Source organism: Toxotes jaculatrix, chromosome 15, assembly GCF_017976425.1.
Source record: "Toxotes jaculatrix isolate fToxJac2 chromosome 15, fToxJac2.pri, whole genome shotgun sequence".
Taxonomy (NCBI): Eukaryota; Metazoa; Chordata; class Actinopteri; family Toxotidae; genus Toxotes; species Toxotes jaculatrix.
Genome location: NC_054408.1, coordinates 20420010 through 20492098, shown reverse-complemented (window position 1 = coordinate 20492098; position 72089 = coordinate 20420010).

Below are 72089 nucleotides of genomic sequence, written 5' to 3'. Positions count from 1 at the left end.
TGAACATTTAGCACTGGTGCCTACAGAGACACTAAGCTTGGCTGTAGGTTCTTCATCCTGTTAGCCTGTTAATATGAGCACAGGTGCCACCCATTAACAGACTGTTTATGCTTATCTACTCACCCGTGCTGCGCACCTCAAATTTACATGCATAAGTTTGGCCAGTCATGACTATATTGGATGATATGGTTAGTAGGCTCTGCCTGGACTCATAGGTTTAGCATTTACATAGCGTGACCATTATTCTAAAGAACCTCACCCATAACCTTCTACACATCTCTCTGAGATAAGTAGAAAGAAAAAACAAAATGAGGCAAGCCTAAGGTGCTGGACCATGCAAAGAAAATTAAAGATACTTTCTAAAGGAGATGCTGGTTCAGGGTACTACATCTTTGATTCACACAGCGTGTACCAGACAGGGTGGATCCATAATCATTGGCCATGTAAATGTACAAAAATATTTTTGCTCCACAGGGAGCAGTGGTCAAGTCTATAGAACCCATTAGAAGGTGATGGCTGTGTGAGATACAGCTGAAAGCAGCACAGCATTCAGCACACATTCACACACCCATAATGTCTTGTAATTTAGTAATATATGTTCATTAGCTATAAGGAGTCAGTAATATATGCATTAGTGCACTTATGTCCCACTGCCTAAATTCCAGGACCTGTTGTAATTTCTGCTTATGGGGAACAGCCAGGTGACAGGGCACCATCTTGTTGAGAAACCTGAGAAAATAAGGTCAGCAAATATAAGAACATTTGGCCAAGTGGCTATAAAGACACTCTGGGAAATTAGGGAGCAATTATGGACAGAGAAAAATTCAGCTGTCGAAGGTGACGTACACCCGGCTGCTTCAAAGAGTTGAGTGGTGATATGGAGAGGTGAGTGAATGACAGCTGTATTTAGCATGGAGAGATTTATGAGGGGAGGTGAACCGATACTGAAGGCAACTGCCCCCATCAGCATTGTCATTACCACCACTAACAAACTCCTCTGGGTGTGAGAGGCCTACTTATCTGGTCACTCAATGGATCCATTACCAAGGCATTAAGCATGCAAGACGAGAACAGTAAAACACATGGGATATCTGTGTGTGTGTATGTCTTTGTGTGTGTCTGTGTCTGGGTATATTATACTACTGTAAGTGAGCTGGAAAATACACAATTTTAGCTCATCCAAACCTGTTGGAAACTAAAATAGTGCCAGATTCTTATGACACATAGCTCTTTGGTCATCAGCAAACCTATCCCTGAAAGCTGCCCAAGAGCTTAGCAACATCCCACTTTAATAAACATCCGGGAAAGGTCACTGATAGCCTTTCACACGCAGAATGTGCATGCACAAACACAAAATCCTGCAAGTATGGACACAAATCTATGCACACATTCACACACACATCATTTTAAAGGGGATGACACACAAGTCAAGGTCTTCACAGAGACCATAGTGTCTGTCTAATGGAAAAACCATTTTCTTAAGTACTTTGTTTGTTGCACCATCTGCGTTATTTGCACAGTAATTGCTTCCGTAGTCTGCAGGTTAGAATTTGTAACCTCCAGGGCAGTGTAAATAATGGAGAAATGATATTAGACGTTTTATCTCTGCAAATGCACAAGTGAGTGTGTGGATTTAATGAAAATCAATATTATATTAGCTATTAATGTGTTGCAGATTTGAACTTTAATGGTCAAATCTTTTTTTTATACTCTTTTTTTCTCATCCTCTTCCCTTCGTGTGTCCACTATTAGTACACGCTGACATTATGAAAACTGCAGGTTCAACTTTGCAGGCACTTGCATCCAAAGTGACTTATGTTGTAATGCAGTGCTTTTATTTATTTGGCATGCCAAGAAGCAGTCCAAAAGAGTGCCATGTGTTGGCAAGTCTAAAAGCATAAGCGTATTATGAAATCAGTCCCAACTGCACAAAAGATCCACAGTGATGGCTGGCGAAAAAAAGCATTTAGTAATCGGAGATGAGTATAATCTTCAGCTGGAAATATTCTTAATTGCAGACATCTTGGGCCTGGGTGATATCAATCCCACCCAGGCCGCCTCCATTCCATCAAATCCAACAGAATGCTGTAGCTGTGACGCACTGGAATAGGAGATGCAGGAGTAATCCAATAAAGACATTAGTGTACCATTAGGAGGGTGCTTCCTGGCTTTGGAGGGACACACAGAGCCTTGTTTAGCCTAATAGAGCGTCCCTGTTAGCGTTTATTTATGGCAGCAAGATGTCAAACCACTTAGAGGTGGAATGTTGCCTGTCCATTAAGGCTGCTGTCCAATAGTAAGCTTCAGAGAGAACATCTTAGGCTTTGGCCTCAGTCCAGTGTTCTTGTCTGTGCCCCTTTATAAAAATACATTGCTTTGGCCTTTGTAACCAGCAAAAAAAAATGTGTAGTGTAAATGTTCATGCTTACTTTTAACCACTCTGATATGTCTCTGGTGCTGCTGCATTAGTTTCTTTATTAAACTGTCCATTGTGAGTCCGAACAGTGTTGAAGGAGTGCTAAGGAGTACTAAATCTGTGAGATACTTTTTTAAGGCTAAAACAGATTTGAAGCAAAGTCACAAAAAACATGAAAAATGTATTAATTCCAAGCTAATTTATTGCTGTATTTACTTGACATGTCCAGCAGACTGGCTCTATTCAGCATCCTCTTATAAGTGATGGCCCTCATAAGCTCTTGTAAGTTCTTGTCAATAAATACATCAGAGCCCTTGCTTCTTTGCTTCACTGGTTTCCTGGCTTGTTTGATCCTGACACAGTGCTCTCTACTTTGATGTCATCATGCTCAGAGGAATGAGTAGCCTTAAGAGCTGAGAGGAGCTTGTGTAATGCCAATCTCTGGTATGCCTATTTTCCGGATGGGCTTGTCAAACACAATCAACACTGAGCATCTCAGATTTTAAAGCAAAGTCACAGATGCTGTGGGGCTTGAATAACTGATGTAGAATAAAACAGAATAAATAAAACTAATTTTTTTTTGTTTGTTTTGTTTTTCATGCAGAAAGATCAAGAACTATCCACACCAAACATCATATTCAAGGTGAGATTTTACTGAATGGTCATGTTAAAGAAGCAGATGCAGATGTTTATTGTAATGTCTAATGGTTGTGATTCTGGGTAACTGGACACATGCTGAAAACCTTTTTTCATTCAAGGATTTTACAAAATTGTTGTGTTCAAAAGCTGGCATGGGTCAAAAGAGTCAAGAGAAACATATTTTAAAAGGTTAGGGAGCCACTGAACACAGTGTTTAATATGTTCATTCTGTGCACACAATGCAGACATTAAGACCAGAACACACAATGCTGTGTTTTGTGTGCTCTATATACCTCTTCTCATTTTGTGTGTTATTGTACATGTGGAATGTGCAGCCACACCTTGTGTTCACTCCTTCACATCTCAGTAAACTGGACTCAGCTGCAACAACAACAACTATAACATCTTTTTATAATTAAATGTGAACTAAATTGTTTTCAGAACTCAACTGTCAGCTGGAAGACCATTTTTGGGATTTGTGTAACCGTTACAATAGAGGGGGAGACTCTTGGGTGTGTGTGGTTTGACCACAGTGAGACCAGAAAGCAGGAAAAACTAGACTCAAACATGGTGAATCAGCCACAGAAAAACTGGGTGTTCTTCTCTTCTTTTCGGACACAGCAGTTAGCCAACAGAAAAATGTCTCTTCATACGTTGTCTATGGAAATATCATATCCTGAATTATGACCATGGCAAGTGAGTGAGCATATGGATAAGGATATTGGCCCCAGTACGGCTCAAAGAGGCTGCAGCAGGATGCAGTGCTCCATCAATATCAGATTTTAAATTGGAAAAACGTTTGTGTGTCACAAGGGGGCCGGACCGACGGGGCCGCTTGATGAATGGGCCGGCTTGGTGATTGATGGTCAAGGGGGAGCGGTCAGGGAGAAAGTTATGCTACACCATGTCAATATCAGGTACGTTGCCTCTCATGCATACTGTAACAATGCCAGATAAAAAAGTGCACCAGGTACCCTTGACCACTTTACTTTTTTGTGGGTTAGACTTGGATGCGTGTGCTGACATTACCATGATCCTGGTTTTCCACAGCAGCAGGAGGGAACTGAGAACAGGGTCATCCAATCATTCAGACCATCACCCATGGTCAGTGTCTTTGTCGCTGAGAGTAAACACCAACACATGTACCACCAAACACCAAACAGTACGTTTTACTCTGCTAAAAAAATACTCACATTACTTAAAGGCATATATTCTTACCCAGGGTTCCACATTCAGCACAATCAAGGACACACACACACAGACACACAGCTAGTAGAAATAAATAGCCTTGCTAATTAGCTTTAGTTATGGGCATTTGCACTGTCATTTGACATTCTCAACACTTACTGCAATCCCAGGAGACTAAAAGAGCATAATATTAGGGGAAGGCTTTATCACAGGGAGGGAGGGCTGTAAATCAGGCACCTGAAACTCCATTAGCATTTCCAACCAGCAGGGATGCCTGTGTGATTACTGTGGGACTGGTTGCTCTCTACTTGCTGATAATGATGACTTATTCAGATGCTGGCTGCCTAACAATGCTGACACTTAATCAGAAAATGAAGCTTGAGATGAGATTCATGCAGTTTCCTCTTAATCTCTTATTTGTATATTCAATGAATGTCGGTGATTGTAAGATTGATATGGATATGGAAGTTTTTTATTTTCTCTTTCCCCTGTGTTGCATGCAGACAAAATTACAAAATGACTATGTAGTTTTCTATGTGACACCATTCTAATGTTTACAGCAAATATGAGTTATGCAGTTATTATTGCTGTTAGTACAGTTCCCAGTGAAGCTCACCCTATCAGAAACATTAAGATGGAACCAGGTTGGTTACCAGGGAGTAAAAGAGAATTTTTCTAGCCTTTGAAAAGAAAATCTATTGAAATCTCTTGTCAAGATTCACTTGTGGTATTTTAACAAAAAAACACAAAGAATAATTTAAAGGTATTATTTTTCCCCCGTGTGATTCCTCATTGTTTTCCTTCATTGGCATGAAGATAAACATAATAATTGCATGTCGTGATGTAGAAATTCAGTATAAAACAAATAAATAATTCTTAGTTGCTGTTCCTTTCAAGATTAGTTAAACATAACGGAAGCTGAAAAAATAACTTTTGTGAGGCTTTTTCATGTTTTGTTTTTGAAAAGACATCCTAAAAAAAGTTTTTAAATGTGTCATTCACTATTAAATAGTTAAATCCAATGTTTTGGGCATTTTAAAATTAACACAAAGAAAAGATAAGAAGATCTGCTTTGTTTATTACTCGCTTTTCTGTGGTTTTAATGATTATGAATTGTTCATTTTTAAAGTTTAATCTAAGTATTTTGTCCATTTAGGACAAAAGTGTAAAGCCAAAAACCTACAAGTGTGGGTTATGCAGTCATTTGTTATCATGGCCAAAAGAATAATGGTTCTTTGGTATTAAAAATACAACTTGTAAGTATCACTGACTGACATGCAGGGCAACTGAAATATTACATTATCCTTTACGCCCCTTTTAACAGAGTTAAGCCATTTGTTGTAGACAAATCAAAGCCTCCCTGTGCTCTCTGTAAGTCCATGTGAAGAGACCTTGGGCTATGTCCAACAAATTTCTCAGTTGCCTTTTCTAAAAATGTTGGATTTGCTAATATTAGGTATTGTTTCATCATCTTTAGAAATTTCAAGATGATGTAGATTAGGGAGGTTGGGGAGGTTGAGGCTTTACCCAGCAGAGGTGGATCTAGAACATTTTTAAAGGGCTGGCAAAAGGTTTTGGCAACGGGGCACTGGAGAGCGGTGGCTTAGATTCTCCACATGAAAATATACACTACTAGTGCAGGTGAATGGCAACAGAAAGATGTTACTACAGTGGAATTTATATAGGCTACAGAGAAAAAAATATCTTGACATACCATTCATCATTCATCTTCTGTCTAATCTTTGTCACTCGTTCTTGATCCCTCACAGTCAGTTCTTCTTCATCCAGCTGTTTTAAGGCTGAAGTCCTCACCAGACCTTTTCTAACACCAGCTCCTTATGCACAAGCTGTCAAGCTCTACATTCCATAAACATTAGTGATTCAAATACAAGGTAACCCTGTCTAAACCTGCAACAGCACACCTGCAGCTCTTTATAAAGAGTGGGCCTAAGTAAATTCAACAGACTGTTCCTGTTATGACTAACCCCTAAGGGGGCTGTTTTCTGAACCCTTTTTATATTTTGAACCCTTTTGTGGACTCTTGGACTCTTGTTTAGGTTGTTAAGTTTTGTTAGTAGTTCCTGTTTTATTTTGAAACCATAGCCCTTGTGTATCTTGCCTTGTTCTACTTCCTGTCTTTGTCTTGTTTCCTGCCATCTGTGATTGTCTGCCCCACCCGAATTGGTGTCACCTGTTTCCCATTACCTTGTATATATTGTCAGCGTCTCCTTTTGTTCAGGGTCAATTCATCTTGTCTTTTGTCTCTTGTCTCTTGTCTTGCCCTCGTCATGGTATCCCTTGTCAGGTTCTGTATTTATTTGTTGCTTTGTTTCTTGTTTGGCTTTTGCTCATTGTTCAATTCTGTTTCCTCGTTAGAGTGATTTTGCATTTGCATTTTGTATTTTTGTTTTTGTGCCCTTTTCCCCTTTATGGGTTATCCTTGTTTGCTACTTTGTTAGAATAAAACTATTATTTTTGATTACATCTGGAGGGTCACGCGTTTGGGTCCAAGTCCTTGCTCTAGTCGTGACATTTCCAATTTACAGTGTGTGATAAACTGAGTTAGGGATAAACACACTAGCTTTGTTGTACCAAGCAGCATAGCCTTTAGCTATGGTTATAATGCTGAGAATTCTGCGATCATAGAATGTACATTGTCAGACAGTAGAGATGTTAATTTCAGTGAAACTATGATTTCACCTCCAAATGCAGCATCTGCAGCTCTCAGTCACTACATTCTGTTGTGCTCAGACCAACTCCCAGTGAGTGAATGTCTCTGAGCATGCTTTATACTGTGCCACACCTACAGTTTTCATGGGCCAAAGTAGACATTATTAATTATGTGAGGCAACTGGGGAGGGGCACTACAGTATTTCTACCCCTGCATCTACACGTGTCCATGCCAAACAAGTTGCTTGTGCAATGATAAGGTTGTGATCCTTCACTGTCTTCCCACCCACAAACACAGCCAACAATGTGCCAATCTACAGCAGAAGCACTTTTACTCCACTTTCATCCAGACCCCTTTAACCTATGCATTTTTTTAATCCAATGACCCATTATGAAAGAATTCTAAAACTTCTTTATCATGTTCCTCAGACAACTCTGCTTTAGAGACTAAACTAAAACAGCATTTTATCATTTCATCAAGGAACCCATAAGAAAGCCAATTAATTAATGTGCCTGTGTGGACATTTCCAGTGTCCATCACAGTGTGGCTATGCAAAATCCAGTCCTCATATACAGTTAGTAGAGAAGCTCAAGTGTTGATTTATTTATTTATTTAGTTTCTGTTATTCTAACTCACACAGGAAAATGACTGTGTACTTCTGTTCAAGTACAATGCAACTAGAACTAAGAGAAGTAAGACATGAAAGTGAAAGGTATTGTTCTGTAATATTTTTATCAGCATGCATAAAGCTACGGCTTAGCTATCCCTGTGCTGTCATCCTAATGACTGTGGAAATTGGGAATGATGGTCATTGCCACTGTGGATGATTAAATGTGAATGAATGAGCACACAGACAAACACAGCTTCCACCATGCTGTGCTTTGTTGCTTTACCTTTCTCCCAATGGAATAACTGATGAGAGACTGCCACCAGGTATGCGTCACAGAGAACCGTAATGAATGGCAGGTGAGGGAAAAGCAGAGAGGGGAAGAGGATGAGAGAAAATGGGAGGACAGATGGGATACTGGGGAAGTGAATAGATGTAGAGAAAAGAGAAACAAAACAGGTGTAGATGAGAATAGGGAAGGGCTGACAATAGGGTCAGGCACTTTTAAAATGACAGTTTTAAGATGCTGTTTGTGGGCTCACAAAAAGCTTGTGAAGAAAGCCTTTCCAAATGTGTCACATCCAATATAAGCTTCAAAAAGAGCTTGCTTTAATTTGCAGGAAAGGTATTCTACATCTGTTGACAACAAGAAGAGAGTGTGCCTCATGGCTAAATGGAGTGAAAACAGAAGAGGTAGAGATATCATGTGCATGACTTTACCTCTGACAGAAGGAGCAATCTAATCCACATAAAGCAAGGGACTTACTTGTTAATAGGTTGGGTGAGCGGATTGCGAAACCTTTATTATCATATTCTATTGTTCATTGATTAACCACAATTTAGCTGCGACTGACAGAATCAATACATACACATTGTAATAATAACTCTATGATCACAGGAGGAGCCCTCTCACACAGCTTTCATCGACTTAGCTACTTATTGTCTCATCACAATAAAAATGCCATGCAATTGCTCAGCCAACTGTGATTTGCTTTGTCAATCCTGTGAAGCTCCTTTCATAAAATGGTACAATATCATTCCTGATCTAACCGGTCTCTGACTCTGTCATCACCGAAGAGTAATTATGCATAATGATTCTGGGAAACAATGTAGCACTTTGATTAGAGAGACTGTCCCATGCATAGATGGGCACAAATTCAATTCCTGATGTGTCTGTCCTTGTTGAAATGTTCACCTGCCCATACATTCAGACCCTTTTGAGAAACCACATGGATTGTTGTTGTTGATGTATTTTTAAGGTGACCTTTGGCTGACCCCCTCCACCTAACAGCAGCTATCCAATCGTAGCTTAGCAGCTATAGCTTGGCACAGCAGACCTGTCAAGCTTTGGATATTTACAGAAGCCAAAGCAGAGTGCATGGGGCTCTAGGGTGAGGGATACTTGATGTCTGTAGAGATTTATAGCCTTCCCAAAACCAAAACAACAGTGCAGAATTGTAAGGAATGGATTAATATGTGTGTTTGTCTGGTTTACCATGAGCTTCTTTTGCAGCTGACGGCTAACTAGCCTATCAGTAAAAAATGCCATGTAATTGCTCAGCCAATTACATGGCAAACCCAACAAGTCCTGCAATATAGGTTATATGCCATATAGGTTGTCATGGTAACAATAATCAACACAATTAAGGTTGTGGAACAGACATGGTATGGGCACAAACCTGCTTGGTTAGGTTTAGGAAAACAATTAGGTTTGAGTGACAGTAAATACTTTATTTAAGATTGAATGTTGAGTATTTTTACAATAATAAGGTTGTGGAATGGTCATGGATTAAAGAAGTAATATAAACCATTCTTCAACTCCAACACAGACCTAACACAGACACTGTCAATCTAGAGACTCCTAAGAGTCACCTAACTTCCTGTCATAATAACTACAGCCACTAGAGGTCTCCTAATTATAAAATGTAAGTATATGTCGTAACAGGCATATTGATATACTGAAGGACTCACTGCTCAAAACCTGCTAGAGATTTCTCCTGGTAAATCTGCAATTAGTATGATTGTAACTTGCACTCGTGCCATGTGAGAATGGAAAGTTTGACAGGCATAGCAGCCATGACGAGGGGGGAATGTGGCTTTACAAAGGGTCAATTTACAAATTCTTAAATTCACCGTGTGTAATGTGGCATTTGAAGAGCTCTTAAATTTCTCTTGAACTGCTCACAATTGTGTATTGTTTGCAATAGTTGATTCAATTTGATAATGTTAACCATACATGAGGCATGGAGACTCAACATTAAGTAAGGCAGGGTCAAAGTGTGAAGGCATTAGTGTTTACTTGAGATCTGAATGACTGCTGCAACAAAACTTCATTGTTTTCCACCCGATAGTCTGTCATTGTGCCAGAAATCTAAGCAAACAAAACCTGATAACCTGCCTGCAGTGTCAATAACCTGGAATTTGTCCAATATTTGAGCTGCATGATGTTGCTTGTTTGCCATAGGCCAGGTTAGGCCTGATTGAACTGGCAAGGTTTGTCATTTGTCTGATGGGGTGAGGAGTGAGACAGCGAGATCCAGGTCTATTTCTGGATGGAAACTGTGCCAGGAAGCATGCAGGGTGGCATTTGCCCCCTAAGTGTTTAACTGCCTTGCATCGTGGTTGTACTGTAACTATTTTATCAATGATGCCAAAAATGTTATCAGGCAGTATTTGTTTCTGGTATTTGAACCTTTAGCAAATTTCATAATCCATCAGTCCTCTATGTGACATCACACTTAATACTTCAGGTGCTTCTCTTTGTAAATAACCAAGTTAAATCAATTTTAGAGCCAGTATTTACACGTTTTTCTTTCCTGTAAATGTAACAAAGGTTGTAAAATAAAAAAAGAGATCAGACGAGTTGAAATGCACTCTATTGATCTCAAGGGCAATTTTGTAGTCATATACCTGTCTCAGACAAAGATGCATTCATAGCACCACTCAGAAAGAGCAGCAGTGAATCAGAAATACATCGAACAAGCACTGATGGATGAATAGGAAAATGACAGAGGGGAAATTCAGAACAATAATAGGAGAACAGTGAAAAGTGACCACGCAGGACAAACCCACTGACAACATAAGGGATACAGCAGGTATAACACAAAGACCAAAGATGACTGAAATATGAGAAGAAAAAAACAACAACCTCAGAGATGAAAGATCCCCTCCAGATGGGAAAATTTATTTCAATTCTCTACACCCTCCTATAGAGAGAACCCCATCTGCGTTCACTTATAACAATGTACAGAAGATAAATCCATACTCCTCCTCTCCATGGCTCCCTCTCTCCCTGCTGCTTACAGTATGATAAAGCAGCTCTCTCCATGGCAGAGTGCTTGTGTAACACGACTTGCTCTTGGCCCCGAGGCTGTCAGGCATTAGCCACGGTAACATGGATACTGACAGGAAGTGGAATTTATTGCTTCACTTCAGTCCCTTTTGCCAGCTCCATATTCCCCACTGGTCATTTACTGGGAAATGGTGATGAAAATGGTGAATGACATAAGTAAATATTTTTAGGTAGTTGACTTCAAATATTTGTGTTAGAGGCCCCTCCCACTGTGTTGGTGCTACTGAAACTGAAGTGTTATCGAGTCGGAGGGGGGAGATGGCACTTAAAGCCTAAATGAGCTAAGATGTGATTCAGCCAATAAGAATCCAGCTCATTGGTCTGATTTAAAAACTGGCTTTTCAAATGTGTCATACCTGAGTATGACTCATTTAGTTAGACTTTGCATTATTGTCGTATTATCTGGGTGAAGAGCTTATTATTTTTGGGGGAAAAAAAAAAATGCGACCTTAACTCCATGATCTGTGCTCAGATGGCCTGAAACTTCAGTAGTTTTACATTACATTCTGCAGCTTCCACTTTACATCCAGAATCTCAATATCTCTGTCTTATTCATGAGCAAAACACCCCCCAAATTTGGTAGCTAGAGGGGAAGATAATGAGTGTAATTACTCAGGAAGTGAAGGATGTTCACCTATTCAGTGAGAAGAAAATCAGCGGTGCTGTGTCAGTGGGAAAGTTCAGCTCCCCATAGAGGCAGGGCCACAGCCATCGTTGACTATTTCGCTGACCCACACCACAGGCAAGGCATTGAGCACCCACAGGGGGCTGTGACTATCATAACAGCAGACTATAGTTTATTAGGAAAGGGAAAATCGGATGCCCAGTTGAACGTGGCCTGTCCTCGCAGGTGCTTTGTCCTCCACTCCCCCTCAATAACTGCAGTGTGCACTATATAAATGTATCAGAGGGTGTTTTTTTTTCAGGCTGCACAATCTGGGTGAGTGACATGACCACTATTGAATTTAGACATATTTACACAATAAACCCTATTATGGTAGGACTTTTATTTTCACGACACCTAAATATTTAAAGAAATTTTTGGTTCTACTTTCCAATCAGAGACTTAAAGATATTGTCACGACTAGAGCAAGGACTTGGACCCAAACTCAAAAACCCCCAAGACAGGCAGAATGAGAGAACTAAAATGTCTTTTAATAAAACAAAATCACTGGAAGAGGGTCCAGGGCAAGGGAACAAAACTCAACCAAAAATCATTCACGAAGGAGAAAAACACTTGGGAACAAAACTAAACAAAAATACAAAAGTCCTTATTTGAAACAAAGGAAACCAAGGTAAGTCCATGAGGGGGAAAACACAAGGCACAGGAACATGAACAAACACAGGGACTTGATGTGGCACAGACACTGGCAGACTTTGGTACAGATGAAGACACAGACTCAGGTATGGACACACAGGCAAAGACTCGGGTATGGACACAGACAAACTGACCAGGACACAGGGAAACGACGAGACTTAAACACACAAGGCAATGGGTAACAGGTGAAACCAATTAGAGCGGGGCAGACAATCACCAATGGCGGGAAACAAGACAAAGACAGGAAGTAAAACAGGACAAGATACACAAGGGCTGTGATTTCAAAATAAAACAGGAACTATGAACAAAAAAGTCCAAATGTCCACAAAAGAGATCAAAAAATAACAAAAAGCAATCAGAAAACAGCCCCCTTAGGGGCTAGTCATGACAGATATGAGCAGGAGGGAGTCGAAAGGGGCAGCTCCACAAATGTCAATCACTCATGTCTCACGTTCACTGTGTATATTCAGTGATCGAATCACTGCAGTGTTTGCTGGCAGTGAAGGGCTCTCAGTCTCAGGCTCAGCCACCCATTTTTTTTTTTAATACTGCAGGTTTCACCACGCATTGTAAATGACAAATCACTCATATTTTTTGTTGCTTCTTGTTTCGATAAGCTACTTTTAAATGTGTTGTGTTACGTTGTGCTATACGTGTCCCTGTTGTGGCAAAGTAATTTCCCTACAGGATCAAGTACCTACCTTGTCTGTGAGCTCTCTGCCACAACTACAAATTACAATCACCATAGGGGTGATAAGTTCATGTACTCTAAAGAGGAAGTATGACTGATATGAGTGTTGACACTGACTAGTGATATACTTCCAAGCCTTGTATTCTGAAAATGGTTTACATACATATGGTTTATGATTTTGTTCAGCATATACAGATAAGCAGTGAGACACACACCCTCCATTCAGTGAATGTATCCTTACAACTGTCCTCTTTTCAGAACAGTAATGTCATGTGTGTCTGTGTGTGCATAGCACTACACACAGTAACATTAAATGTTGGACTATGCTTGTAAAATGAATCTAGAAATATCATATATCTGGATTGTAGTCCAAGTCCAAAGTTGTTGAATCACTGCAGCCAATCATTGCACATTCGCTCACAACTGACCAAGAACTGATTGTTTCAGGAAGTGATTCTGTTCTTTTGAATGATTTTTTTGCGAACGACAACACTGGAATGGATACCTGGTCTCCTTAAAAGGGCATTATGCAAGCAAATATAATATGACAATACATAAATGATGCCAAATTGCCATCAGACAACTAACACCTAAAGTGCATGGAATGAATAAAATTAGAATTTAGGCGTAAATGTAACTGCTCTGGCTGTGGCTTTTTTTTCACAGATTGTGGTTTCTCAATGTAGAAATTTGACTTTATGTTCTATAGTCAGTAAAACAAGGAAATGAAAAAAAAAGCTACTAACATCTGTTTGTTGCAGGCATTAGATCATAGAAATAGATTTATGAGACAGACGGAAAGAGACTGGGATGGAAGCTGTGGCGTTCACATTCTTGGGATTTAGTGTATAGTGTATAGTATAGTGTATAGGGGAGAGGTTTACACTGTTTGGGTGGTTGAGCATGGTGATGGGGGTGCTGCCCTAACAAAAACCTGTTGAAACACACAAAATTGTTTAATCTGTCCTTCTTCCTCCATCATTTGGCTTAAACCTTTTACCCAATAATCCCTCTCATTTTACTCAACCCCTCCTTCACACTGTTTTGGTACTTAGTTTTCTAATCATTTTGCCTAAGTTTTTTTCCATTCCCAATTCTCTGCCTCATCTCCCCCTCGAAAGACTTAACTTCCATGCCTCTAGCAGTAAAAGCTTGTTCTCTGTTAAGGAGGCATTTAAAGTTTTGTTTTTGCATCATATTAAAAATGACCTATGATTGTTCTTTGATATTGTTGCTCCACAGAATAGCACAAAGTTTGTGCTATTGTGTTTTTATCACCTCTTACAAGCTACAACTAAAATGTTTATTCTAACAGGGAGCAAAGCTAGACTTAGGTTCTTACCAGGGCACTGTAGTTTTTAGTAAAAATGAATCAATCAGGAGTAAAGACTACAGGACTATTTTCAGCTGTGGGTTAATATACATTTGCTGCACTTGCGAGTATTTATGCCACCTGCATGCTGTACATGTGAAATTTTGACTCAGAGCAAATCACAGTGCTCATATTCATGTTGGGAGGAGTGCAACAGTGTGGCTCACTGATGTAATCTTTATAGTTTTTGGACAACAATGGAGACAATAGAATATTTCTTTGTAGGATTTAACCTATTGTTGGTTTTGATATTTTCATGGAATTTTGCCAAAAAGAAAAATACAGAATATCACCAGTCTTATTATTTAAGCATGCAAAATATACTTACTACTACACACTACTGTGTGTGTGTGTGTGTGTGTGTGTGTGTGTGTGTGTGTGTGTGCTCCTGTCTGGGTGTGGCAACTGAGCTTCTCCTTCCCACCAATTCTCCTACACACCTGTGATTCATCTTGTCATCAATCCATCTCCAAAGCTGCAGTATTTAAAGGATCAGTATTTAAGGATCTCTGCCAGATTGACAGTTCACCTCCAGTATTAAATTTGGCTGGCTTTTCTCATTTCTGACCTGGTGCTATTCCCCCCCTTTTGTGTGCTGTTGTTGTGTGTTGTTGTGTTGTTGTTTTTTTTTTGTTTTTTTTTTTTGTTTTTTTTTTCCCCCTTGTGAACCCTGTTCCTCTGCCTGTGCCTTAGGTTCACCTGCACCTGCTTACTTGTTACCAGCCAGGCTCAGTGCCATGCCAGTCTCCTGTTACTCTGGAGAGTTTCCACACAGTTCATTGCCTTCCCCGCTCAGCTCTGGAATTAAGAGACACTCACCTCAACCTGCTCTTTTCCAACACCAGCTTCACTGCCATTTTATCGCCTCCCTGCCTTGCTCCACCAGAGACTTCTTTCACTATTATTGTTACAATAAATGGTTGCGTTTGGACTATTGGTCTTCCAGTCTGAGTTCTACTAAAATTACAACAATTGCAATAACGTACAGTAGGAAGGCATATAATGTAGCTACAGTAAGGTCCTAGTTTAATCAAAATACTGTCTTAACTCTTGTGACAGTAGAATCTTGTGGCAACAGGGAATGCATCATGGGAGAGAATATTGCAAAGAACAGCAAAAATGAAGAGATATTGATGGAGTAAGCAGTTCTGGAGAAAGACTGTTTATTTGACCAGGTGTAGTATTTCAAATAATGCATCCAACCAAATAAATCCACTGCACTAGCAAACTTGTGTTTTTCAGTATTCATGGTTTTAAAACTCATGGCACATTGTATGGACAAATACCATGATGTGGAGCAAACAACAAAACCACACGTGTGATAGCTTCGCTGCTGCAAAGCTATCACACAGAGAGGATGAGAAGGTTGTCCAGAGCTAGCACATCGTGTCCAGACATCGATACTCACAACTCTCGTGCTACTGTAGATAACACTACACCAACAGCAAATTTTGCCAACGTTACCAGACAAACAAATGTGCCGCTGGTACCTGCTTGCTAACTAACCAGTTGGGATTAGCTTTCACAAACAAGCAAATGGGCCAAAACAATATACTGACCTACTGCCTCTGTGAAACCTAGCAGAACTAAAGTTACCCACCTGTTAAGCAGAAACAGAGCAACCTTTGCAGCCATCTTCATGCCTTTTAACCCTCAGAGTTCTTTCCACATAGTCGGACTGACCATTAGGACTACTGAGACAAATCCCGGTACACCTCTGTACCAGTGACTTGGTGAACCATTAAAACATACAGAAAGTTTTTACTGGCCCTGTCAGTCTCTTTTCTGACCCTCTCTGTCTGTCATTCAGACTGAAAAGCCCGTTGATGTCAATGTGGCTGTTCGCCCTTGCCTGAGCACTTCTTCCATTTTTATTCTTCTGACCTTTTCCTTTTTGGCTGTTCCTCGGCCATCTCTCCTTCTCCGCTGTGTAGCACATCAGCATGCGCCAGATTGTTTTCTGCACACACACAGAATGGACAGCTAAAAGACCATGAGATATGCTGAATTTGACAAAAATTTTATTAGATTAGAATTGTTCACTTTGCCTTTAATTCCTCGAGCAGGTATGGTTGCACGTTCATAGCTAGTAGTTAAACGTAGCTAGCACAACAAACAGTCACTGTTACAAGCCCCAGATTACATCATGTAGAGATAAGAAAACCAGAAATACAAGCTGTTTTGCCCTTTCTTTGCAGTTTCATTTCCAGTGGGTGAGTTTTATGCGTAGCTGGACAATCATGTAGTCCACTGGATTTCCTTCTGGCCATGTTTCTATGAAACATATTAAGGTGTACTGCCGATATTTCCACTGCATCCTAACCAAGGTGGACAGCTCATCCATACTGTTTGGGAATCTCAGATACCATGGCAATGAATGGATAGAAGGATTTAAATCAGTCTCACACCAGTAGTGTTAGAGATTCTTTGATGTTAGGTGCACCTTGGGGTGATCAGGCGTTCCAAAGTGTGAGAAAAATATGAACCAAATCTAGTTAGAAATCCTGCAAGAAAGTACAATGTGTTTCACACAAGTGCTGTCAGAGGCACTCTGCCTTTGCCATCCTCATACCTGCATTATGCTGATGTTTGGAGATCTCTAAAGGATGATGTTTTTTTCTGTGTTTTGTCTCTTTGTTCATGCAATGTGTTTTTTCAGAATCAGTGTCACAGTTACATCACATAAGATGAGCTTGGGCGGATCATTGTTGTCCTTGAGAACATAGACTGTATACTCAAGCTTTCAGCTGTATTCCACACCAAAGTGCCTAAGATACCCCAGAGACCTCAGAGTAAACCATTTTCATTGAAGCTACTTTCTGCCATAGGAATATACTGTATATAGCAATGGCAACAGGAAATATTTTAAAATCTTTTCTGTAGTGTTTGCCTGTTCTGTGGTAGCATGGCTCCAGGCCTCCTAATCACCACCCAAATCTCCGATTTGATCAGTGATTCACACAGGTCTGGAGCTGTGCCCATTGATGCCTTTCCAGTTTAAAAAAAAAGTCTGTGATGTGTCTGCAATGTCTTAAAAGACATAATAGACGCCACCAACCAAGATATAACTAAAACAAAGCTTGAATTCAAGGCAACCTTTAATGTGACAAGATAGAGCCACACCCAAAGGTTACTGAGCCAAATTACACTGGGCTCAACTGACAAGCTAAAGGAAAAAATCAAGGCCATCGAGTTAAAAAATTCAGACACAGCTCAAAAGACAGCTAGTGTTACAGCTGCTAAACCCCAGGTTGGCATATCAAAAAGCCACACACAAGTCCATACATCAAGGGAGGGCGAGTGTGCAGAGAGAGGAGCTGCAGCTCCCCCACATTCTGTTTCCTTCTGTTCATCCGCCTCAACTTTTTGTTCTCAAGAATGAAACACCACATACTGGGCTTAAAAACTGTCACAGTCTGGGTGAAAAAAAAGTGACTAACACTAGCTCATTTCTCAGCATTTACTATGAAGTTGTCTAAGAACAAGTTACTCAACCCCCATTGTTATCATTGAGATTTGTGTGGCAGTTGACAGTGAAAAGAAAGCAAGAGCCCCACACTTGATAAGTGGCTACCTTCTTAAATATGAAAAGGACATTTTTTCTCTGGATAATGAGCCAAAACTGAAGGCAAGAACCGAAAAGAGAAAAGCTGAGGCTTTGTACCCATTAGTTATGAGGATCATAAAAACCTGGTTAGCTATGAAAAAAAAAAGTGATTCTTATTCTCTGAGTTATTAGAAATTTATTTGCACACCCGAACTTAAATTATTTTGTTTTTCTTAAACTCTTTTACAACTGCATGTAGAATGATACAGGTTTAAAAGGCTGGTGTTATGGTGTTAGCTTCTATTTTCATCATCTTTTCATTTCATGTAAGATGAAAATGGGTTAAGAAAAAGGAGTATTTTCTATAAAAGGCCATAATAAAAACAAACATGAACATGAATCAATAATAACTAACACAGAAATCACTGAGTTGTTCTTGTCCACACTGAATACATCGTTCAAACATTCAATGTAGGTTGGAAAAAGAATGCGAACCCCTCGGTTAATGACATCAACAAAAGCTAATTGGAGTTGGGAGTTAGCAAAACTGGAGTCCACTCAATGAAACCATATTGGAGGTGTAGGTTAGAGCAATACTCAGACATTTTGAGTTTGCTATTCATAAGAAGCATCTGCTAATGTGAACCATGCCTCGCAAAAGGAGTTCTCAGGAGGCTGAAGATCAAGAATTGTTAAATTGCATAAAACTGGAAAGGGTTACAGAGTCATCTCAAAGAGTTTAGATATTCATCAGTCCACAGTCTGAAAAACTATTTATAAATGGAGATGATTTAGTTCTGTTGCTACTCTTCCTAGAAGGATGGCGTGCCACACAGAATGATCAATGAGGTGAAAAAGAAGCAAGAATAAATGCTAAAGATTCAATGGAATCATTGGAGGTGGACTCTGTTCATGACTCGACCACACATGAATCATGGTGCTTGGTGTCCATGGCAGGACATCACAGAGGACACTGCTGCATCACTGGACACCTGAAGTTTGTCAAAGAGCAGCTTGACTCCGCACAACACCATTGAGAACATGGGCACTGCATTCCATCACAGCAATGCTCTCCATCATCAACGGATAAATGAAATCCCAAGTTCATCGAGGTATCTTACAGGATAATGTCATGGTGGGTGTTCACCCAGCTGAAGTGCAGAAGAAGTTGGGTAATGCAGCAGGACAATCAAACAAAGAAAATCCACCCTTTGGAGTCAGAGCCCAGGCCTTTACCCAATAGAGTGTGTTAGCTGCCATCATACAACTAACGCACCACTAACCAAGCTCATAGCATCACTTGGTAACACAAGCGCAAGCCCCCATATGAGCCAAGACCCCTGTGAAATTTTGGCAAACTTTCATGTCCTTCTCAATTAAGGATATGTGCTGCAGCAACCATTGCTTCACCTTTAACTTTGCAAGGTTTTATAGATTGGTTGTCTGTGCACTGTCCTGAGTGAGGGCTCTAATTGAGATTGGTCCTCTTGGCAGGTTGGCAATCAGTCTTTGAGATAAGCTTATCTTGCAATCTGGCAGTCCGTATATTCCCACAGTGAAACACAGAAACAAATGTTCCTAACATAACTACAGGATACGTCTCCTGAAACCCCTGTTCTCAGATAACAGAAGTACGAGGTTTCAGTATAACACTGGGCAGGGAATGCGAGTGGCTCCACCTTCATGTGACACACAACAATTCACACAATTTCCCCATGTTATCAGAGAATAGACTTTAAGGATAAGTCGCCTCAAGTTATGCATTCTCCAGATTTAACAGATTGTAGTGTATTTCACATGCCAAAATCTTAAGAGTATGTTTGTCTTTGATGTATGGAATAATTTGTTATTGAGTATTTATTTATTTTAATATGGTGTAACATGCTATTCCTAACTTGTTATCAAGTAATATCAAAGCAATTAAAAGTAATTGCTGCTCATAAGTAACACCAGCAATTGGGGCTGCCATCCTTCCTCCTTTGGTTTTCAATCACAATTGCAGGTATGTAAAGTGGTGGGCAGAGAAGCAGTGCTCAACAAGCAATGTGATGATAGTGACAAAGTATTGCATGGACTTGATAATAAGATTTGCAAAGCGTGGTGCATCTTCAAAGGATCTCAGAAAATCAGGGCACAAAAACATGCAACACACTTAATCATCAGAGGGTGTTCTTCAGGCAGTGAATGAATTTGGATCATCCCTTTTCCATACAGAGAATTATCAATAGTGTGAAGTGGGGTACCATGATTTTTTTAAACATTTTATGTCAGTGTTTTTGGAATAACAGCACTCTTTTTGTGTATGTGTAGTGGTAGTCCAGAGAAAATTCTGCATATGAAAAGCAATCCAGGCTGCACGAAGTATTCTCTCATTCACCACTTTAGAAGTCCAGTGAACGAGAGCCATTGGTCACAGGAGGTTGTTTATATTCTGTTCGATTCAGCAGGTGAGATTATACTGGAGAGTGTTCGAGGCACACCATACTACTGTCTCATGCCAAAAAGACACAGTAAGAGCCTTGGTGCAGGCACAGCTGGCCAACGTTCAGCTTTCAAGCCTCTGGGCTTATGTAAATACCCTCTTTGGGCTGAACATTGGTAAACAGCCTTATCACCTTCCCCACCAGGTTTGCACGTTGCATGTCTCAATGTGTTTGTGTTTTATAAATATATATATATGTATATATATATATATTTTCACTTTTCCTCAAGAGATGTTGGACAAGTGATCATGTTGGTCTTTTAGTCCATGTAGATCTAAAAGGGAAATTATGCTTGTAGAGGAAATGTTTTTTTGTTTTTTGTTTTTAGCATTAACTACTTGTAACTTGCTACATGTGTTAAGGGTTATGTGGCTTGTAGATAAGTTCAGTTAACAACGATGCCTGATTTCCATTAAGAATTCTCATTCAGATTGAATGTAGTTAATGTTATAAGCGTGAGGTTCTTCAGTTCTCAGAGTGAGGTTTCACTTTGTTTCCAAATTATGCAAGAACACAAATGGTAAACTGCAAGGAGAACTACAGTTTACTACAAACTGGCCTTTGTTTTCATAGCTCAGACCAGTTTTTCACATTTGTCCAGCAGGTTGAAGGATTAGGGTGTTTCATTTCTTACTGTGCCTTAGTTTACCCATGACAAAATCATCACAATACTCATGTTAGAGGTTGATATATACACAGACGGATTTTAATTTAAGGCCATGGATGGGTTTGCATAGCTTCTGTGCTCTTAACTTATGCAGCAGACAAGCAGCAGGAATTTCATGCTAATGTTAATGTTACTTCTGTGGTTTTAAACTGTGCTGCCAATTGATGGTTTGAGACACACACATGCACACACAATCACACAAGGCATGTGACTGGTGCACACTGGGGACTTCAGTTGTGCAAACTGAAAGACTGTTTTGCTGAAACGTGTCAAGTTTGCAACAAGAGGAGAAAATACTAGGCCGTGTTTACATACAAGTTGTTGCTTCTACTGTAAGAGTGCTCAATCGTATCCAAAACTGAGTTGTTGTTTTTTTTTTGCCTGTGTTCATTTTTAGATCCCCGCTTTTAGGTTTAGTCTCCAATTATTTAGTTTTACACTGATTTGTGGTTTTGCACTGGGGTCCACAAGGAACGCCATTTCATTGCAGTGTGTGTAAGTCATGCATACTGCGTGTGTGGAAAGGACAATAAACTTGAAGCTGAACCCACAATGCTAGTAATTTAACTTTCAAATATAATAAAATCTATATTTGCTAAAATGGTGTGTGGGGGCAAGAGAGGCAGACAGAAGTGGAATGTGAGTCTGTACCAGGCGACAATTAATGTAACATTACAGTGAGTGGACATATTGCAGTTAATCAGAGTTAATGGGCATCAGAGAAGAAAGATAATATTAATGTGACCACCACTTGCAGCCTGGGTGCATTTGCTGTAGGTTAACCTGCAGTTTAACTTGTTAAGTTACAGTTAAGTTTCCAAATGTTTCTCTATCAACAGATGATTCTGAAACAGGTTTCATCGCAACCAAGAAAAATCTTGTTGAAATTTTATGTTGAATGCAAGTAATACTGGAGAGTACTGTAGTTTTTAGCAAATCATATTAAACTGCTGTAATCTAGCTCATTACTAATTACTAACTACTAATGCCTGACCTGGGAATTTTAATCACTTCTCAATTCCGTTCATGACAGAAGTAAAAAGTGATTTCTTCTCCAACTCAGCTGTATGCTCGTGTTACTTTCCCTTACAGTGACTTTATACTTTAATATAAAAATCATTAATTAAGCCAATCTACAAGTTAATGAAAGACCAGTGCATTCATCAGAGGGTTTAACTTCAGTTATTGATCATCTGCCCAGAGTTGTAGCATTGTCATCATTAGGCAAGGCAGTAATTTATTCCATTAAATACTGGGATGTCATTACACATCCACACTGTGTGACTAACAGGAAAATTAGCATTCTCGAAGCTTCGACACATGCCTCTCTCTACTGATCAGCAAATGTTTGCCAATTACTGAACTTGTCTCTGTCATGCTATGTCTCTGTCATTAACCATATAAACAGAGGAATGAAGCTTTTCATATAACAGAGGATTCAAAAGCCCATTAAAGCTGTAATCAGTGTCTAAATGTTCCCAGTGTAAGTATTAAGAACTCTTATTTTGCACTGGGCTGCCAGAATAAATGATCATGACTTACTCTATGGGAACAATACATATGGACCTTTTTGTTTCAGAGAGTAGACACAGGTAGTTAACAAGAGCTGGTTTTAAATAATGAATTTCACCGCTGCAACCAGATGTATGGACCCAAGTTACCCAATAACTTTCGACACTTTTTCATTCACTTCACTTGTTCAGGTGCTGCACTGATGGTGGTTCATTCACAGAGAGAGAGAGAGAGAGAGAGAGAGAGAGAGAGAGAGAGAGAGAGAGAGAGAGAGAGAGGATCATGGTTTGCCGCAGCCACATCTTTGTTGGACGTGTTAGGGAAGAGCTGAAGATAACTGAGCCTTGTTTCGTGTTATTTTCACCATCAACAATCTCTGAAAGGCTCAGAAACTTGTAGGAGCAAACACAAGTACCAGCACCAAGATCAATCACAATTCTTACAGTCCACACTTGGTGTCTTCATAGCCACCATAGTCCCAACACGCGGTGAGGAGATGTACATGAGCTATACCCAAGCATATGGCATAGGCATGGTGGCTAATCTACTTTTTAGCCAGATACTTCTCTTGACTGGTGTTGCTCAGAATACGCTTAACCCTTAATTATTGATCTATTCATACACTGATGTTACAGCTTCTTAAAATGTTGAATACCACACAGCCTCTTTCAGGACAGTTTAAGATCCAGTATTCAGATGCTCATACAGTCCTGTTCTGCCTCACGGTTTCTTGCAATCAGAAGACATCCCATCTATACATTTTCTCTACAGACATTGTTTTAAAATGAACAAAACTGTGATTATATAACCAATTCAAATAAAATGTATATACAGTACACTATACACAACAAATGAAGACACAATACCAGGCATTCTTCTCCTACCGCGCTTTCAAATACAGACAGGAATTCAGATTTTAACACATACAGTACAGACTGAGATATCAGCTTTTGTCAACCCTAGTTAGAGTTGTGAGAATTTTGCCAGTTTTCATGTGCCAGATTTGTTTTCTCATAAACCCATACTGTGTGTGTGAATAAGCCAAAAAGCCATTGGTTTGATGTCTGTTTGCACCTCAAGGAGCTTTTTCAACTTTACTTCTCTCTCCAAATGAAATGAAGCAGATGAGGGCAGATGTGCTCATTCCTCTTCTGTCAATCCCAGTACAAAATGATTCAATTACCTGAAGGTCACAGTGATGTATTTTCCACTTTTCTGACCCATCTTTAATTTCGAAACAGACAAATGAGAGAAAATTGGCTTTTACGACCACTTTACAATAAAATGTATATGTCCCTCTTAGGTTTGTCAGGTCACTTTTTGTCAAATTTTCTTTGATCCTGTTCTTTAATTTATGAAAAATCTATACCTTTCTAATCCTGTACAAAGCATTTTTTCAATGACTTTCTTCAAGTCCAATCTCAGTTTAACTGTTTTTGACAGCTGACTGCTCCTTGTCAAGTATTAGGCTGTGAAATGCTGCATTATATACAGAATGTAATACAAAGATCTACAGAGCGCTCCCAAAACCATCTCAAGAAATCAGTCAAGGTGACAATTATTTGACAAAAGGAATAAGAAGCTAAATGACAAGAAAAAAGAAAGGGGGAAAAAAGAACAACTGACTCAAGCATTAAAGTAAAAACAAGAGACTGTACCTTTTTATCTCTACTTGACAGTTGCCTATCGTCAGTGTGACATCGGTGACTGTGTGGGCGCCGCAAGCAGAAAAAAAAAAAATTAAATGATGATATTATTGAGTCATAATATCACCTGAAAGAATAGGTGTTTCACATAAATAGGTTACCTGACTGCATTTGCAACTCAACTCCGGCTGCGCTTTACTGGCACCCACCCACGTAAAATAGATCAAAATACATGCAAGGATGACTTTAACTGTCACAGCCAGTTCTGTGATTGTTCGATGAAGGTCAACAGGCAAAAAATATCTAATCACTATTTTATTTTCTGACATTCTCATTTAAAAAAAAGCTATTAATTGAGTCTTCAGTGCTCCTTAAGTCTTGTCTCATGAATATTTCTTAATACTTTTCTGGTACTATCATTGACTCATTGACAAGACTTTGTCTGTAGCAAACACGCAGTATGTATTTGTCTGCACATAATCAATATCTAATCATCTCTTTATCTCTTCATCTCTCACTGTGTGTAGGTAAACACACGCATTGTGCGATTCAAGGGTATTATGCTTAATTTATGACCTTGTGCCTTGTCTATATTTCCAGAAGTGGGGAAGGCATTCAAATCATGGCACCTCTGCCAGAGCTGACAGCGTGTCAGTCATTATGCAGTGCCTTCCTGAGATGTGAAAAGCAGGAAGGTCATGTAAGAGGTTGATGTAAATCAATTTTAATTCCTTCTCCTCTACTCTCTCCACGGATGGAGTAGATCCGTACAGGACCAGCATTTGATGATGAAGCGCTCAAAAAGATTAATCACAGACTGAACTCATCAAATAGAAGGAAGCTGTTTGCCTGGTATTGATCTATTAACACAATCTTTAGTGACACATAATCCTTGGCTATTTTAGCAGTTTAATAGCACTCAGTGTTTGATGTTAAGTTTGAAGTGTCACTCTTGACATAATGAATGTCAGTGTCCGTTTGTCAAATCTTTTGTTTAGGATGCACAGAGAAAAGCAAACTGTTATGTGCTACTGTTCCAATCAAAGAAAGCAATAGCTAAACTGTGAAACTAATTCTGAAGTCTGGTGTAATTCACCAAGTATTTCAGGTGTAGTGTTGCATATTTCATGTGCAGCGTTACATCATCCCCACCTTCACACAGAGCTTGTTAAATTTCATTTTCTAATTTTGGAACTCATGTACAGTCACACTCACTAGCCTTTCACATTGTTCTAATGCAGCAGCTTAGATTGTAATTATCCACATGGAAAGGTTATTGGACTGGCTTCTGTGAATAGCAGGCATCTTCCTTGGACTAAGAATGTAGATCCCACATCGCCAAACATGTTGAATTAAAATATGATATTGGTTTGGGGATTTCACAGGATGGTGCCGTTGTAGTCTAAGTCTGCCCGAGGGCTTTCCATCAGTCTCAGAGTGGAATTAATGTGTGAAGAGATGAGGATAGTAATGACTTTTCTGTGTAATCTGGGATATTGTCTCTGTGCAGGTTCTATATGAATTGCCCCTGCAGTTTCTTTGTTTTTGTTTGATATTCAGATGGAGGGTTCAGCAATGACCTTATGGACAAAAAAATAATTTATTAACGTATGACTGAATAAGGTTTTACACATACAATTTATTTTCAAATTAAAGTTTTCCATTAAATTTGTGGAAAGGTCAAAATCGGAAGTAAAGAATTCCACAAAACTAAGGGAGAGTAATGGTGATGGTGAGGTGTAAGTGTAGAAATTATACACACAGGACCAGAGTACTACAAATTGTACTCTCCAAAGTAAAAATTTTACTTAAAAGTAAAATTACGTGTGTAAAATTGTACTTTTATAAAAGTAGAGTGTAGATAAGTCAAATGTACTCTGATTAAATATTACCGTGTTACATGTTTAAGGGTGTGGATTAGGCAGGGCCTCCTTCCCTTCTCTTTGTGTTTCTGCTTGACAGTAAATAAAATCCCAGCAGGGGACATGTTACTTTGTTCGGTGATGCAGTGATTGTTGACACTTTTTGCACCATGAAGTCCTCCAGTCTAATCTAGGTTCAACTTTTTTATCCATTTACTGTCAAAGTATTCGACCAGTCAGCGTCTCTTGTCCCACTGTGCTGCATAAACACTGAGCTGATTGCACCGCACTCACAACAGGGATCATCAAAAATAGCAGAAAGGCCGTGTTCAAGGCACTGAAGCCACTGCTGGAGAACCCAACATAGCCACCCAACATGCACCTGTTGGTCAGGCAGTATTGCAGATGTTTTTACTGTTTCACTTGGCGTAGACGCAAACTTTTTTGAACTATGCAGAGGTAAAGTGCTGTTAACCATAACCCACAATGCTGTCATTCTTACTTTTACTCCATTGTTGTTAATTTGTTCAACTGCTAGGCCCAGCCCAGGTGTGATTGCACCCCTCAGACCCCCTGACTCATTGCCAGCGAATGTAAACGTGTAGAACACATGTCTGTCACAGAATGTTAGCTGAGTACTGGGAGGCACCTTTCTGGACATAGAGCTCTGCCCTCCTGCATCCGCAGCCAGAACAGCAGCTTCTTCTCTGCTGCTGCTGCTGCTGATTTGGCTCCTTTGTATTTTTCCATTCACACAGAGTTGACCATGACCTTTTCATGTAACGTAAAAAAAATACTTCACTTATCAAGTGTAACAATTCATGTCAGCTAATAATGGTATATATATATATACCATATATACCATATATATATATATATATATATATCAGTGTATTGTATCCTTACATGTATCCATTCATTCATGTGTCTAGATTTGTATTTGATTATCTGCTCAGACAGAGCTTGAAGTGAATTTTTGCCTCATATTCACAAATTTGAGCACTCAACCATCTGTGTATTAGGTTTCTTTGCCTTGAGCAGTCAAAGTACTGTACAGATGTTACCTAAGTAACAACAGATGTTACAAGTAACTACTTGAGTAAATTAGCTAGAAAGAGATGCACCAATCCTGTGTGTGTAGTGTGTCTGGTGTCTGTGTGGCAGCGCAGTCTGACTGATCTCAGAACTCACCAGCACTTCCTGTTCTATTACTTTTGCCTTTTTTTGTTCTGTATATTTGTTAATGAATCAAAAAAAAAAATGGATAAACCCAAAGTTTTTGCTTAAGTCTAAACATAGTCTACTCACACCACCCTCAGTTTACTCTCTTAGGTGAATTTGCGCCCACTCTAAAATTCATTGTTTGTTCTGTCTGAACACACAGTGAGATGGAGGGTAACTGTGAACATGCAGAACTGCTGCACTGATCTCAGAAAATTGGATCAGCGATGAGAAATGACACATGACATAAACTCATCCACTTATCACCTCATGTTAGATATTTTAGTGGAAGATTGGATTTTACTGTTTGTTTCTCATCATGAAGCGTCATTAATGTTCTTCGGATCAATCTCACACACGCACACGCACACACACACACACACACACACACACACACACACACACACACACACACACACACACACACACACAGAAATTTTCTCACTAACGTTTGCTTTCAGCATCACCATTAAAATCTCATTTTCACAGCTCTAACAATCTGCTAATCATACAAACACTGATTGGATACCACATCATCAACACCTCAAGAATTGCCTAACGTTTAAGCTTCATATCTCAGAAGGTTCAATCACATTATCTGAACGTTCTCAGATTGTGCAAACAGATGTATCATAACTATGTTTTTAGAACACACTAAAATTGTCATTGAGCTAAAACGGTTGTGCGAGCATATTTACCTGCCTGAGACAAATCCTGCCTGAGTTTTGGAGAGGAAGGGTGACTAAATATGAAAGGAAAAAAAAAAAAACAAATTTAGTGAGAGGTAATGCTTGCTATTAGTATAATCTTAGTATGGACATGGTAGGATTGTGAACTTACTCAAAGCACAGCAGCATTTTTCAAAGCTTCCCAAACTGTGCCGTGCTTTAATATATGAGTCCTAGCTTGATTAAAGAACACTTCCTACCTCAACACCACTTTTTTGTTTTTTCCTACAAGAACCTTTTAAACCTCTTATTCTTGACAACTACAAAGCGCAAAACTGCATAAATAAAGTCTTTTAGAGACCCTCTGTGCAACTGATGTAACCATTAAAGGATTATTTCCACATCGTGTTAAATCTATCTATCACCTTGACAACTAATAAATAAATAAATACCTGTTGTAGCTCTGTGAAATATAGTTCTCAGCTTTATGTAAGGAGGAAAATAAACACTATCTCCTCTCGCCACCTGCAGTTTTATTTGCTCTTCTTGAGTGAGTAAAGTGCACTTTTAAGCTGTCTGGAGTGGATGTGCCACCTGCTGCAGCTTCCAATTTGTCCCTGTATTTGTGGCTACACTGAATTTATGAGTTCAGTATGTATCACAAAGGTTTTGGCGCAGGCATTTTTGGACCAGTATGTTCTCTTCCTCTACAGTGTAGAGGAAGAGAACATATTAGAAATTATCATTCCTTCGTGTAGAGTCTACACGGAGGAAAGATCATTTCTAATATACCAGGTATGGAACCACCAGCAAAACAGATGAAATTTTTATTGGATGTGGTATGGCTGTAAATGCCTGCTAATGGATTAAGGAAAATATTCAATGTGTCAGGCCACTGGCTATTGTTTGAAGCTCTTAAGAATATTTTCTCTCCTTCTCTCTGGTGGGAGCTTTGAAGTTACAGATCTCAGAGGGAATCTCTTTACACATCACTAAACAGCACTGTGAGTGAAACAATGGCTCACCAACAGCTTATTGACTTTAGCCATTTTTTTATGAAGGCTGATAAAATCATACACCCGATTAATCAGTTCCTCAGATTAGAACTGTCTCATCAGGTGTCTCTCAACACTTCAGTGCGTTGGTGAAAACATAGGTGGGAGTTAGAGGGCTTGTGTCGAGATACCCCCACAGCATCTCCATACTTATGAGCTTCCAACCCACTGGGAGACAAGCATGTTGCTCTTTGAAGCTACCAGCGACACCTTCAAAGCTATGTCTCCTCTTTGAAGATTTCCCTGCCGTTTTCCTCCTCTAGATGACATCTCTTTATTCAGATGAGAAATGTAGGTATGCTAATACACATATATCACAGGAATATGGTTGCCAAGGTAGGTCTTGGCAATTCACACTTGACACTTTAAATAATATCAGGTTCACTATGATGTATTTGATAGATCTTGAATTTACCTCATCATTGAATTTCTCAATTAATAGTCTTATAGTCAGAATAAAGCAATGCATGATGTGACAGTGTTACATGACTAAATGGACATGTAACACTGTCATAGACACTGAAATATTCAGTCTTTGGCCACTGAAGAGCATGGATTAGCCAGGGATTAACCACCTCATGCTCCCCTGTGGATGAATCCAACTGACTTCAGCTGATCCCCTAACTTATCCCCTAGTGCCATCAGCAGGTTGTTGTTTTTTCATGATGTCTTTACAGTTACTGGATGGGTTGCCATTAAAATCGCATCCACGGTACACAGATGATATATCCTGTTAACCCTGGTGATTCCCTGATTTTTCCGTTTGTCGTTTTTGCTGTTTGTCCAGAGCTATCATCAAGTCAAAATTGGAACCTTGATTTCTGACCAAATAACTGCAAAGCTAATGACATCCCCAGCAGACTTAACATTAGTTAATGTTTATGCTTAATTGATGAACTGAGATGTGTTAGCATTTATCTTCCAGAGCCACTGTGACAAAGTCTAACAGAGTATCTACCATAGCTGTAGACTCTGTTCTTAGATCAAAAATGAAAACAACCAAAGGGACACTCAATAAATGAACCTGATTTGTCCTGTTTTTTGAAATTTCACAAGCATAATTACATATAGTGTGCAATAACAGAACTACATGGTCACACCATATTAACCGTCCTGCAGCAGAGGCACCACCCTTTAACTCTGGACCCACAGAATAAGACTGTAATTAGATGAATTGACAAACTGTGATTTGGTCCTTAAATCTTTTACCAGGCCATGACTCCATTATCCTAGGAGAGGGAGAACTTAATTGTTATTGCTTTGGTGGTTTGCATTCCCATTATGTCTGGTTTCTTTGCTGCTTATCTCTTAATTGTGCTTTTGATGTTAATCAGATCAGAAATTTTCATTTGCTGCAGCGCTGAGATGGACCTCCATTGATTGGTGTTCCTTCCTTAAGTTGTCACCCAGCCCAGTGAAACTTCAAAATTAGTATCTTTAACCCAGTCTTGCTCAGAGTTATATGGTTATGTTTTTGAATGAAAAACACAGAAAACAACAATTCACAGACAAGACTGTGAGTGAAGTTTGCAGCTTATGAGCTTAACTGTGCTGTATATGCAAACATAATCAAGTTCAGGCTATTTGAATTGTAGTTCTACTGCAATCTGAACACCAACTGTGAAGAAGATAAAAGGTATTCTCAGAGCAAATGAGCTCTATACGTGATGCGTAGGCCTCTTCTTGGCAAAACTAAAACAGGATGAATACACTGTAATTTTCATCAACTTATCTTTTTAATGATGTTGTGATCATGACGGTGAAACATTAATTTTTCACCTCCCAACATCTGCTGTTTATAATCCCGTTCAATAAATAAAAATGCATTATTACAGAATTTTGAACACCATTAAGGTAATTGTTTTGTTTTTAATTATGCATTGTTAGGTTAATAGTTGTTGTTTTTTTAATTTCTGTTCAGAAAATGTTATTACCAATAACTTGCCCCCTCCATGGGACTGCATAAAATGTATATAAAGAAAAACTATTATGACCAGTATGATTACACCATAGGTACTACTGGTATTCCTTCTGCTAAGATGAAAATCACAGTGTTGTAAAAAACTTCTGATTTGACAAATAATTTATACTGTTTCTTTTTACTTTCATGTTTTGAACACAACACACCACTCTGCCATCATCATCATCATCAAAGGGTTGTCTTATGTTTTTGAAGGGAACAGAAAATAAAATACAAATTACACTAATATTCATACATATTGTTGAATATCATTGATTAGTGATCATTGTTGATTATTGTCATTAGTTAAATTTAAACATTTAAACTTATGTACAATCACAATGTATTAGCAGGTTCCAAAGCTGTGGCTTAGTTTTTGGGTCATGGGGCCATATTTCTCCTCACCTTGGGATAACAGATTGTGCCTTTGCTGATCAGCAAAGAATATCAATCTATCAGGGGCAGCACGTGGTGCAGTGGATAACACTGTCGCCTCACAACAAGAGGGTTCCAGGTTCTGGTGGTGTTCTTCCTGTGCCTGCCTGGGTTTTCTCCGGGTACTCCGGCTTCCTCCCACAATCCCAAAAACAGGCACATTGCCCCTAGGTGTGAGTGTGTGTGGTTGTGTGTCTTTGTGTGTCGGCCCTGCGATTGACTGGCGACCAATCCAGGGTGTACCCCGCCTCTTGCCCATCGTCAGCTGGGATAGGCTCCAGCTCCCCCGCGCCCCTGACGGATCAATCAATCAATTAATTAATCAATCAGTGGTAATCAGCCAGTCAGGCATTGCAATTTTACAAGGTTACAGCTTCTAGCAGCATCACGGTGGCTGACTGGTACTATAACTGATCCTCCACATGAAAATAACATAGAAAAGTATGTCGGTCACAAAGGGACATTACAACCTGAAAACTCAGCAGCATTAATATCAACTGCCTCGCCAGGCTCAATGTTCAGTTGGGATTAGCTCCAGAGGGACTGCTGTGATGTCTGACAAACGTCTTAAGTGATGTCACTTGAGTCAGTGATGGGGAGTATGGAAATAAAAAAAGAAAGTTGTGAGTGAGTTTACCAGACCTCTGTAGCCTGCTGCTCAACAACGAAATATAGTGCATGGAATAAAAAAGACAACATCTGTGGTTATGCTGCATGTTTTTCTTTTCTTTTTTTATGTATGAGAGGTAATATGACAGCAATATCCTATGAAGAGGCTGGGCTGGGATCCAAGACTGGGTCTAAATGGGCAAAAAAAAAAAAAGAGTGTGAGAAACCTACTGTTATTGAATAACCTTAGTACTTCTATGGTCTCAAATATGTATTGCATTTCACAACAAGATATTTAACACTATAGTGACACTTCATATGACAATGAAAAAATGGTTTTAGATGGCTCTTGCTCTGAAGATTCACTGTTCACTATTAAATATTCAGTGTTTTGCATCAGATCTTTCAATAAAATGCTAGTGTTTTAGATGGCTTTTGAAGTTGAAAGATATTTACCTCAGCTGAAGTTTAGCTGAGATGCTGTGTGTGAGGTAAAGAAATCAAAGCAAGGGAAAACAGACTATCTTCCCTGTGCCTCCCGGGGCCTAGGGGCAGATGCTTCGTTTACAAAAATAGATGATTTCTCATTCAGCTGGGTACAGATTGTTTAGCAGGGGAAAAAATGGCTTCAAAAACACTCCATTATCTAGCATTAGCTGAAAGGGTGAAATGCAAAGAATTTTGTGACCCGTCCTTTTGAGGAAATCTGGTAAAACTGGGATGTTATGTTTTTATGCAACTATAAGAAATTTGTTTCTTCTGAAAAGATGTGTTCGTTATGATTCTTTTTAATAAACCAGCCTCACATGTTGCTGATGTTATGCAATCTACACCTCTGACCAGTGCCCAGCTACATTACACAAATCAAACAGATGGACCACGGCCAAGTGTTAAAGTTGTGTTATATCACACACACACACACACACACAACCTGAAGAATGGGCCCACACTATTCACATTAGCGGTACAACCAGTGCTCCCGCACACCTGCTCATGAGCCGTGGAAAAATGAGTGGAGGAGACATTCAGGCTAGATGCCTCTTGACTTATGCATGGTTTTTATAAGTGGTGGCAGTGTGCTCACTGCTTGGAATAATTGTAAAATGAGCAAGTCTTGTTATAGCAGCCATCTGATGCGGATTACCGTTGACATTTCTCTTTGGTGTATCATTTATACGATGCAAAGTTGGAGCTCATCCAGTAGCCAAACAGATATGAACTGTGCTATTCAGGGATGCATATCATTTGGAGCAAGCGCTGAGGTCTTCAATATTTTAGAAGATCTGGGCTTTTCATATTTTCTTGTTAAATTCTTGCAGTCAACATGAGCTGTACTGGGCATGTCAGTGAATGTTTGTGTGTGTGAGGGGGGTATTTTGTAAATGTATGGAAAGCCAAAAAGCTCACATTTTGTCTGAATTTCTTCAGCATTTCCTGTTGTAAACTCTGTTTTAGTTTCTAACCACCACCCTCTCACACACACAAATACACAGAGAGACAAACAGGGGAGCACAGGAGACACAGGGGTGAGGGAAATACAAGAAAAACAAGGAAAAAACTGGAGGTACGGCCAAGACCGTGACAATCTGTGCTTCATCCAACAGTGGAAATGAGCTGTCAAGGCTCTGCCCGCTAAGAATAAGAATAATAAGAGAATAGCCCACATCTCCCTCAGATGCCATTTGAAATCCTCCGGAAAGGCTCAGGTTGCAGTAAAGAGCTTCTCTGCCGCTAATGATGGAGATGAGAAGTGTCAGGGCGATCGTCCTACTCTCAGAATTAGCATTAGCATAATGGGCTTTTTAACACTGCACCTTACCTGCCACAAGACCCTCCGGAAGCTAGCTGTCCAGGGCCATTAGTAGCTAACTGGCAGTGAGCCAGCGCTCACCTTTCAATTGAAAACAGAGGGCATCAGAGTGGGTGGTACACAAAGAAAGAGGTCATAAAATTTTCATGCCAACAGTGAGTTTATCAATCTGAAAAAAATAAAAAAAACAGGATAATGAAAGAAATAGAGCATTACAGCGAGAAAAAGAGATTCACACTTAAATCCTGGAACATAACACGCATCAATTTTTCATCAACCTTTAGGCAGCAAATTGCTTGAACCGGTGGCTTTTTAATTATAAAGATTCTCAGGGCCTCTCTAACCAATGAGAAAACTTCAAAGCCAGAGGAAAGAAACGGAAAAGAGCATTTTAACTTGCTAAGTAAAGGAAGCCAATATAAAACTGAACAAAACAGCACATTATTCATTAGCAGCGTTTTATCCAAACAAACAAATTTATGAAATAGCATATCTTCATTGCCTTAGTTGGTGTTTCACTGCTTTAAAATTTAATACATGGAACCATACACTACATGATGCACAAAGGAGTTTGCACAGCAGAATTGTAAACTTGAGAAAGTTTATAATTTTGCTAAAGAACAGGCACATCAGCTGAACTTCTTAACAGTTTGCAGTTACCTGATTTAACTCAGAACTGTCTTTTTTTAATGAAAAGGGTAGGTAGGCTTTAGTTAGGATGATGACTGGACAATATCTGACACACACAAAAAGATGCTCTCACCTTTACATATGCTTTTATTTGTCTTTCGTTCTTTAAATATCAGTCTCAGTGTACAGTTTAATACATTTTACATTACATACAATTGTGAAGGCCGAGGTTTTTTTTCATAGCTATACACAGTCTCTGCAGTCAAGGTGTGCAAGTTGCACAAAACGATGCAGTTTTACAAGGTTACAGCTTCTAGCAGCATCATGGTGGCCGACTGGTACTCAGAACTGATCCTCCACTTAAACTGATGAAAATAGCATAGAAAAGCATGTAGGTCACAAAGGGACATTACAGCCTGAAAACTCAGCAGCATTAATATCAACCGCCTCAGCTGAGACAACTGAATATTAACATTCAGCTAATATTCAGTTGATTGATTCAAAGTTATCTCTTCCTTTTATTATTCTTATTTGGCGTTAGCTGGGTAAGAGTACTGCTGTGTGTGTTTAAAAAAGTTTTAAAAACATGAAGCGTTTTGTAGCTCCAGAGAAATGTGACCAATAAATGTGAGTCACTCCTGTTACCCAGAGCCAGCATGTGTTTTTGGTGGTGAATGTTCTAATCTCCCAGGCTGCCTGAACTACCCACCAGGTCAGGTTTAGCTCCCCCTCAAATCCAAGTGAACATCACTGGAGCATTTTAAAGGCAGAGGGAGCCTCAAACTTTAAAGCACATTCAGTATTGATGCTGAGTTGAATGTCTCTGTCCAAGATTCTATTTGTTGGACAGAGACCTAAACTATAATGAAGATAATGTTAACAACAGTTTTGGTATGCCTGCCTTCATGTTCACTCTTTGTAATTCAATACAGGAGAGAAATTCGTGATGAAAGTTAATGTATGTCAGTTTTGCAGTACTCTGTCCCTGTGTGGTAATCAAATGTAAAAACTCTCCAAACACGCCGGGCATTGTGGGAGAAGAGCCAAGTTATATAGTGCTGTTGTAGTTGCTAGCTGCTACTTGTGCTGCTCCAATTTAAAATCAGCATTTGGTCAAGTGCCCATCAAACATCTGGAAGTGTTCTCGCTCTGCCCATTTTATCAAGGACGCATCAGGAGCTAACTTGTGGTATTGTTGGAGATGTGAGGACCCACCTGCTGGGAAAGACTGGGAGTCATCTCAGAAATACCACCACCTTTCAGTAAAAATATATAATCAATGAAATGAGGCAGTCCGTATTAAATTTTGCTTGATTTCTTGTCAAGTGTAACTTTTACTCACTGTCAATTCCACTTTTTCCCTGAAAGCGTCTGTTTTTGGACTTTTGAATAAGGATTATTTTGTCACAGTTGATTCAGGTACAGTTGTGTTGAAGTGTAATCACCAGTGCAGGGCTGAGCTGCTGATATTAGCGAGAATGCCGCTGCTGTTCCCATTGCAAATGGTCCTCAGGAGTCTGGATTTTAGAGTTGAAGCCCAGACTCAAGTCAAGTTTAAACTCAGAAGTACAGAGTCTGAACTTGGTACACTGTGTATTGAGAGAGACCCTAATTATCTTGCTGACTGCACCTTTAATTTTGCTGAAATGCATATAAAAGGCCCATCGGCAATATCAGTAACAATTTGACTGTGGTCAGATTTCAGGTTTTAGAGGATGGTATAACTGTACTTTTTCCTGCTACTTTCAGAGTTAATGTGCATTAAAGTTTAAACACATGAGAATTGTTGTTTGTTCTACTGCAGGTTTGATCCCTGTAAGTCATACATTGATTGTTTTCAAGAACTCATTAAAGAAGCAACAATATAAACTCTTAAGTCAGTGGGTTTATAGTGTGGTTGTTCCCTCACATCTGTGATGTCCTGAACTGTATTATCCTTACAATGTCAAGGACAGTTTTCATTGGACTATTTCTTTGGCCTTTTCTTTGGACTATTTTAGTTCATATGAAATCTGTTCACCACTGGGTATGTGGATTATGGGCTCACTTTTTACAGCCTCTAAAATACTCCAATGTCTCAAGCTACATTCAACCCAATGTCTGTCGCTCTCAGGGCAGTGAGGGCTGATAACCTACACGTTTTTAAATATTTCCTCAACAAGTGTAAAATCATGAATAAAAACCAGAAGACAAATGCTATCATGTAGGTCACACAAAGCAGGATTTACTGTATTTACTTGTCACAAAAAGAAAATGTAATACCTGAAAAAAGCCAAAAAAGAGATAAAACTAAACAGCCAGAATATTTTTCGGGTAAGCGAGGTTAGTCCATTGACAGATGACAAAATACTTTTTGCCAGGTCAACACCCCAGAAATTTCCCTTCCACTTTGAACAATATAACAGACTAAAGCTGAGGACGAGGCAATGAAGCTTGGTGCTCTAGAAATATGTAAAGCGACAGGGGACCAAATTGCCCAAAGGCTTCACCTTGTAAAAAAACTGCTTTGTGATTCTGTCCCATCTAGTAGTTGCTGTGTGTGTGTGTGTGTGTGTGTGTGTGTGTGTGTGTGTGTGTGTGTGTGTGTGTGTGTGTGTGTGTGTGTGTGGTGTGGGTGTGTGCATGTATGTTGTTGATATAAATAAAACCACAAGCTTCCTGTGTGGTGGCAGTGTACTGGTGATATGTATCATTAAATTCATCCTGACACCAGTCACAGCTTCACCTTCCCTTGACCTGCCCTTTCTTTTGGTATTTCTATACTTTTCCAAAAGGCAACATTTCCACAAGGCACTCTCTCAGCTCAGCTCATGACACCAGCTCCACTATATTTTTTTATTTTTCCTCTCCTTGTCATATGTGGACAGTTAAAGGTAACATTTATTTTTAGCCTTTTCTTTCAGAGCTGCCATCCCCAACAGATAATGAGAGCCTGGTGCTCATTACTATCACTGGTAGATAGTGAACTGTCACGTATGGCTGAGACAAATGTAGAGCAGCCCCCCACTGTCTCCCAAATGAAAATAATTACACTCCAGAACCCCCTCACCTTGTTCTCATTACTCACCGGGCACAAGGTTCCAGCAAGACACAGACACAAGGCACATAAAATAGAAATTACATCGCGAATTAGAAATAGAACAGAAAAGAAAGAGATGGAAATTAGAGGCAATATGTGTTAGTGAGAGTAAGCAGAAGGCAAGGGAAAATGAAACGAAAAAGCACAGTGTTAAACAGGTGATCGCGCACCTAATTAGACAGACTGTTTGGAAATTTGCTCCTGTATGACCTATTGACAACTATTGTAAAAATTATGTTCAAGTACGTACTGAGAGAAACATAACGTCATTAGATTAACTTTTGTAAGCATCATTGTAAGTATCTGAAAAATGTTCACTGCCCATGTGTTTTTGAAATGGTTATTCTTACAACGCCCTGCAGTACAGGAGGATAACTACCAAAGAGCAGAGGCTGGCATTATTCTACTCTCTTCTTATGGTCAACAAATGCCATGAGAGGACCAAAACCAAACATGTATTAATCCATCTTTCAATACATACCTGCTTCCTCCCCTCTTTTGTGATAATTAGCCCAAAGCCTATTTATTCTCGCTGAAGTTGTATATTTTAAAATCAAATATATAATTTCAAATTTTAAATAAGACTAAGCAATTTTCTAAAACAGCAGGACAGTGTATGTGGAATAGACTCAAGATAAATTACAGTGACTATGTTCATTGTGATGAGAAAATATGTCAGCCAGTGCAACAGTGCGGCTCGCTGTTGTGTTAGTTAATAGTTTTAGAGAAAAGGAGCTTTATGGCAGAGGGGAATAGGAAACATTTACTGACAATTAGAAACAGGTCAAATATAACCATCACTGTCCTTTAAAGTACAGGTTCATGACTAAATGATAATAATTTCAATACTAATGTGAGAGCAAGGCTGAGATTATGGTCTTGAAGGCCCAATCTCAAGGTTCTTCCTTAGCTATATGATGCTATTAGTGAACATTACCACTGATCATATTCCAGTAATGCAAAAATAGTTAAATAAACAGCACAGCAAGGAATTCAATTTACTGTATTTTCATTTTACCTACATTGTGTTTACTCCTCCAAAGAGCATAAGGAACACATCAACTGAAACGATGCAATGAAGCAACAGTGTGTTACACTGTAGGGTGTAGTCAACCACACAACCCTTATAGTATTTACAACATTTTCAGTTATATCATAGTACATGAGCAAGATTTCAACACGACTGTCTTCAGCATTTTTATTAGAATTATCTATGAATTAAATGATTATCCTTTGAATACATGGACGCCAGCCTGAAAGGAAATGATCTCCAATGTGGCAGTGTAATTTCCTGTATTACAGGAAACGTTTTAGCACTGATGGCTCACTGATAAAACAGAAAGTGTGATACCTTGGAATATACTTCAAAAAGGTGGTCACATTAACAGAATCTGACAGTGGTCGTATTTCTCAAAGGGAACTTCAATAAAAACATACAGTATTGACACTACAATGAATGTTTTCTTTTTTTTTTTGGGTAACACTTTATAATAACTATCCATTGTAACTAGTTAATAGAGCATTAATAAACTGTTAGTTAATGACTTATAAAGGACCTGTTAAATAACAATTAACAGTTTGTTAAGGGATTATAACTGTGCTTTATAGCTAGCCAATAGATAACTTAAAAGCTGTTAGTTAACAAGTTATAAATGACTTTTTAACTGTATGTTAATGGTTTATAAGTATACCTTTATAAATTACTAATAGACCACGAACAAGCTATTAGTAAATAATGTGCTAATGATTTGTTGAGAATCAGTTAATAGTTTATATACGTCATTGGGACGTTATTCTAAAGTTGCAACTATTCCTCATGTATTGACTGTTAGTAAATGAGGAATAGTTGCAACTTTAGAATAACGTCCCAATAATATACATAAGCTAATAACTAATACTTAACTAATATATTAACTCACACTTTACAGATGAGTTGTTAATAGTTAACCATCTGCTAATACTAGTGAAACCTTGTAGAACAGCAAATGAGTGGAACAAGTTCAAGGTACAGAAATTTGATGTGATACCTAAAATATAAAACTTTTGTAGCGCAACCTTGTTTCACCCAAAGGCTTTTCTGTGTACTGTATTTAACCAAAGAAACACCACAGATGAAATGTTGAACATTGTGTTTAATACAGAAACAAACATACTGACCCATCAGTACATCCCATCATACAACCCCATGGGGTTTGGGTCCTTACAAACAAACCCATGAGGTTTGGGCACTTTTATGTGCAGAACATGGGGAAAAAATAAAAATAAATAAAAAAATAAAACAGTGACATTACTGATATGAACATCTTAGCACAACTTTATACTTAGTGAACCAAGCTACAACGGAACTGCTCTAGAGTACCATCCAACAGTGATACAACAGCTAAGCTTTCTTATAAAGAGGAATCAGTTTACCCTTTTGCTTTTGCTGTTCAACATCCCTCAAAAGATTTGCATCATTAATCAACGCTTCCAGACATTTTTTTGCAAAGTCCTGCAGTCTTTGTTGTGGTGTATGAGCCAACAGCAACTCTTTGTACTTCTTCGGGGCCACAACAGCCAGCTCACAGATCGGGGCATTGGTGACGATGGTGTTTCGGTCGACACCGACCTTTCGGTATGCCACACTCAGCTTTCTTCCTTTCTTGTATGCCTTAAGGACTTTCCTGTATCTCCTGATAACCTCCTCAGGATGGCGTGCTGTAACAGATGAAAATTTATCAAAGTATAACAAACAACACAAGTAGTGCACTGTCACAGGGAAACACACACATAGATACAAAGTGGTTACAAAAAGTAATGAAGATTACATGGGCACAGAGCAATTGGAGGGTCCAAAATAATATACCCACCAGGAAGTACATTTTGGAAAATAAACGTTATACATAGAAAGAGAGAAAGAGAGACAGACAGACAGACAGACAGAGAGAGAGAGAGAGAGAGAGAGAGAGAGACAGAGAGAGACACAGACAAACAGAAATTGTGATGTGTATATGCCTGACACACATAAAAGGAGCAGCCTTATTGCCTTCCTCTCTTTACACCTACCTCTCTGCTTGCCATGTTGCCTTTTTTCTTTCTGTTTTTTCTTCCTCTTGTCCTTTTTCTTGTGACTCCGGTGGTGGTGCTTCTTTTTCTTCTTGCGTCTTTTCTTTGATTTCTTTTCTGAATCGGAAGAATCAGTTGATGAGGATGAGGAGCTGGATGAAGAGGATGAGGATGATGAAGAGGAGTCGGATGGACTGGAGGATGAAGACAAAGAAGATGGACCAGGAGACGAGTTGGCCGAGGAAGATGTGCCAATTGTCCCACCGTAATCTGTATATGCAACATAATAGAAAATACAATACCAAATGCATTACTAACTACGATGATACAACTCAACTCACATACATTCTTATCAACATTTACATTCATTAAGACTTTCAGTTTCACTGATTCATTAAATTGTGATTTCATCAGTTGGACAGATATGTCTGCTGTCAATTATCAGGTATTAACTGTACATGTGTATTGTTTGGGTGATAACACGCTCATGCTCTGATGAAGGTCTTGTCACTGTGAAATGTTGGCCTTTCTTCCACTCAATTGTATATATTTTACAAAGCACCCAAGTATTATTGTCAAGTGTGCAAACATGACAACACCCCAGAAAGTGTCGGGCCTCCTTACTTTCACCAAGTTGTTGGCGGCGGGAGTCTGTGTCCTTAGTCAGGTCACTGATTTTTTCTGTGACTGTGTGCTGCTTCTTCTTGGCCTCATGGAGCTTAAACTGCTTCTTCTTAACATGTAGAAATGCTGTTGGAGCTATAGTTGCTTCAATATCTGGAATGATAAGATATATAATTAAAAAAGCTCTGATAATAAAGTCCACTTGAAGGTAAAATACAATAATGAGCAGAAATAAAATGCAAATGTCAAAAAATGGCGTTTAAACCATTTTATATCTTGATATTGTGCCTAAGCCAATTAAAGTTTGGACGCATACAATCACACTAGTATGATGAGGCTCGTGGCTCATTTGTTTTCTGTCACCCCGGCAACCTACTCCCAGAGCCTGGGACGAACTGTGGTTGTAGTAAAACTTCTCTACCACATCGACGATATCTGATTACCTCTATTGCTAACTAATAATAAACACATTTGCGCTTACTTATAGAATATGAGTGGATAATTATGTCTTTTATAATGAAAGCAGCAAGTGAGCAAGCACCAACTCTCTCTCCCTCTCGCGCCATAAGGACGCACACAGACTCTTCCTTTGTTAACTTCCCCATGTAAATGTACTGAATCACATACACACACACACACACACAAAATTAATCGCTGCCCACTTCCCTAATCTGGTTAAATTATGTAGTACAAATCTATCAGTCCGTGTTATCCTGATCCTAATCAAACATCTTCCATTAAAAGATAGCACGCAGTCTTGCTTACCGTCACCGTTGTTGTCCATGTGCTCAGCATGGTCCACAGGTGTAGTTTTCTTTTTACTGCAAGTACTCGCTGTTGGCTTCTTTCTCTTTCTGCAGACAGTCCTTGGAATTACCTCGATAGTTTGTGCATCGCCGCTGGAAACACAGTTTTCGGACATTTTGCCTGACCGAGTATTCATTATTTGAAATCAGTGTTAATGCGATAATAAAGAACTTGCTAGGTGTCGTGAGTGAAGGATGGGCGTATCTATCTAGGTTGTAAGGTGATTGACAAGTTCACAACCAGCCAATATGGCGAAGGAGGCCGGATGGCTCCTTCTGCAGCCCGTGAATAAAATTATGATTGGCTTGTTTCACCCTCGTCACCCCTGACCTATAATAGGCCTACAATTCAAACGTACTCTGGCGGGAGTTAGTCACAGAGACTCAGGAATCTTGAGTGATATGTGTGGAAAGATAATAGGTAATAAGATAAGATAAGACAATAGGATAAGAAAATAGGTAGGTTAATCAAGTCATATTATAAGTAATATTATACTCAAATAATGCCTGGTTTAGCTACTGACCTAAGGGAGCTTATTGAAGGCAGAACTAAATCTAAAAGAAGACACAGAGAACTAATCAAATGGATGCAGAAGAAAAGGCTTCTAAGAAGACGGATGAAATGCAAAAAATGCAAACACAAGATGAAATTTAAGGAATCAGTTTGTGTGGACAACTATGCATGGTAGGTATTTGTATTGCATGGAATGACAATATGCATGCATATTTTGGTCCAGAATTGTACTTGAAAAGAAATCTATTTAATTGTGAGCTGATAAGAGTGCCCAATATATCTTAATTCATGTTAACATTAATGTCTAGAAATACACTACTATACACCACATTACTTAATACTAATCTACAAGATCACAACACGCCAAGACTTTGTGAGCTTGTAGAGCTACTATTTTATACTATACATACAAAAATACTATATACTATACTATACAAAAATACTTTTGAAACATATTGATTTTATGAGGGTTACAGAATATTTTCAGATTGGGAAATATTTTAGAATCACTGCTCTGACCACTAGCCTGGCCTGTTTTATTCTTATCTTTATTTGCATTTATCTTTAGGGTTTGCAAACACCATGACCACAGAGGGAGGGAACTGAAGAGGTCAATTAGACACAAATCCATTTTTAGCATGTCAAAGGTCTCCCTCTTTAACTGGATGCGCTTTGTGTACAGGTATGCTGTGGCATAGGTTTATGATTTTGTCTGTCTATGATGAAAAGTGTTTATTACTGTATAACTATGCTATCATAAACAACAACTGGAGACTATGTACTACAGCTTGTGATTATTGTTATAGAGCGTCTATCATTTTAATTGCTATTACTTACAGTATGGAATGCTGTGTTGGTCAGCATTAGGCCTGGAGGAGCAACATGTATACCTGACCCTGCCTCTTGAAGCTCAATGGCAATTGGCTCTCTCAATCTATAGGCTCTGGCAATTCATATTAGAAATAGGATTTTACCTAGAGATATCCTACAGTACTATTATATTACATTACACTTGGCTGATGCTCATATCCAGAGCGACTTATTAGAACCAAATGTATTAACAGAGCTCTGTAGGGAATACCGCAAAACATATTTCCCATTATTATTGCTGTTTTTGTCAACACAACAGTGGGCAATTTTCATATTCTGAGGTGCAGTAGATACAAACATTGTGTATCAAACCAAAAAGATCAAAAGAACTGAGGTATAATAATTATTTGCCTTCAGATTTTCACAAGGCCTGCGTCTACGTCAAGTGGACATGATCAGTGATGATATTTGTGGAAGCTCAGCCACCCTGTCCAAGATGGCGCAAAAACTGCGACATGTCTGCACTACTGCAATGGAAAGATATCAACAAGCAAGAGGCCAGTACATTGGGGGGTGCCAGCAGTTTGTCACCATTGATGAGAGCCACTTCAGACACAAAAGAAAGGCAAGCAGCAAGCACTATTATCAAGACAGTGATGCAAATTACCATTAAATGACATATTATTAATTTTGTTTGAAGAATAATGATTCCTAATATTTTATGTTTTCAATAGTACGGACGGGGACGAATGGCTGGTGGGTGGAAGAGGAAGAAGTGGGTGTTTGGGATGCTAGGTGTGAATCGGAGAGGGAGAAGACCTTCAAAGCCTGTTCTTCGCTTAGTCGAAAAAAGAAGAAGGAGGGATCTGGTGCCACTTATAGCTCACCATGTTAAAGTGGGATCGACAATAATAAGTGATGAGTGGCGGGCTTACCGCAATGCCTTACCTCAGCTGGGTTACACCCATTTCACTGTCAATCACAGTGTGTCATATGTCAATGCCCAAACAGGTGCACATACTCAGCACATAGAGAGGGCCTGGAGAACGATTAAGGAAAATGTGTGGCGACTCAGGGGCAATCGTACAGAGGAGTTACTGGTAGACCATCTCAGAGTCATTGAATGGCATGAGTGGCTTGGCCGTAAGCATCGCAATGGGCCGTTAGGAAGATTACTCCATGACATTGCTGTGATGTATGGACAATAAATGTCCCTCTGAAATTCTATCCAGTGTTTAGCACAAAAAGTGCCAAAATCTGAGTTGTTTGTATGCTGTTGTATGATGGGATGTACTGATGGGTCAGTATGTTTGTTTCTATATTAAACACAATGTTCAACATTTCATCTGTGGTGTTTCTTTGGTTAAATACAGTACACAGAAAAGCCTTTGGGTGAAACAAGGTTGCGCTACAAAAGTTTTATATTTTAGGTATCACATCAAATTTCTGTACCTTGAACTTGTTCCACTCATTTGCTGTTCTACAAGGTTTCACTAGTATTAGCAGATGGTTAACTATTAACAACTCATCTGTAAAGTGTGAGTTAATATATTAGTTAAGTATTAGTTATTAGCTTATGTATATTATTGGGACGTTATTCTAAAGTTGCAACTATTCCTCATTTACTAACAGTCAATACATGAGGAATAGTTGCAACTTTAGAATAACGTCCCAATGACGTATATAAACTATTAACTGATTCTCAACAAATCATTAGCACATTATTTACTAATAGCTTGTTTGTGGTCTATTAGTAATTTATAAAGGTATACTTATAAACCATTAACATACAGTTAGTCATTTATAACTTGTTAACTAACAGCTTTTAAGTTATCTATTGGCTAGCTATAAAGCACAGTTATAATCCCTTAACAAACTGTTAATTGTTATTTAACAGGTCCTTTATAAGTCATTAACTAACAGTTTATTAATGCTCTATTAACTAGTTACAATGGATAGTTATTATAAAGTGTTACCTTTTTTTTTTTTTTTTTTTTTACATTGGATGTTAAAAGCGAATTATTTTGAATTATTTAAATTATTTTAAATTATTTTAATACAAACACACTGGTCCCATTCAAAATGTGTCTAGGGAAACATTGTTTCTAACACAAAGAAAAGAAAACGACAGGAAAAAGAAGAGACAAGTCACCTTAAACCTCAATAGCTATTTTCCCAGAATCCACTCTCCCAAGCAAAGTGAACTTGAGCATCAAATATTGAGCACCTTTCTGAAGATTTCTCAGTGGGTATTTTTTGCCACCATTAGAACTGCCTAAGTGGCAAAGGTCAAAGCACATTAAGAACCATGCCAGTCCTTATGCTGTCACTGCAGCCTCCCGGTGATTTTTTTTTCTTTTAAGAAAATGCACCTGTCCTGTGTCCCTTGAATGTAAAAAGGATTAAAAACCCTTGGGACTGAAACCTTTGTCTCTTATTCTGCCATCCAGCTGTCAAGTATGGTGGGAATCTTTTATTCTGAGAGAAAATTGGGCCCTTGCCTGAGTGTCGCAGACTCATGAGTTATTAAGCAAAGAATCCATTGATTATTGATCGCAGATCCTTTTGCACTTATATGTATTTAATGTGTCAAGAAGCTCAAGTGTGGAGATTCTGGGTCATTGTAGCTCTTGGGAGCTTCACTTTGATGTGTGGGTTGCCACTTTCTCAGTAAGGCGTAAACATAAGACACCGCAAGTGGAATTACTTAAGAGATATTACATAATTATGATGTTAAAAGCAAAACAGGCTTCAAACCAGGTTTGGGGCATAAAGGTGTGGATCTTATCACGGTGGTCGGCATTTCAAGGACCGTGTCCATGCAACATTGGGTAATTAAATCTGTCACACAAAATCATTTGGAATTTGGATTAATAATTAAAATGACACATATTAATGGCAAATGTAATTAATTGATGAAACGTATATTTAGTTGACTAAATTTTTCATATCAGTTTAATTAAACAGGTTCAAGGTTTTCAGTGCAGAAATTGACTTTAAAGTCCAACTCAAATTAAATTGCATGGCTTTTTTTTTTTTCTTTCAACAGAATACATTTACATTTATATTTTCTCTGTTTGCGGTTTTGTGATAGTGTAGCCAGAAAGGTCTGCAGGTCCCAGCTACACTGTTTTGTGTTGTGGTGCACAATCATATGCTGCACACTGGCATATGTGTCACAGGTTTACTCCTGTTTAGAGTCCAAAGAGAGCAAAACGCTGTTATAACATACATTCTTTCTTTCTTCACAACAACACACCTGCGCACCGGCATGAAAAAAAGCTCTAGTGGCTATTCTAGGAGAAGATAAAGTGGTGAATGCCAGCACAGGAAGAATGTGTTTAGCTAGCTTACTCAAGCTCTCAAAACTCACTTAACTGGTCAAATGCACAGCAGAAAACTGCACTCATCTGTCCTAATGACGTTATGAATTAATAAACTGCTTTGTGGCTTAAATCAACTTCAGCACTTAAAATATTCTCTTTATAATCAAACCATTCTAATACATACCTCTCACAGTTGAGTTTAATGCAGACTGATGAGAGATGGGAAATGATGCAATAGCACAGCTAATACAATACTCCCAATGCCAAAAATGGTAACTTAGAAAAAGCAAAACAAGTAAGGCATTTTGCTGAAATGGATACAAACTGCAATACAACACATTCCATTAAAATAAATTACAAAAATTATGTCTTGTTATGAGGAACTTGTCTCCATAAAGTCAATCAAATTGCTTCATTGAACAACTAACGTCTAACGTCTAACTAATTGTGATGCATCATCTATAAATTCAATAGTTGACTAAAAGCTAAAAATGTAAACCTCATGGTAGCACCAGATGAAAACTCACTGGCCATCAAAGTCAGTAGGTTTCATCCTCTGGGGATCATAAATAAAAAGATTCATGGAAATCCATCCAGGAGACGTAGGTGATAAGATATTTCAGTATCTGACCAACCGACTAACTAACAGAACAACACACAATCCCATCCCCATTGCCACAACACTATTGTGGCTAAAATAATTGTTTAGATTACAGTTCTCATTTTTGGTCCAACACAAAATGTTTCTTCCCATTTTGCAAAGTGAGTGTGACTGCTTCGAGGCAGACTGACTGGCTCGGACAGTGGGTAAACAGACACTGTGAGGCATGGGGGATGTGCTTGAAGTGCCAGCTGGAGGCAGAGAGGGAAGTGGTCCCCTCCTGCCATCCTCAGACACCTGTCCCCAGCTCAGATTAATTGGCTCGGGACAGGTTAAAGTGCACACACTCAGTGACAGAGCGAATGAGAGGTAGACAAAGCCAAAAAAGAGCTGTCGAGGGACATTTACATGGTCACTCTTGTTTCTAATCCATCCAAGTCTGTGTATTTCAGAGCCTCAGAATGTATGCGGTAAAGTGAGGCTGACAGATGTACATAGAAGAATAGTGTGAATTTGAAGAGGGTTCTAAAATGTGTGAAATGTGTGTGGCAATAAATGTGTGAAAATACAATTGTCTATCTGCGCTTGTGTTAGCAAGCCCTGTAAAACGTCATTCAGGTGGCCCTGTGGCGCATTTATTGGCACTGAGTGGGAGATTTTTTTGGCTGTACCAAAAGGCATTGTAGGCAGACTTCAAGGACATTTCAACCTTGATAGTGAGCCAAGCACTCCTTGTTCTGGAATTTCGGCAGACCAGGGTGTGTTTGATGATCGCAGTTGCATAAATGGAATAAATGACTGCAACACAGAAGTTCCAGCTGAATGAGTGTTGAGACAAGAAATGATTTAGTGCAGTAATAAGTTGCACCAAACATAATAAATAACTGCACAGTGGTGAAAATGAATAAACAGGTAAGTTTTTAATTTTGATTTGAAAGTGGCTAAAACTTTCATTCAAAACTATCAGGGAATTGCAGCTATCGGGATGAGAGAAATGAACAGATCTTGGAACCCAGTATTCAGTTCTCATAATACATCCATGGTTCATGTTTGTAAGTGTGATCCCTACAGTAGAGCTTGAAGTCACACGTTTAGCAGTAGTCATATTAGAGGACCGGAAACAGTTAGAAAATATAGACGAGTGACAAATTAAAGGAAAAACTAACAAAAAGTGTCGTATGAAGGTGTTGGGCCATCACATGCTGCCAGAACAGCTTCAATGCACTTTGGCCTTGTTTCTGCAGGTTTCTGGACTGTACTGGAGGGATGAACACACATTGTTCCAGAAGATATTTTCTCATTTGGTGTTTTGATGATGGTTGTAGAGGGCACTGCCTAACACGTTGGTCCAAAATCTCACAAAGGTGTTCAATTGGGTTGACATCTGGTGACTGTGAAGCCCATATCATGTGATTCACATCATTTTCACACTCATCAAAACTATTCAGTGACCCCTCGTGCCCTATGGATGGGAGCATTGTCCTGTTTCTCCACTCATGACTCAGGTTTTTCTTTTAATTTGTCACCTATCTGTGGTCACCTGAGCAGAGCCGTATGATGACAAACATAAAGAGGGAATGATTTAACGAGAAGTTAGATGCTGAAAGGTGTAAATTTGAATCAAAGCAATGCAAAAGTGTTTGTTTTATTTAATTCTATTTAAACTCCAGATTCTTTCAGATTAAAATTACATTTTTAAAAGGGCTAGTCACGGTTTGGGGTAAAGTTAGCACTTCATTAAAGTTAAAGGACCTTTGCCATCATAGTTACATGATTAGGGTTGTTGAACAGTCATGAATAGAAGAAAGAGTGTTGTTGGTTTCACACAGGAAACAGCGGCCTCCTGAGTCAAAGTCTTGTGTTTTGTTGGCCCATCCTCCTCCTGACGCAGACGTCACCTAACTTCCTCCTTTGCTCCCATCATGATTATGAGGTCGGCTAAAAATAAAAGGTAACTGTGGGATCTAATACGTTTTTACTGGTGTACGTTCTAAAAATAAAAATAAAAACAACAACAACAACGGTAAATGCTACAAATTCTCTTAAATCTGTCCTATACACCACTCAAGAGCAAATCTGTTCATATGAGTGGTTCCTTCATGAGGCCCAATCTAATTTTAACTTGCTTCTGTCCCTAGAGTAATCTTTAAAATGCATTATATGTTTTGTTGGTCTCGCAGTTCAGATAGAGTGAGTTGGTCTGAGATGATATCTACTCACACTGCTTTTGGGCATAATAGTTGACAAAAAAAAAACAGTCAGACCACTGTACTGCTCAGCTGTTTTTACTTACATCACTTTATCTCACCAATGAATGCAACCGGGCTATGTAGTCTGTTGGCCCAGATATGTTCCGGTCATAGTTTGCAATCGTGTTTGAAACGTAACTGTTGGTACAGATTATCAGCTACTAGCTTGAAACCAAATTATGATTAATTGACACCCTTTCAATGCACATTGCAAGGGCCACAACTTAATTTACTTAGTTCTGATAATTGCAGTTGATTGTATGAAATAGCTGTAAAGTGCATTATTAGGAAGATAGACAGTTGGAGTCAGATGCTGTAAGGTGTTATACATATGTTGCTAGGTCCAACACACACTCTTTGAAAAGTGCTCAGTCAATTGACAATAACAAATGTGATAAAATTGCTGCTTTTCTGGAGCATTAAAACATGCCGCTCAGGATTCTGACGCATGTCATACGTTGTGTGTGTTGTACCTTTGACAGGACTGTGAAACACAAAGCACAGTTGGGAGAAGGTCCTGTAAATGGAGGCTGAGAGGAGTTACTCGGCCCAATCAAGGGCAGTCCTCCTGCTTGAACATCAGTTATTATCATAAAGTCATATGAATTTCAGCAAAAGCTTCTGGGAAGAATAGTCTTGCAAAATCACACCCAGGCAGAGCCTCTTGGTCTTTCATGTCTGAGTTATGAGCAATACACTGTGGCTGTCTCAGTGCATTTTTAGCCTTAGCCTTGCAATTTACACTGACTGAAATCTTTATTCCTGTTTTCCCTTTGGCAGATTTTCTGCCTGACATTTCTGTATACATATATAGTTTTACTTACTTTTACTCAGAGGGAGGGTTTTCCTCTATAACTGTTAATAAGATATTTCAGAGCAGATTTTGTAGAGTGTGATTATGTCTTTGTTTTGCCAATGAACTTTAATATACAATGGGAGGACCAGAACTGGACTCGTAGTAATGTAAAAAAAATAAAATAAAATAAAAAGGTCACACATCTCCATGACTATATCTTGCATTATAATCATGACTCACGTACTGGAGGACATTACATGACAACTGACCTTACTGAGATCAGCCTGTACTTTGTGTTAAGTGCTAATTGGCCAATTTGAGCATGTTATATTTGCATTGTTATTGTGTGCATGTTGGCATGCTGATGTTAGCATTTAGTAATATACCAAAGTACAGCTTCACAGAGCTGCAAGCATCCCTGTAGACGCTTTGTTATACTAGAACTTCAAGCACGAAAAACGACATACAGTTTGGTGAACAACATCCAGCAGCTCCAACTCTTAGCAGTCGCCCTTGAAATGGAAGCCACACATTAGCTCAGTGGTTTGCACAGCTGTCTTACAACTGTTTGATCCCTGATGCAAGCCACTCTAATCACATTAAGTCCAAAGCTTCTCCTGTGCATGTCAGTGTTTCCTTGAGCAGTACACTGTACCTCAAATTGCTCCCCATGGTCAGGCCAGCACCTTACATGGTAGCTTGCTGCCATCGGTGTGTGAGTGTGTGAATGAGAGGTAAATTTTGATCCTTGACCCTTTTAAAGCACTTTGGATAAAAGTGCCTTATAAATGGGGAGAAAAAGGAAAAATAATAGGTTGCAGCTGGTTGAGCATGCATGTCATCCAAAACATTTTATTTGCATTTCAGCAGTGTATAAATGGTGCACTTTTTGCCATCTCTCTACACCTTAAATCTTTTAAACAGTAAAGCGTTCACCACAACTGCGCGATATTCAATCACTCCATGTATGCAGTTTATTTAAATTACATTTCCAATGAAGCATTTTTATCATGCCACCACGTGCACAAGTATTCACATAGTGTTAAAGGATCAGACTTGTATTAGATTTCAACATTCATTTTTGATAATTTTTTTCATTAGGGTGCATTGGGCAATTGAGACAGTATAAACAAGACTTATTTCTTCAAACCATTTTGCATTAGGCTACAATGGTAATGAGATTAAACTTATCAATTCAGGCATTCTGGCCATGTCACAAGTAACAGTCAACATGAAAAACATATTTACATCAGCGAGGACAAAGCGAGGGAGATTCTAATTTAACAAGCAATTTGCAAGCAAGACTTGCTCCTTTTCATCTCACCTACAACCAATAGGTGCTTTATTGTTTGCACAGATGACATCCTACTAAGAGTGTCTGTTCATGTTTGTAAATGTAAAACCTCCATTGACTGAGATGGGAAAGTTGTTGTATTGTATTAGCTACTAGCTATGTTGTACTTCGCTGAACAACCTCAAGTGTCAACTATAGCATGGTTCATTTTTGCAATGGACACCTACTTTTATCCTTCAAAGATTCTTCTGGCTACGTGCTGAGAAACATAATTCCTGTAAGAATCCTTTTATGTGACACTAATAGATCTTTTAGAAAAATGACTCACGTCAAAAGTAAGTGCAGAAATGGGCAGACACACTTTTAAATGAGATCTTTACCTCGGGAGACTTGACAAGATCCTGACAAAACTTGCTCCGTATTTCCTTTGCCCTTCTTCTACTAATCTAATTTGTGTAGCAGCGCTGAGCAAGCTGTGTTTTGTAAATAAACTATAGACTACAATATAATTGGTGTTTCCTTGCATGACAAGCATGCCAACCTGAGCCACAGTGAGCAGGTGAGTGAATCTTGACCTAATCTCTTGTCTTTTTGCAAACAAAACATCTGATACAGAAAAAGAGACGTTATTGTATTTCTTATGTCTGTCTTTCTATTTGTCTATCTACTAAATAAATATGTCTATCTTTATTGCTTTATTGGGATATCACAAACAACTGAACAAGTTAGCTATATCTTAGTCTTTGAATAGCATTAGGTTCTCCAAGAGCAGCCAAGGATTTGAGAGCAGCCAGTGCTGGTGTCAACATGTCTTTAGGTTAGGTACAGAAAGACAGAGATGGTGGATACAAGCAAGCTGAAATGAGTTCCCTTTGCAAGGTGTCAGAGCTCACAGCAGAACAGCGATTTCCACCTTTAAAGGTACATGTAGAGGTGGTTCGGGCATCTCATTAAGATGCTTCCTTAATGCGTCCCCGTGGAGATCCTGGGACAGGCCCTAAAACACACTGTGGGATTACATATCTGGCCTAGGAATCTCTTGTGATCCCCAAGGACTAGCTAGAGGAAGAAGGTAGGGAGAAGGGTGTCTGGTCTAGTTTGCTTGTTCTGCTGCCGATGGAAGCCAGATCCAGTAAAGGAGACATGTAGCAAGGTGAGACAGAAACACTGCTCTTCAGCTTAGTGTTTTTTACTCTTTAAATCTTAGCAATGTCCACAGTGATCAGCGCTTTTCTGCCATTTCCTGTGTTTTTTCACCTCGTCACCTTCATGTCTATTTTTGACAAGTAATTAGACAGGTCTGTTTTTATTAATGTATTTGGTATTTGTGGTGTTACGGTTTACTGTGACAGCTTTACTTTTAACAAGTGATCTTCAACATCTTAGCTTTGCTAAATTATAGTGTTCTTTTTGCTCTATCTTCCTCAAACATGCACACACACACACACACACACAGAAGTCATTGAGTTGTTGTGTTGCATCAAATGCATGTAACCTAAGGCTACTTTTCTCACGTGTTTTCATGCTCTGTCAGATTTTGGCACACTTCAGCGAACAAATTGACCAAGGCTGTTCTCTCTGTTTTCAAGAGTTTCTCTGGACAGTTGTTGAGGGTTATCCTAGAGCCATACAGTACTGTAAGGCTTTGGGGTTTATTTTTTCTACTACCACAGTTAAAGTTTCTTTTTCTTGAGTACAGTCCCTATGAAATCCCTGTATCACACACATCTATGTATCAGTTTCTGATAAACCAAACCTTGCTTCATATCTTACCCTGCTGTTTTTGTTCTGTGTTTATGGTTCTTTCAGGCTGGTGTGAAGGCTGTTAGTTGAACTGTCTGTTGTGGACTGAACACCCAGATCAATGCTGCCTCAAAAGAAGGGTCCAAACAGACTGTGATTTGTTTTGTTTGGGATTTAAAAGAAACAGACCAACCACAGCACTTTGTGACAGTAGATCTGTGATTTTAGCACAAATCCATGCTATGTTTAAGTGCTGGTGGAAAACTGGGGTATCTGAGCTTTCTGTGAATTTATGTGTCAATTTATGTGTAAATTATATGTAAAAGGTTTTCCTAATAGACAGAGTCCATTGATTAGAACACACACAAGACATTGCTCTGGGAAACACAGTTCTAACAGGAAGGAAACAGTTCTTGACGTGGGAACAGACAGGAAACAGTTGGACCTAGTACCGAGTATTTAAACCATATACACATAAATCATTGTACACGTTTGTCAGTCTTATTGATATATATTTGTGTACAGGAGCGGAGCGTCTTTTCTTTCATGCTTGAATATGACAACCTTTGTGTCTTTTTCTGTCATCACTCATTTTAAATGTCAATGGAGCTGATCTCACAGCACAGCTGCTGTCATTTTTGTTCATTTTCTCAGACAGTGTGGTGATAATAAAATACTGCTTTTACCTGCAGCACAGCACCTTATTAATTACAGCTGGTAAACATTTATGAGCCATGATCACATTTCACACTGGTTTCAACAACAGAAAGAGAAAAATCTGGAAATGAGAGCAAGTACATTGTGAATTTAGCTGCATTAAGACACAGTATAGGTGATCACTGAAAGCCTCGTCTAGATTTTTCACCTTCTCCTTATGTCTCTCTCTCTCACTAATTACAAAGAAGAAAAATTAGTTTTGCTGTACATATGATAAACTCTGCAGTATGTTTGTCTGGGTTTTCCATTTTTATATTCATTTTTATAATATTATTATGTTATGCTTCTTTGTTAAGTTGTCTTCCTGTAGATCTGTTTATGACATTAAATAGAATTAGAGAGCTACTGACAACTGGATTAAAATTCTTTGTACTTTGCCAATAGACTTGGTTCTGATTCAGGCTTTAATTTGTATACCTGAGGGAGAAGTGTGTCCCTGAGATCAACCAAAGTGGTGAAAATCATGGAGCCTTATACACGATTATTTTCCTGTTTTTTTTTTCTTCTTTTTTTTCATGTTTAGACATCTCTCAAGAGACAGAATTTAGGTCACAAGGGATTTAAACTGCTGATTTGCGAGCGAGCAAGCTTAATGGATGCTTCCATCATTTGGTTATTTTCAGACATTCCACATTACACACAGCACCAATTATCAGCCTTACTGGACAAGTCTGAAAAAATAGTTACATGAAAATGACACTAGAATCATGCCAGCATTATTGTTATTATTAATTTTTTTTTATTTATGTTTATATTTATTTATTTAGTTAGTTATGTATTTATTTTGAAAATATTTATATTTGTGTTCCCATTGCCAGTGTTCAATACAATGAACCTAACACTACACCTGACTCCTGGAGACACTGCTCTGAGGTTGACTGAGGCACCCAACCCCCTTGAACAGGACAATGTGCTAGAAGTGATGGTATCAGATTAAGGAGCTCAGCAGTTCAGTAGAGCCTAATGATGTCCTCATAAACTGCTGTTCCTTTTCAAAGCAAGTAACCGGATGGGGTGGTTCAGAGCAAGTGTGTCTCAGGCATGATCTGCAGGGACAAGACACTGGTCTACCTTGGGATCTCCAAGAAATAAGTAGAGGAAGTAACTAAGAGGAAGGGTATGTGGTCTACTTTGCTTAGTGTGCTACCACTGTGACCCGACCCAGTTAAGTCTGGGTCAGTGTGCAGCCTGGTGGAATTATATCAGAATAAACTGCAGAAAATTCCCTAGAAACTGCCCTGCCCCCAGGATGAGCTGAAGGAAATTGCAGGGGAAAAGAACATTAGGCTGCTCCACTGCAGCCCTGACCAAGACAAACAACTCTAAAATGGATATATGGGTTGATGTCCTCAATTCTGTTTCAGTAGCATGGACATACTATTATGTAATATAATAAAATCTACATCTTGGCTGCTCACAGTGAATGTGGCCAGATATTCACAAATATCTATGAAGTAAGGAGGTTTGTTTGCACATCCACAAAACCTCAGTGGGATCTTGAATACAGAAAACACAGAAATGTTATGTTACCTGGAAGCTGCAGTCAGGGCTCCCTTAGGCATCATTGGCAATGCTAGAACTGAGGGAGCTCTGCTTCCATTGTTGGAGTGTTTGAGTACCTTTCTATTAATTTAACAAAGCAAAATAAGTTCAACGTTCTCCTTGTTCAGTTCCAACCGGTAAGTCTGTCATCGTCTGAATAACCAGCAAGTCCAGGATATATTAAAATATATAAATTTACACTCTTTGTATAAATACAGTACATACAGACAGTACATACAGACAGTACATAGACAATGCATGGTCAAAGGTTCATTGGCAACCAGACACAATAATCGTCATTCTCCTGGGAAGACTTTCCACAAGATTGTGGAAACGACTGGCCTCCATTCATCAAAGAGGTCGTTCACTAGCATTGGGCGATAAAGTCTGGCTCACAGTTTGTGTTCCAGTTCAGTCCAAAGATGTCTGATGTGGTTCACACCCTGTGCAGCCCAGTTAAGGTCCTTCACACCAAACTGGAAAAAAATGCTTTTAACAAATTTTCTCACTTTTGTGCAAAATATCACTGTACAGTGTAGCATTACAGTAAGATACACTAAGTAGAACTAACCATGAAAACAGTCCTGGGCCAAAAGTACACAAAAATCCAAGTTGAAGGTGTCCATATAATGTACATGTATAAATACATTTACAGAAGGGGGATTTGAATATAACTGAGTTACTGTTGTAAATTTTCAGTGAAGCTCCTGTTTCCAGCCTTAAAGGTTGTAACCTTGAAATCTGTCTTTATAAACCAAACTCCAAGCAGATGTGTCTGTTCATCTGTTTTGCTAGAACCATGACTGCACTGCCATTTGATGACAAATTTATCACATTTGGGACATCCCGAGACATTTTCCTTCTTAACTTTTCTCTGAAGTTTATTCTAATTTCAGTCTAACCAGACAGAGTGTGATAAAGAGGTCGTTAGCTGTCTAAGATAAGCCTGCAGTGACTAATCCAAACCTTGTCATGTAGTGACAGTTACTTTTCTTGATGCTGCCTGTGTTGATATTTGTCCATTATTTCAAAGATTGCTCATACAAGACTACATTGTTTTTAAAAAATGAGCCTGGATTCTGCCTGTTAGATGGCATTAGGCCTATTTATCTGGATTTTGACATCTTTCATTATCCTACCCCTGTTCTGTAAATGGTTCATTTTCAGTTATCGAACAAATGGTAAAAGTGTCTGACTGGATGAGAGCTCACATGATTGCCTTCTATTTTTACTTCAGTAAAGTGTGAAGAGTATCTTTTCTCTCTCTACCTTGTCATGTTGGACACAACACTTCTCCCATTTTATCATGGTGGCAACAAAAAAGCTACACTGAAGGATGTCTACAAAACTAATATGTGTCAACTGGAATGATGTTGAAATAAAACTATTATAAAAAATATTATTTATGCTACCGGCATGTCAGTATTAACCCTTGTAACTGAATTTGAACATTCATTCAAACAGAGGGAAAACCTATTTTTGGAACTTGAATAAATGGGCACACACTATATCTCTGAGCAAAATTGAAAATCGCCCTTGTTTATCTGTGGACTAGAGAGACAAACGCCAAATCCTTAATCATCAAAACTGAACAAACGCAGCATATTGAAACAAAATGGAGACAAAAATAAAATAAGGGAAGCTGTTTACTGTTTACAATGTAAAATAAAAGCATATTTATGGGCATATACTGGCATAATCTGTACTTCAACTGTAACAAAAAGGTTAACCCCACCACCAAATTACAGCAAGTACAGAATGTCGAGGAGCAGCCATGGTGGCCTCGGGATTGCATCTCTGCTTTTTGCAGATACCGTGGTTCTTACAGTATAGTTTCATCACGCTTAGTCCACCAGTGCACACTGGACCTTTTTGCAGCCTGGAATGAGACTAAGTACCTCCAAGTCTAAAGCCATGGTACTCTGTCAAACAACACTGGACTGCTTCCCTCAGGGTGGGAGTGAGTAACAGCCCCAAGCGAAGGAGTTAAAGTATCTTGTTCACTAGTGAGAGTAAGAGGGACTGTGAGATGGACAGGTGGATTCGTACCACGTCAACAATAATTCACACACTGAACCAGACTGTTAAGCTCTTGAGTTACCCATCAGTCTTGGTTGAACTGCAGTCATATATTACAAGGGCTTTGGATAACAACTGAAAGAAAAAGATCGCAGATGCAAGTTGTCAGTAGAACTACTGCTCCTTCTTCTCCTGCAGATTCAGAACATGGTGGAGTAACCACCTATCCCACCTGGATTCCTTAGCCTGCTGCTCTGCAACTAGGACCCACATAAGCAACAGAAAATGGATGGATGGATGGTGAATAATACTGACAGGTGTTTTAATAATATACTTGTGTTTAAGGGTATCCCTGTGTACTAACGTGCACCATCACAATGTCCCTGATTCAAGTCTACCTTGGGATCTACAGTGTGTTGCATGTCATCACCTTAACTCTCTTCACATAATTCCTGCCTGTTTAGCCTGTCAACTATCAAATAAAGGCAAAAAAAAAACGCTTTTTTTAAAATCCATGAATCAAACGTGTGGTTTCCAATTATATACTTGAGCTGATTTAGGATTTTTTAAAAAAGGGAAAGTCACTGCCATTAAAGAAAAACGTACACATTCCTCCAAGAGGTGGCCATTTTTCAGCCACTCTGGTGACTTTTCTCGATTTTTATTTACCCTGAGCAGTTTGACTAAAAGCAGTGCTTTCATTTTCAGCAACAGTTTCACGAATTCACACCTGGAAGCTGCCCAGGACAACCACAGTCCAATCTGTAGACTAAATGGAGCATTACTCAAAAATGGCCGACCACTTTCCTTTACTTCTACAAATCCTTGTTGACAGTTGTAAGTAAGAATCTTTCCATCATGTTCAAATATTGATCCCTGTGTCCCTGGCTTCTCTTTTGAAGCAGAGGACCTCTCAACACATATAACCACTTTTGCTGAGTTTGTAGTCGTGAACTGTTCTATGTGTGCCCATGTCTATTTTGTAGACTCACTGTAAGTGAATATCTCAGCTCCTGGGGGAGTAGCAGTAGAAGAACCAAGCACAGTAAATGTAAAAAAACAGAGAGCCTTTGTTGGTTGAATTTCTCTTAAGGTTATTCTACCTAGGGTTCTTCTCAATGAGTAGATTGTTCTTCTTCAGTAAGGGTTTGTCTGTTTTTCAAAACAAAATGTTGGTTTCTAACATTGAGGACACTTTTGTTCCTAACAGATAAAATAGAAACAAAAATTTTAAAATACTAAACTACTAAATAAAATTTAACAAAGATACTGGAGCTTGAATCAGTGCATGAAGTACCAGAAGATTTAAAGAAATGTTTGAGTGGTGCTGCAAAGTTTATCTGCTTCCAGTCTAAAATCTAGGTTAAATACATCCCAGAAATATCTGCACTGATCACACAAAGAAGAAGCTGATATTGCCTACAATTATTATTAGAGAGTGCATTTAAGGGTACAATCAGAATACACTTTGTGTAGTTACAATCACAAAATTATTATTTTTTGTAGGGCTGCGATTCATGCACACAACCTGGTTCAAAACTTAGTAAGAAGAAAGTAACAAAATGTAATGAGCTAGCTTGTTCCACTCAAACCTTGAAATGCATGCAGCCACACAATGTCCCAGTATCCCTCAGTACAGAGTTTTAAATCAGAACAATTATGCTGACAATATTCCAGGGACTGAATCTGTAATGAAAAGCAGTTTTTTTGTTTTTATGATGTCATGTTTTTCAGTAATTTTATCCACCTATGCATAATAGCTCCTCTGAAGCAGGGCACATCAGCATGCTGATTGATGACATTTTTTGTAAAAGCTGTACAAAATTTTCTGTGAATAAATCGATTTTTTATTAAGTATGTGTAAATATAAAGCTGTATATACAGCTGTATATCTGACTTGGCATTTATGGCTATTTTCACATCACTGTTAGTGGGAGGAGGATTGATATGAGCTCAGAGGAATCCACCCCTGACCCGTCAAAGGATTTACACAGATTTTATCAACATAAATTTTATCCTAAGCAGTATTCTGTTAAACTGAGAAATAGGTCTTCATTTCAGGAAATACATGTAATTACTCTTAAATGAGAGGATTGAAACCAATCTCATGCCTGTATGATAACTGTAAAGTTACCACCAGGAGGCAGTTGGCTTTATTTAGTGCAAAAACATGGAAACAGGGGAGAAACCTCACCCAGCTCTGTCCAATTCACCAGCTAACACCTCATTATTTTACATCAAGCTTGTGTCATGTTAGCAGTGGCTAATATAGCCTCAAGCTGCTAGCCTCAAGCAGAGGTGAGGAGCAGGCTACAGATGTGGTAAACGCACTTCTTTCTAACTCCACAGCCTCGCATTTATTTATTTATTTATTTATTTATTTTCAAACTTGTAGTTGCTGACTCAAGTGACATCACTTGAGGACATTTCCTCACAGCTCCCTCTGGAGCCACAAAAGGCTCAATCTTCTCATCTAACACCTAACAAACAAGCATATTTCCCAAATTGTCTGAATATTCCTTTAAAGTAATTTTAGTCCTTTGTGTATTATCATAACACATTCTGTACCTTTTCCCGAGTGTCATTTTATGTGAATAAATTGATAGTCATCAGGGAGATGTTTACACTGTTCAGTATTGCATATCAGAATTTGTAAAGCTTGAATGTGGTTTAAATCACACAGATTCTCCATGTCATTATCGTACGGCATCGAGTCACAATCCCAGGCAGCATCATGTCATTGTTCTCTCAGCCAGAGTCAGGCAGGAGCATGGTGTGGTCATGCTGTTTCATCATCCAAAAAACAATCTGTGGGGTATCTTAACGATCCAGTGCTTGTCTGATGTTTTCAGCTGGAAGGTGAAAAATGACTACAAACTGTGTGACATGTTGCACTGTGCATTAATCGTAGCCCAGCCTCCTAGGCACTTGTTAAACACAGCTTCTGTAAACAGAAAAACCTGAATTCCATGCCATTGACATTGCAGGTGCAGGTGAAATTGTCAGTTTAAAAAAGAAGCAGCTGTTGTTGTTTTTTTTTTGTCAGAATGCCCTCATTACTTGTTTTATTTGCAGACCTAAAAATAACTGTCAAATACTTTGCGGTGGATGAAGTCACTCTAGTTAACATCAGTTTCTGACAGAAGCAGCTCTATGCTGTTCGGACATGTCTGTGTCAGGTATTAGATTAGTCTCCTCGCCTCGCCCTTTAGACAAGAGTGTGTTTGTTCTCGCTGTAATGCTGTTATCTCCCTTTCTTTCCTCCTCCTAATCTGGACACCTAACAGCCACGCAAGTAAGCGGTTCTGACAAGGGCTGTGCACAAATTGAATTTTTCTTCCCCTATCCCTTTCGATTTATAATTCCCTCTCTCGCCCTACAAGTAAACTCAATTTCTGACCCTTTAGACAAAAGGCTCAGATAAAGCAATTAGTTTGTGATTCTGTGTGAGCTCTCGGCTCGGCCAACCTGACAGGGAGTGAGAAGCACTAAAAGCGGCACGAACAGGGGTGATGACGGTCACTGGCAGACAAAGTCAGCTCTACAGAGATGAACTCAGAGTCACTGGCAACAAAGAGATTCAGCCTCTGGAAAGAGCTTGGTAAGAAGGTGAAAGCGTCCAGAGTCCAGACAGCGCTTCCAATATGCCTCGCCTGTGTGTCCTTGATCACTACAATTTCCTCCTTTGACTTCAGACTTGTGTTTTCTTGTTTTGTTTTGTTTTTTTCTTAGAATGCCCATTCTTTTATTTTACTGCACTTTTCAGACTTTCTGGTGACAGTATATCTTTTACTGCTAAATGGCAGTCTGAGGTTAGTACTTCGAGATGAAATGTAGAAAGACTGAAGAATGAGTGTGTTTAGATTCTCTTTCATGTAAGACGCAGGTACAGGCATGCACACATAATCATCTGAGAACAGAGTTTGAAAAGAAATTCCTCTTTTGATGCTTTTCATAGCACACAATTCACACAGAGAGCACACAAAACACATTCTTTGCAGCGAGTTATTTCACTATAGATAGTGTACTTTGACATGCATTTTAATGCTAATACTTTATGTTTACCTTTTCATAAGTGAAATTTTCAAAAGGTGTTACAGTACTTTTGATGGTGAATTTTTCCTGTATTTTCCAGTAAAGTAGTTTTGTTTTTTGTTTTTTTTTCTTTGTAATGTCCAATGTCCCTCCTTTTCAAAATGACACTGGAGGAGCAACAGCTTTTTATAGAGAACTGGTGAAAAGTGAGGGTACAGGCTATTTGCACTTTGGACAGTTTCTAAAGTCACCCTGGCCATATCTCCAGCGTGAGAATTCAATTTGGCCATTGCAGGAACTGAAAAACCGTAAAAGAGGATTTAGAGTGAAATACATGGCATGGGGGATTCGTTAAGAAATATAGTTATCTTGCAGTCTGGCAGGGGAGATATGGATGTGGCAGAACTGATGAGGTTCTCAGTCATTATCTTCTAGGTGATAGCATGGTATATTGTATGCATTTTTAAAAAAAACCTCTTATCACTGTAATTGCCCTAAGGAAATGATTTTTTTTCCCCCCATCAGCTCTGTAGTTTCAGGAAGGTATTTCTAATAATTTGGCTGGGAGATGATGTATGTGTGGGAGACAAAATCATGTTTTTGGTGGCAGTGGTGTAGCATTCTGTCCCACAAGATAAATGACTTTGGGAAAAGTCTCTCTCTGTTTAGCTTCTGACTGAGGTCTGGTGGCAGCATCAGTGTCAGTCCAGTCAATAGGAAACATCCATGCAGACGCTGGCAGTTGCACCACACTTTGTGAATCCTGCTGGTTCTGTGCTATCTGCCCTGGTACAAATGAGAGTCAAAAGGATGGGCAGGGGGCCATCCCATTTCCCCTGCCAGAGATTCAGGCCTTGAACAGAGAGATATCATGGATGAACCGCGACACTCTGTGATGACCCATTTGCACAAATCCAAGAGCAACCGCTAATAATTCACTGGCCCGACAGGGAGTGTATTTTTGTAATTGTTTGATTAAAATGAGGTGATTGTTCATCTTTCCGCTTTGTCTTTTCACAATGTAAAACACCATGTCTGCCACAGAAAGGCCATCCACACTGTGTAGACTGTTTGTGTTGCTCTGTGGCCCAACCTTCTGTACACTTGGAATCCCCAGAGATGCAAGCAAATACGGAATCACTGTGCCTACTCAGCTGGGAGCTGGGGACACTACAATAGCCAAATCCCCGGAGTTGGAATATCAGGCCTGCAGTCAAGCAGCACTTTGTTTACACATCACATGGAATATTTGCTGAGTATAAGTCTGTTAGGTTGGTGTTTGCTGTCAGGTACAGTAACAGGCACAATACTTAAACTATACTTGCCTATGTCTTTTTCAACCATTTGACAACCTGTTATCATTCTTTGTTGAGTTCACTTTTAATTTTATGAATTAATGGCTCTGTAATATGATTCAAAATGAGAAAATATTCATCCTCCAAAGACATTTTCTAAATTGATTTTGTACTTTGACAGAGGATGAGGACGGGTGCCTAAAAAGACAATCCTCACTGTTAATTAACTTTTGGTGAATGAGCTGAGATCACAAAAGGGCTGTGCATGGTGCAATATCAGACTTATAAAAAAAACCTCAATATATGTTTTAACATGACTGTTCAGAATAACTTTGACTTTTTGTAGTGCTTCCTGTTTTATTTTGAAATCTCTTACCATCTCTTATGTTCCTTTGCTTCCTGCCATTGTTTTGTCTGCACCGCCCTGATTTGTTTCACCTGTGTCTCTTTGTCCTCCCCTCTCTAGACTCTCTAGTTTTTGTGTTGCCCTCACTCTTTGTCAGTCTTTGTTCCTAGTAATGTTCCTCACGTGAAGGCTCCGGTTCCCTGTCCCTGTTTATTTGCCTACCAGTGAATCAATCCAATGCCTGCTTGTTCTTACGTCAACAACATGTAAGCCTGCCATTTGTCATCAAAAGTTACTGGTCACTCCATCAGACTGCCCGTGTGTCTGCATTTGGTTCCTCTGCCTGTGCTGCTGTTCAGCATTCCTGACACACTTGTAAGTTGTGATCATTAGTTACCACACTACTTAGCTAGCATGCAGATGTTAGTTTGGCATTTGAGTTGTTTGTAGCTTGTAAGTCAAAATTGTGGTTTATGTTAGAGGTAACATTATCTTGTATCCTGTACACATCCATGGTCCTAAGTCCATAGTCCTTGCTATTGCCCTTTGTGGCATTTTGCTTTCACCAAAACATCAACTTCTCTTCAGCCAAACTTTTAACCAATATTTTGAGGTCTTTACTTATTTTGTCTCCACTCTTTTTATTCTTTTCTTTTTTTTTTTTTCATTTGTGCAGAACCTGACATGGACACACACCGAATGTGACGGGCCCTGTTATGACCTGGCATTAACATGCATCTCAGGTGATCCAGTCTCTGGACAGCTCCAAATACAGGTATGAATGCACCTAAAACGCAGTGAGGACATATTTGAGATTCAATCACACATTCGGAGGCAGTCTGGGCCACATAGTATGAACTCAAATGTGTCCTGGACTGCACTGTAGGGCCACTTACTGACATCCTCTGTGTATGTGGATACATACTCATTGTAAACAAATACAAGTCTTTTACAAATCATGTAAGCTACCTTTGTCCATGATGTTAGAAACTGTCTTTTTTTTATTTTGCAGTTGACTAAGCATTTGCTAACAGAAATGATGTACATGTTTATTTGCATACAGAGCGGGAAAATGAGATCTGATCATAAGCGGTCACTCAATACATGGGAAGACACATTTTAATGCCTGGTGTGAACAGGGCCAGTGAGCCAGAAACTGATGTAGCTAAATGGAGTTCAGCTGTCACTTTATAATGCAAATCTGTGCTTTTATCACCATGATATACAAAAATGTCATCCATTTCAAAAAGGCCTCTTTACACCTCATCATCTTATTAGTTTACTAGTTTTAGAGTGACATCATGTAATTTTGAAAATGGCTCCACCTAACTTCCACATGACTTGAGGTCTAATTAACCAGAATAATTGGGAGAAAAATGTGTGTGTGTGTGTGTGTGTGCAAGTCCTTAAAGACTGAAATATTAATGTGTTTGAGTCTCAGATAAACCTATTAAGAGTTGGAAAATTCCCTCACCCACTTGGTCTCTGGCTCCAGTGCCACCTCTCTAAAACTCTATGAAACATGCCAAGTCTATGTCCCCATGCATTGAAGGCTGGTTCTGATGGAGTGTACATCTGCCAAACTCTTCAGTCAGGGCCTCAAGTGCCCCTTTTGACCTGTACCTTTCTACCCCAGGTTTAATCTCCACCCAGAGATCACTCCTCATTTTGCATTTTGCAAGTCATGTTAGGTCCCTATGGCTTTATTCAAAGCAACAATAACCAGACTGTGGATTTACATAGATGCAGCTGTGTTACTAGTCAGACATGATATTTAATCAATACTCTGAAAGGCATGTCAAACAAAAAGATTCAAGTGTTAAACATGTCTGTCTGCTCCCATATGGACATGACAAGCTGTGGATTCACAACATTGAGGAAGAGGTTTGCTGAAATGCAACAGGGGTCCTTAAAATGTTGTCTGATAGGACACAGACCTCTAACTACCAGCCCTCTATGGCACATATTCTGACATTCTTCAAATAAAAAGTAAAAAATGTCACTGCCTACTTCCCCTCCTCTCAGATGAAAGACAAGTGCAATTCCCAGAATACGGCGTGGATTTCTGCCTCTGAACCACATCTAAAAAGGGCTATCTTGCGGTGCTGGCAGCGTTTAAGAGCCATTACTTTCTCATTCAGCACATGTGCCAAGGTCGTCAGGCGGGATAATGAGGTTTTAGCATCCAATGACTCTCCTCAACACTGCTCTATTAGTTATGTAAAACAGGCAGACCCAGGTTATTGACTTTACTGAAGGGCTTGTGTTAGCTTTTGGAAATTGATATTTTACTTGCATGCTCAAGTGAGGAAAATTTTGGGGAGGGGGGATGCCCTGTCTTTTTCAGTCAGTCAATTCATATGTTTAGGTGAAGACAGAATGTATAGCCACACAGTAAATATTTGGCCTCCGCACTCTGACCGTGTCATCCCCAACAAAGTGACACTGCAGGGATTGGGGAGTAACAATAACATCATCGTCCATGGGGAGCTTAGAGCCTATAGATGGATACAGGATGGAGTTAGGACCTTTAGAAATACATGTTTAATACTCTGTCATGGACACATAAGTTCATCACATCTAAAGAATACATGCAATATGCAGTAACTGGTTTATCTATTTCAATGTCTGAATTTCAGTTCGAGTATAGCTGTCTTGCTGGGGGCCAAGATTCAGTCTGAAGGTTGTTTATAGCACACTGCGCAATGCCTGGTTAACAACTATGTATAAAAATGGTGTCTGCATTTGAAGATACTGCAACACCCAACCACTTCATTAAAGATTACACAACAGGTAAACTGGCTGAATGGGGATAAACATGTCTTTTTTTTAGTGTTCTGGGCTAACATGCCACTGTGTTTTTCCAGGTGGACACTATTTTCCAATTTAGTTTGGTTTTGAATGAAGCTACACATGCGGGGCACAGTGGGGCCATGAGTAAAACGCTAACATCAGCATGCTAACATGCTCTCAGAGATTTATGGTATAATGTTTTTTGTGGGGAGCAGGGTGTTTTGAATACACCCCTCCTGGTGGCCACTTGTGTGTTTTGCTGTAACAACAAATTTCATTCATAGAGGTGGACTGCAGATCAGAGTTCATTCCAAATCTGGCCTCACAAAAGTATCCACATTGTGTGTTTGAGCTCTCTGTTCGCTGAATTTCTGTTTGTGTGTGTGGAGTATTTCTGCCTGTGACAGGTCTTTAAGTTGATCTGAGTAATGTTTCATGCACAGATGTGTGCCTGGAATTTTAATGCTCCACTCAACCATTTAAGGTTTAAATTGTCTGTGAAATAGCTCACCTACAAACACACTTTGTGCACGGCATAACAACAGTGAGGTTAGCAAGTGAAACGGGGCATGAATGCATGATGTGTTGCAAGGTCATTTGAAATCAGCATTGCATCATAAAATTAAAAGGGTAAAAATTAAAGGACGATTTCCTGCACCGTAGCAGCCATCATAAACACAGTTTGCCTGTAGAGACTTCTGTACTACTTGTGTCATCAAACATACGAGTGCTGATTCAAAATCTCTATGGAGAAGAGAGGCCTGCCCAGAGGCAGCCAGAGACTGAGCATGGAGATTAAAGTTTGGGAGAGCACAGTGCTAGATATATTGTACCTGTTTGGCTGGTGTTGCTGCCTGAGTCATTTTACCATTGCAAGCGATGAAAGAGCAGCTTATGATCAGGTTTGACTGTATCTTAAAGAAGAATTGGGACAAACTACAGTGCATTAGTATAATAAAAAGAACTCAGAAGAGAGAGAGAGGGGTAGGTCGTGCTATCAATGCCCAAGATGATACAGAGTTGAGTTAGAGTTCAACTGAATGTGGAAAGAGTTCACAGAGCCATCAAAAGGGCTTGATGTAGGCAAACTGTGGCTGAGTAAACTTCCAGGGGATGCAATTACATTTGCTGAGGAAACTGGTGGATACCAGTTTACAAACAGCAAGTTTGCAGAATCCAGCTCTATTCCAAAAAAAGAAAGCAACCAAGAAAGATAAGAGCATTTCAAAGCATTTCACCCAGACTAGCAACATGGAGAGAAAAAGATTTAACAGCAAGTTTTAGACAGTCAGCTTGGGAATTAGCATTAAGAAATGAAAATTAAGACTGTTATATAAAGAGTGATGAAAAAGCTCCATGATATGAGATTATGCATGTCAACAAAAACAGGTGTGTTGGTGTCAGGGATGTTTGGGATTGTGCTCAAGGCTTTAAATTTGAGAGTGGCACAATTATATTTAAGGTTTTGAGCATTATGTCCATTTGAAATGGCAATGGAGTCTGTCATGGGAAATTATACATCACACTGTGTGGATTGTATAACATATCCAGGAAAATGAAAATGGTATTTAGAAAACTGCAATGTAACCTATAATGATTATTGATCTCAGGTCCACTGTGATAGTTGTTGGTAATAGGTTAGACTGATGTGTGTATTCTGTTCTCCATCATTAGATAATGTTTGATGATGATGTTTGTTCATTCATGTTTTTTGGTTTTGAAAGGCTGCTTGTTTGAGCAGCATTTCTGCAAATACCTAACTGATAAGCTCTGCAGGAGTAGGTGGTGACAATGCAGTGGAGAACCAGCTGCTGTCATGGGCTGTATGAGGAAAATGTTAGCGGTATTAGCTACTGCAGCTACTACAACAGCCAACATATATCCAATCATAGCAGTGAACCTAAACCATCAGTGCTCTGCTAACTCCTTTTTTCTGCAAAGCCTGCTGCCACACTGGTAAAACTATGTTGTGACTCCTGCCACAGCTGCTGGTAGTCATTTAGCATTTCAAAAGCCCCAACTCCACCTGTAGGCTTTAAGCGTATCCCCCTAGGAGGGAAGTTGCTGTCGTCACTTTCCACTCCCTGCTGTACTGAACTTGGTATAACCTTGTTCATATACCATTTTATAAGCTCCATTACCACCCCAGTATCTGAGTTTATGTTTCCTGCAGGGGAAAGTTGTTAAGGTCCCTCCCAGGTCCTTCTTTGCTGTGCTTGGTTTTCCTCGTGATGAGATCCAAGCCTTTATCAACTTTGTATGCATCAAACATAATTAAAGAAGTGAATGAAATGAAAATAAACAGCAATGTAGTGATATACTTTGCTGTACTTGCAGACAGAAGTGATAAGTGTTGGCAGAGCTTTGCTTTACCTCACTCTGTAAGGTTACCTGTCAGAAAACATGAAGAAGATAATGATCCACTATGGTTTCAGAATCGCTTTTCAGACAATAACAAAGCAGGGTTAGGAAACATTATGAGGTGTGTGTGTCTGTGTGTGTGTGTGTTTTTTTATTTTTTATAAATAGCCATAATTCCCACTGCAAGATAGACTGAATGCACTTTTGCTAGTGTGTCATGAAGAAGGCCAACTACAAAATATATTTTGTAGTTGTTTCTCAAAGCTTCTTGGAAGCACATTACTGTACCACCACACTGTATCTAGGTCAAGAGAATTTAAATTAATTCAGCTGTAAACTTTTGAGGAGATTGCAAACAATCCCTTTGGATAAGAACAAAAATAGGTTGGGTGTTGCAGTGCCACTCAAACATCTCTTTTAGACGCTCCATCTATTTGTCTAAAACTAATAATAATTATAATTATTATTATCCAAAACTTACTCAATGGCTACTTTGGTTTTTGCCCATGACAATACTGACCTGTGAGAATACAGGGAGGAGCAATGTCAATTGTCAGCACAGAACAGGTGTCAAGAACCTGCCAAGTTCATTTCTGCTCTTTCCATGGATGTGTTGATGGTGTTGTTTGTGGTGGTGTGGAGAGCTTTCTAGATTGGCGGACAGAGCAATGGACAGCTACAACAGTTCCCTATACTACCTGTCCCAGGGACAGGAGTCACATGCTGTTGTTGCAAACGTGTTTTCTTTGAAATTAGCTGGAGAAATATTTAACTCCTCCATTCCCCTTCATGAGTGGATGAAGAGCAGAGTTCTTACTGCATGTGGGTCATTAAGACATGAACATTATTTATAAAGTTAATTAGCCACAGCTTGTTTGTTAATGCCAGACCTCACCTTATTCTGAAAATCGTGTCAGCAGCAGCTTGAAAAACATAGACACAGACAGGTGAGCTGCAGGATACCAGGTGAGCTCTGATCACCTAAATTAACCAAAAGAAAGAAGATCTGAAAATGGCTCACAGTAGATAGTTGGTTCTAAGAGAGTAGCAAACTACTTACAGGGTCTTATACCTTTGTTTTCTTGTAATATTTTCTTGAAAAGCTATCAGGTCAAGATTTGTATTAATGTTTAAAAAATATATAAAATACTGTTAAAATCAGACAAAAAAAAACATTATACAAGTCCACTTTGTTAAATCAGCAAACATGTTCAACCTTTCTGCAGATTCAGGCTGTTTAACTGTGCATGAATGAGAAAAGAAAAATGGAGAAAGTGTGCGTAGAATTATGACCACCTGAGAAAAACTGTCCTTCCCAAAGATAAAACCAAACCTATGCCTTTGGATTGGACACTAACAGCAGTGTCTGGAACCATTCAGATCCTCTTGAGTCCCCATTTATCTTTATGTCTTTACATCTATGATTCAGAATTACATGGTTTAGATTGTGGATTCTTCAAAATTTTTTTTTCTCAAATGAACTCACTTCATGTGCAACGCGTGCAGGGTCACTTGAGCAGGTAAATGAAAGTCCCATTCAGGGGTTTTGATAGCGCGCGTTCGTCGTTAACCTTCAAGTATAATGGCATTGTCATTCTTGTAATGGAATCTCCACACAGCACTGGGAGGAACAAAATCACCCATTGGTGTTAGACACGATGTAATGAGGGACCATGATCATTCATGTGGAATACGTGCCTCTGTGTGTAGCTGATGTGAGAAAGCGGTTGTTCCATGTCATCTGTCTTCCACCAAATGGATACACAAGCAATTGAATTGGTCTGTTGGTTGCAGCCTTGCCCATAAGCTACAGCTACAGTGCATTTGTCCTGAGTGCATTACTCTGGACTGTCAGGAAGTTTGAAAACATTGCATTTAGGAGACATTCTACATATTTGCCGTTCACATTTTTGGTCTGATACAGTTCTACCTGTGCCAGTCAGTAGATTAATTAATTAACCAAACTGGCTTCTTGTGATTCTTAGAAAAAACATGTGAGATTACAATGTGGTAATTATCTATAACCAGAAAGCAACCTGCCTTGTTCCATCTTCTGAGGATTTGTGAGGATTTGCTGCTTTTCCTTTAATTACTTTCATTAATTTATTTTTAAACAATTTTGATAAGTTTGGACTCTTGGTTGGACAAAACAAGCAATGTGTTTTGGGCTCTGGGTGAGCAATCAACTGAGCTGATGATGAACAAGAAAATAATTATCTGTACTGAAAATCATCATTATTGCAGTCCTATATAAAAATGAACTTAAACATGCATTCATATTTAAATTCTGCTTAAACATGAATGCATGAGTAATAAATAAAATATTGATACATATGTCATAAATTCAAGTTCAGTTTTATTGTCATTTTCACACATATTGCATATAGCAGTATACAAGAAAAACAAATGGCGTTCCTTATCTTGTTAGTATTTATATCAACCACCATCACTGTGATAGTGTGTGATACTGTGACGGTCAGGTACTGTGTTTTCGGCACTTGTGTGTATGTGTGTGAGATGTGTTTAACTTCTAATCAGACCATATGATTCCAGGTAACTAATGAACCAAAGCCTCCATCTGTACTGTGGAAGACATTTACCAAGGATTAGCAAAATGTTTTTTTAGGCACTAAACTTTCCAATGCTGTTTTTCCATATGCACTGAAGGACTACTACACTGTGGTTTTGGAGGATAAATGCAGCACCAGTGATGCATTTGTGTTCATGCAATATGTATTTCATAAAAAAATAAAATAAAATAAAATAATAATAATAATAATAAAAATGAGAGAAGGGAATGGAAATTTGTACAAATAGCCGCTGCGCCTGATTTATCAACACTGTCTGCCAGAGAGAAAACTGCGCAATGTAACGTGTGGGCGTCAGTGGGATAGAATCTGCTATTTAAGGCCCACACAGGGTGAGAGAGAGGCTATAACAGGTCAAAAAAAGGAGAGAATGAAAACCAAAGAATCAGCAAATTGGAAGATACATGAGAAGGTAACTTTACAGTAACTGTTCATTCAGCACCACTACAGCAGAGTTTTACCTTTCTGACTCCCTCAGTAGCCTCCTGACTTCTAATGGCTAGCAGCAGGTCTAGTGTAGTGTGATTGTGGAAGCGGTCAATTTAATACATGCTCTTAGTAAGTAAATGTTCAAAAAACACCAGAAATCTCCTACATTGATTATTTTTTTCCTCAGACAGTAGCAGCTGTTCTATTATGAGAAAAGTGTGCCCTTCCACTTTCAAAGCTGCCTTCGCTTCAACCAGAACTCCAAGTTCTTTTTTTTTCTCGTTTTACTCCACTGCTTTCCAGACTCGCGCAACATATCATATCAGTACCATTATCAGGATCCATCAATGCACAAACAACTGACAGTGAAAAAAAAGAAATAGTCATAAATGCCTGTGTAGTGCCTGTCAATGTGAGGAAGGAAGCACAAGACACTACTACTGACTCTGTTAATTGTTCAGGAGGTGCTTTAATTGGTGCTCCCACTGAGAAAACGAAGAGAAATGAGATTTTGTAATGAAGAGAGACTTCTGCTTGTTTCAGTACTAAGTACCTAACCATGAAAATTGAAAGAACTAATGCACTGAAAAATAAATTGTAACCTAATAGGAATTAGGTTAAACTATGTTAAACAAGTAACTTGATATGGATGTGTTGGAATTGTGTTGCTGTTGCTTAAATTACATAGAACAGTTATTAAATTACAGTATATAAAATA